We start from the raw sequence: 61411 nt of genomic DNA on the forward strand, positions 1-61411 counted from the left end.
AGCATTGCTTCTCGCGTCCGGTATGCGACGATGCCAGTGCCCACGTCGCGTCATAAGTAGAGATAGGTGTTTTGCGTTTTTACATTTTGTTTCGTTAACAACAAAAGCATAATCAGACATCTTGCACGTGCCCCCTATCACCACCTTGCAACACTATACCTTCAGACAGGCACCAATCATCATTCTCTAAAACTACCATCAAGTACAACGACAAACTTCCCTCGGGCTGCATCTAAACCGTCGATACCCCCTTGGTGTCTTATCAGTCCCACAGTCCATCTCAGTGTACCAGGAATCGGGAAAAAGTCTGAACTGTCGTCGCCTGTACTGAAACAACTGTCTCTGCTTCTTCTACACGAGAGGTATGCGGACAGTGAACACATTTATACTGATGGTTCCACAAACATCCAGTGTTCGTCCGGTGCTGTGGTTGTCCCTGCAAAAGCTATTACCATCAGCTTTAGGACTAACCACCCTACAACATCGACATCTGCTGAACTAGCTGCTCTTCGCGCTGCACTTTGTTTCGTCAATCGGGGGCCACCTCGACAATGGTCAATCTTCAGCGACTCAAAGGCAGCCCTACAATCTGTACTATCAGCTCTGCGTCGCGGGCCAATCGAACAGCTCGTATTCGATATTAGATGCCTACTCCATACATCACAGGCGAAAGGACACCACGTGACGTTTCAGTGGCTGCCAAGTCACTGCGGCGTCACTGGAAACGAAGACGCCGATAATGCCGCTCGGGCAGCTCTTGAAGACGCACAAGAAGAGGCCATACCGCTTTCGCGATTCGACGCAGCTAGCAGACTTCGAGTGATTGCACAGGAGATCACGCTCTCTCTATGGTGCACACCAAACAGCCAGACCAACCAGAGCAACCGTCAATACCACCTGCCCTCTTTGATGCATCTCTATATGCCAACTGCACTCCGTCGAAGAGAGGCGACTCTGCTTTATCGCTTATGGCTAGGGGTGGTTCTCACGAAATCGTACTCATTTCGCATTGGAATGGCCGACAACGCTCTCTGCAATGCCTGTCTTTGCGAGGAGACGCTGGAACACATTCTGTGCGACTGTCCTGAATATAATGTTCAGCGACAGACCCTGGCATCCGTTCTAGCGCACCTTGACGCTAGACCATAGTGCCTCGACACGATTTTCACATGCCGCCGACAGAAGACATCGCAGGTGAAGGCGACGAAGGGACTACTTCGGTTTTTGAGAGACGGGATTGGACAAACGGCTGTGACAGTGATATCACGTACCATGCCAGATTGATGGACTCTAACGGACGATGTGTGTGTGCTGTGCTATGTGCTCTCTCTCTCTTCCCCTTCCCCATCTTTCGTCGCCCCCATCCCTCTCCCATGTGTAGGGTAGCAAACCGGTTAAGCTAAACTGGTTAACCTCCCTGCCTTTCCTTCTCCCCTTTTGCCTTCCTTCCTTCCTAACCATGTCTTGCATTTATCTCAATTTCTGAATTATTAAGGCTTTCTTCGCGATAATACTGACGCCTTAGAGATTCTCGAGCATTGATATATCACTTTAGTTTGAGCTAATATTTGCCTTTAGTGCCCCTTTAAAAGAAAATGTTTACCTATAGCAACTCTATGGAGTAGAGTTTTGATAAGGCCGTCAGTTTTCTTACAAAGTTTGTTGAAAATTGTGATATTCATAATAGTCGCAGTTTCACCCGAAAAGCGAAACACCGATTGCGATAGCAAATTATAAGGCAGCTATACGAAGTAAGGATAGTAGTGTTATCGGCCGTATGAAATCGAAAACATTCGCTTACTATCTAAATTAGAAAGCACGGTGTCACACGCACACAGGCGAACATGGACACATCTCACTTGACGACCGTGGAAACTCGTTGTCAAAACGATGGAGTGAGGAAGCGCGGCAGCAGCGGCGAGCAAATTGACCTTCATGCTGCCTCTTGCTTCAACGCGAACTAAGCGGCAAAAACACATCGCACGTATACACGAAGATATCAGCACTCGAGGCACGCCGCACGTTTCGCGGATCGCTTTCAAGATAGGGCCCGCGCGTTACCTGCGCTCGGCTGCGCCATACGCAGCCGCCGCCGGCGTAGAACGCAACCTCCCCCTCCGCCGGTGCCTTGCGTGCGATGGAAGACGGCGCGCTTGCTCCTCGCCTTCCTCCTTTACTAACACTAGATGGAACCACCGTCCTCCGCCCAGCCTCGCACGGTATCACTCGAACCCACAGCATAGGGCGCGCGGCCACGATGTCATCGCATTTGTAGATCAGACTGAACATCACGGTGACGCCGACGCCGACGCCGGCAACGACGGCGGAATAGCGCCTGGAGTGTCCATGTAATTGCTCTACCAATAAAGCAAACTAAAGCAAAACAACTCCGTTACTAAGAAATCAATTTGCACATCGCAATTTTCTCTACTGCACCTGTAGAGACATCTAAGGTGAACCGTACTGGTGTGTTAAACACGGCTCTGAAACATCCCACTAGTTGTAGCGCAGGAGCTTTGCGAAACGCTCGTAAACATTGTGACACTTTAACGTAAGTTGCAAACTCACATTACATTCGTACTCTTCCGTTGATCTAACATGCACAGTTTACACGGCTACTCTGTCAATTTTAGATGGAGAGTTACGGATTTGCAAACGTTATCCTTCAATCTCAACGATTTTCGACATTTTCCATATATCGGGGGGCCATAAATCAGAACTTTACTTCCTACAGTCAATAAAGATCGTGTTTCTCTCCTAATAGCCAAATTACATGCAAGTGCGGCAAGTGGTCCTGTAAATATAGCCTTTCCGCGTTTCGCATACACTTGAATAGATAATCGGAGTTGGCCCCAGACTAAACCTTTCTTTTAAGAGTTCCTTCATTACGAGTTGGCTGGCTTCGCGGGCTTAATTACTTGTTAACTGGCCTGGCCTCCCGGCAAGCTGGCCACATTGCACAACTCGGAATGGCTTGACGTTGGGCTAGTCGGTTCAAAGTACTGACAAATTCTTACGCTGCAAGTATTCACAAATACACTAAAAAAGTCACAAACCACCGAAATGTCGTCAAGTCGCCATACGGAACATTTATTACTGTGTGAGTTTGATTATCTGCGTGTAAGTCCTGCCACAGCAATCATTTTCCAAGTTTACCTTTGTGAGCACAAACAGGTGCATACATCCAGGTATCGTATTATACATATTTTAAAACGAAGCGTTTTTAGCTATTTCGGCCATTTTCATGGTTGGTAGTCTATGCTCGATGGTCGGCATTTGGACTCGGCAATAAAAGCGATTGTTCGTTCGATTTCTCATTCTCTCTGTCCCTCTCTCTCTCTCTCTCTCTCTCTCTCTCTATGCAGCTCTTCGCCATCTCGTTCAATCTCTCACTCGTTCGTTGATTCCTGCTGTTGCTTACAATGACAGTCGTCGTAGATGGTTGCTGCACGATTTCCTCTCCCCCAATCCTCATCGCAGTGCGAGCTGATCAGATACTTCGGCTATCCCTGCGAAATCAGCTACGTCACCACGGACGACGGTTACGTTCTGGAAGTGGACAGGGTGCCGCGTGGACGACAGGGCAACGCAGCGGCTGCGGAGGAGCAGAACGGGACCCGTCGCCACCCCGTGCTGTTTGTGCCGGTGTTCGCTAGTGCCTCGGACATATGGTTCTTTAACTTCCCTTCGCAGACCCCAGGCAAGTGCTCGATCTCTTCAGGCGCCCTTTGTAGAATTGTATAGGTCATGATAGGCATCGAAAGGAACAGGACTTAATTATGAAACAGTGATGTTTAAAACGTGCTGCACGCAATTTGACACTTTTGATTGACCCGTTGCTGCAAATTTGAAAAACTTGTGCAAAGTTCTTTAAAATACGTTTAATGGAAGGTTTCATACACTAGACGCCTGGGAGTTTGCTTCTTTTTTTGGACATAGCGGGTTAACTTCTTTTAGTGCTTCCTACTGTGTTTTACAACAGGTTCGTATTCTTCAACTGGCTGCCCAAGTGCCTTATTTGACTTTGTCGTATCCGAGGTTTGGTAGAAACTTGACCACGCTCATTGCGAAATTGACTATATATATATATAGGACTAAGTTCTCAATAAAGCAGAAAAAACTGGCAGCACAAACGGTATAATAAGCGCTGAACCGACATACTGTCAGTTCATCGCAGCAGGCGAAGAAAAATGATGTTGTCTAAAGCGTTTCGGTAGAACACTGCATGAGGAGGTCGAGTCAAACGCTAAACTTTCCTAAAGCATTCAATGTTTCGCCTTCGGGCGAAAATGCCAATTAAACAATTGTTACTTGATTAATGGACAATGTAATGAAAATTTGCAGGCTTCCTGTTCGCCGACGCTGGCTTCGACGTATGGTCGATGAACTCTAGGGAGACGGAACGGTACTCTAACCACACTACCCTGTCCAAGAACGACCCTGAATACTGGAAGTTCAGGCAAGGCGCGGTGTGTTTGTACGATCCATAATAGGAACGAGGCTAGCATAATTACTGTGGTGTTAGACTACGATGCGGATTGACCTAATCGCAGCAAATCCAACTACGAGGCAGTTCACTCTGACAAAAGATAGCCCTGTACCCAAGGGACAAGAGAAAATGACGACATGAGGATAGAACGAAAAACAGGTTCGTGGAAATAAACTTTGATATATCGGGTGGTTCTCAGAAGACTAAAAGCTATTTTTAAGAATCGCCTGTGGCCAATAGCACTAATCTAGTCCTTGAACTGGTCCATTCGAAGAGGCGGACTTTACCTGCACGCTAAATCGAAGAGCATACTCGTATAATTAGCAAGAAAATTCACTAATTAGCTTTTTACCTAATAAGCTTATTGCACACATTCGAATTTAGAAATTGCAGCCGGTGAGATAGCAATGCATATAGCCTTGAAAAAAATTCCGTGGACGACACCATTTTAAGAGGAATGCACCATCAAACTTGCGGTCAAATGCACTCACTAACTCCGCCTGATAGCTCTACGCTCGCGTCGTCATTATTTATCATCACTTGTGTATTACGCAATTCTTCATCAGCATGGAATACCAACTCGCCACACATTTCTTTTTTACTTCCGAGGCCGTTCACGCTGCGATAATGCGGATGACGATAGAGCTGCTATACTGAAGCAAATTTTCGTATTAAATTGAAATATCTTGCAAGTGTTTCTCGATCTTCATATTAGCCAATTGCCATCTTATCGCGTGCAAGGAGTGTGTGGTACAGTTCCTTAAACTTCTAAAACCCTTGTCAGTGCTCCTTTAACCCCAAGAATCCTAAACACCGTTCCTTATGAAGGAAGAGTGTACCTGTTCACTTTATTTCTGACCACGCAGGCTACAATCGTAAAAGAAAGCAATAAAATGTTGTTCGAGATAAAACGTAATTAGTAAATCGATCATTTATTTACAAATTAGCTCACTGATACATAAAATTCTTAAACATCACTCCAGCACATCGAGAACGCGACTGTTCAGGCATTGCCTTATGGTTACCGTGCTTGAATCAGAATTAGGACCCGGATACAAGCAGTGTCAATTGTTTTATTGAAGAAACATCATAAAAAGAGGCGGGGGGGGTATAGGAAGCCTGCAAGGGACAACTGCTCATGGGGCAATGTTACGTAGGTATGGGTATAGGCTGGTTACCTTGTCAATGGCGGCGTAACTGTGTCCACGTTATTCTCAAATTCCGACGCACAGTTTCGACGAGATCGGACGCTACGACGTTGCTGCCGGAGTCGATCACGTGCTCAACGCTACCGGTGCGGAGAGGCTGACGCTCGTCAGCTTGTCGCAGGGCGTCACCAGTATTCTGGTTTTCCTGTCCACGCGGCCGGAGTACAACGACAAGGTGACCACGTGCGAGCTGTGCGACAAATTGTAAAGAAATTATGCAGATCTCACGGGTATATGAAATCTTTATGTGAAGCGAATTTTTCGTAGGCGGGTAATCAAATCCCATACAAATATCCCACTTCTACACAGCGCTTTGCAACAGAGACCACGTGACTGCCCCGCAAGAGGTGAGGACCTTCACCACGTGACCAAAGCGACGGTTCCGGCTTCACGGTTCACGGTTCCGGGAACGGATAATTTTGCTATGATGCTGTCTTCAGAGCCGGCCAACTTTTCCATTGCATTATTCCCTATAGGATCAGGCCACTTCATTCCGGGAGAAAATCACGAGCAGAGGCGCCAAAGGCCGGGAAAGTAGACCTAGCAGGTGTATCAGTGGCCCATTATCATCGTAATCACTACGATGGCCCCTATTCTGAACGGCAGCTAGGGCTGGAGCGCAGCAGCTCTAGAACTGCGAGCTTGGCTTGTAGCACTGTGAGGAAGAGCAGGTTCTCACCCCTCAATAAATATCCATTCAGTCTTTCCCATCCATCGGTTACGCAACAAGAGGCTTGAACAGTTGAGAAAGCAGCGCCCGCTAAACAATATAGCGACAGATACACATGGTACACATGACGGGCGCCCGTCATGTATACTATGTGTTTGTGTCCCTGTGGCTTCTGAGCGCTGCTTTGCCAACCGTTCACCATGAAACAACTCGTCCAAGTCAAAGTCATGACGGGCGCCTGTCATGTGTACTATGGGTCTCTGCCCCTGTGCTTATGAGAGCTGCTTTCCCAACCGCACACCATCAAACAACTCGTACAAATCAAAGTTATGACGGGCGCCTGTCATGTGAACTATGGGTTTCTGTCCCTGTGGCTTCTGAGCGCTGCTTTCCCAACCGTACACCATGAAACAACTCATCCAAATCAAAGTCATGACGGGCGCCTGTCATGTGAACTATGGGTTTCTGTCCCTGTGCTTATGAGCGCTGCTTTCCCAACGGTACACCATGAAACAACTCGTTCAAATCAAACTCATGACGGGCGCCTGTCATGTGTACTATGGGTCTCTGTCGCTTTGGCTTCTGAGCGCTGCTTTCCCAACCGTTCACCATGAAACAACTCGTCCAAATCAAAGTCATGACGGGCGCCTGTCATGTGAACTATGGGTTTCTGTCCCTGTGGCTTCTGAGCGCTGCTTTCCCAACCGTTCACCATGAAACAACTCGTCCAAATCAAAGTCATGACGGGCGCCTGTCATGTGAACTATGGGTCTCTGTCCCTGTGCTTATGAGCGCTGCTTTCCCAACCGTACACCATGAAACAACTCGTCCAAATCAAAGTCATGACGGGCGCCTGTAATGTGTACTATGGGTCTCTGTTCCTGTGCTTATGAGCGCTGCTTTCACCACCGTTCGACCATGAAACAACTCGTCCTAATCAAAATTCTGCTTGAACATAACGCTGCGCTTTTACAAAGAAATTATCCGCGCGGCGGCGTATACTTGGTGTAGTGAGGCTATTCGCCTACCGCATGCTGTTTTGCTTCGTAATTCCATAGAGAGCAGACCCGGCCCCCGGCATGGTTGTAAGGATGGTGCAGATGAGACACAGCCGATTCGCTGCGTGAGTGTCGCCGTGTAGGTGAGCTATTCGGCGAGTCAGAAGCAGCGGTAAAGCAGCAGTAAAGCAGCAGTAAAGCAGCAGCAGCAGCCACTGGCAGCGAAGTCTGGGATGGTTCGCCGAATATCTTCGCATTAACAAGGCACCACCTAAAGAGTGCCGCGAATCTAAGCTTGTAAAAAACGTAACAGGCACTAGGTTCTCACGAAGTATCCCGTTATTCTACTCAACTAGAACTCCTGGCACCCCTATTCCTGAACTACAACTAATTCTACTACCACGGCTGGCAGCTGCTATTGATTCTATCACGGCTGCAATCGGTAATGAAGCTACTGAATAATGCTGCCTTTACTGAACATTCAGTAAAGAAGTGTCTAGCCAACGTTTCGACACGGGGACCCCACTTCGTGAGGGCGTAGATACGTGCTTATGTGACAACGCTGGCTCTAGATGCATCCTTTGTTTTCTACCACTGTTAACCAATAGTGCTAACTAGTGTTATAGCTACCGCTGCAATTTTAAAACGCCCATGATATTAAATTACTCGCATAAATCCATGCTACGGGTAACTGAGCGCGCTTATGGAGAAGGACGCGTCTTTCAAAAAATATACGTTCGGTTTTTTTGCGCTTACAGGTCGACCTGGTTGTCGCATACGGTCCTGTTGCTAACGTCTCCCACCTGGGGCCTCCACTGTCGCTTCTGATACCCTTCACACCTATACTTGCCGTGAGTGCTTTGAGGAGTGCAGTGCAGCCATCGCACGGCATGCATGTACCGGTTACCAGGAGTGATAATCAATGTCACCACATCACGGCATTTAGTTTGATAATAATTTAAATCTACTCTGGAATTGCTGTTCTTTCTGAATATTTTTTCAGATATAGCTTTAGCCGGCTACTCTCTGGATGTAAGTGATGTATGGCGTTATAGAGGTATATGAGCTTACGACGAAAGAAAGAAGAAAAGAAAGAAACGCTCCTCGCTAGAGTTCAGACCGGCATCCGGTTTTATGCCGATGAACTTTTATTCTGAATATGCTAACTGGCATCCGGTTTTATGCCGATGAACTTTTATTCTGAATATGCTAAACGATGAATTGGAGAATATATCGCAGCGCATATATTCACAAAGAATCACCTTCTAGCTCGACGTTTGCTGAAACCGCTACAACGTTGATACAAAAGTGCAGTTTATCAAAAACACGTTCGCGAAATCGAGTGCCGAAGAATCAACGTACCTTCTTCATGAGGATGCACTTTTGCTTTGGCCATGGCCAAACGGATTGAAGAACCCTAATCTGAGATTTCTTTCTCTTTTTTGTTTCGATGTGAGAATCTGTATACGCTGCTTCGATCCCGGAACATGGCTTATTAAGCCCTTTTGGGATAGGGAAACCCAAGGGCCGCATATAGCGAATAGCATTTCTAACACGCATTCGCCAAACGTGAACCTCTTGCGTCGGTTCGGGTACACTTGCATCCCTAACCCAACATTTCATATTCAGTGTAGGTGCCCCAAACTATCGCGTAAAGAAACGTGGCGGCACCCAACGAAGTAGGGAAACGTTCTTTGCAGTACGTCTCGGAAGGGCCCGTTTTGCGTAAATCATATGGCTTTCTCTAATTTCGCGTAAATTACAAAGATTGAGCGAGATCGGTTGTCGATGCAAGAGCTCAAGCCCTAAAATGTAAAGATTTGGGCTGGCGTACCCTTATCTGGATTGCCTTGGCTCGTGACTCCATGTGGTTTGCGTCTGTTTAGCTTTTACCTCCCCCCCCCCCCCTTGTCAATTATTCGATCTTAACAAAACAAAAAAAAACTGCGCGAGAAAGACGTAGACGAGCCAGAGAAAAACGATAAACACTAGCTAACACTAACAGTATCTCGTCTACGTCTCTTTCGTGCAGTTTTTTGTTAAGACGAAACCACACCAACTCGCCCAGTTCTCACTTTTAATGACCTAGGGCCTCAGATGTGCAACAAGAGTGCGTATTGTAATAATTTGTGATTTTCTTCGTCAAGCCTTATTTCCAGAATTTCATTTTGGTCCTGCAAGGTCAGTGCAAGCGCGCGATGTTAGCGCAAGTCGGGAATCGCATGTAAAAAAAAAAATAAAAGGCGACCGCACCATGGTACACACGGAACGGCGAAGCGGTCGCTGGATGGAGCATCTTCAGCTTTGGATTCCACTTCCGAAACTGCCAATTATTGTCTTACCTTATCGACCACTGCTAATTTCCTGCATTGGCTTGTTCCTTTCGAGTCAGTACGTCAGTCTACGTCACGGCAGAAGATACTTAATTTAAGGGCCACCGCGGCGCTGCGTGATAGTGGTCAGGAGGGTTAGTTAGGCGAGTCTGTTAAGCATATTGAGACAATTACTGCCTGCTTAAAGCCGTCTGAGCTTTGCAAGTTCAGGGTAAGCTTTAGCTCAGCAGCTTCCATCTACATACAAAGAAAAGAAAACATCGTTTGACGCTTGATTAGGCTGTTAGCCATCAGACCTAGTCATATGTCTCTGCATGTCACTTATGCAACTGCCCCTGTAGAGTTGTCGTCAAAGTGAAATACATTGACTACCACATCTGAATTTGGCGCAGACCTTCATCTACCCCTTCTCCAAGGCCGGCTTCCTGGGAGCGTCCGAGGGCCTCTCAGTTCTTCTCGCGAAATTGTGCGAGATTTTGAATGGCGAAGTGTGCTCATTGGCCATCACTATAACGCTCTTCAGCAGCCCTTATCAACTGAACGAGGTAAACGGAACCCATGTCATTAGACGAACACCATTGATATTGATTTTGAAACTTTTGGCGTTCGCTTTTGTTTCATTTTTCCAGATGCCTGTAGAAGCCTGTAACAATTATATTGTTAGGTCATTTATTACTATCATGTTTCTGTCGTACGCTAGTTCTCGAATTAACGAAGGACGGTAGGACAGCCATGTGCTACGCTGCTAACGAGATTGAAAAGTATTCACACTTACACTTCATTTCTCGGTTTCTTTTAAAAGCGTGCACAAATTATTCGACTACGCCAATCTTCTCGGTTAGAATTGCGCGGTACAATAGTAGTCAAATTAAAGCTTTCACTCTTTGGTAAAAGAAGAATCTTTTGCACTAATATATATTTTATATGTCACAATGTGTTACATATATGTGTCCTGTGAAGCCTATGATGTGCATTGATTCAAAGAGTGTTGTATTGTATCTAATCGTGAATAGAGCGATGGTATAGCCAACTGTAGCAGTATAATAAGATTGCGCTAGCCGCAAAAGCGGGAACGGGATGGGTAGGGGGTTGCATTCTAGTTCTAATACTGTACGAACGGATATGCTTGAGCGCTCAGCAGCAGCTTGTCTCATTGAAAGGATAAACCTGTGACATGCCGCATGCCATAGCACGTGCGTACATGAGTAGGGGGCTCTGTGCCCCATCGCCATGTCGCCCTTCTTAAGGATCACCGGGATTAACATGACGGGGAGGGAGCAGGCACATGTTATATAGGACAAGAACACAGTTATTCCCTCGTAGGAAACCGTAAAATGTTAACTCTTCGTCCTCATCATCGTCAGCTTGTTTTATAGTGGGAATCAGGGCAGTCCGCTGACCAAATCATCATCCTAGTGAACTCCTATTACTCCCGTCCTGCGTCAGCCATATCTCTGCTACGTCTTCACGTTCCCCAAACTCAATACTCCATCTATATTCCCCTTCGGCCTCCAACTAGGCTTCCCTTCCCTTTCTAATGGCACACGTTGTTTTGCTGTAATAAACCATTCACTTGCTGCGCATTTTCACGAGTCGCCCAATTTTATTTAATATCAGCAATAACATCGGCTAATCGCTTCTGCTCTCTCTTCCATACAGCCGTCTTCATGCCTTTTGACATCTGTCATGATGATTGCTAAGGGTAATTCACACGGCATATGTGTAGCAGGCATAATCATCGGGTTTTCTAGGCGGAGGAACTCGCCAGAATGAAGAATTAAAGGAATCAACCGCGTTTCAAGTTCAGGTCTGCCTTGCGCACGGTACCGCCGACGTACACGAAGGGGCGCACATGAATTGCGGGTATGCGAGCACTGTGGCAAATAAACTGCCTTCTTGCGCCCTCTGACGAAGGCAGGGGAAAAATATCGAGACAGGTTATTGCTGATGCACATTCTACCGTCCTCATGTACCTGTCGATGAGCAATACCAGGCACTTGCTTCGGGTGTACTTCGAGCAACTTGCACTAGGGCAAGCCGTAGATAGGCCCACTGGAGAAGTGCGTGTATGTACTACGTCATCTAGCATGCCCTTGACAAATAACGGCTGTGCCTCTGTAATTCGCGTCTTTTGCCGACATATTTCTACCTTCTTCCTGATGTCTTGCGTGATTAAATATATGACAGGCTAGTGACTTCAGACAAGTTAACGCAAACATTTGAAAACACTAAGTATAACTTGCAATCGCAGGTAAAACGTCAGATGAGCCCGTATCTGGGAGGCACATGTGACATACAAAGGGCTTCCGCCAACAAATTTCATGAACAATTTTGCCGTAACTCTACGCTTAACTTGTTATCTCAAGTGAAAGTAGGATAAAGTGTATTTTTCCCCATCCATTATACGATGCAAGGGTCCACGACATTTCAGTCGTGAGTCGTGGTTCTTCTCGTGATCGCTGTTATTGTTGTGATCACTGGCACCATCGTCGTTACTCCAATCGTTGTCTTAGCATCACCATTCTCTCTTTTCGGTGGCACTTTAGAGGAAGCTTCATCATGTGCCCTGCTGTGACTTCTGTATTCACGAAGATGTGCAACGTAGAAATGCCCCCACAGATCACTGTCGCTCCGATTTCCATTAAATTTCTTGCATTTGCGTAATAGAAATGAGTTCCGACTCTTAAAGGCGCAGTATTTATTTAATTAACTGCGAATTCTTTGATTAAATGTGAAAATTAAAACACGAAGTATGCCCAAAATTTTCAATTCTGTAACTCTCCTCCAAGAACTGCTGTCACAATTCTGTAAACTTAGACCATCTAAAGAAGAGACAAGGCTACAATTTACTGATAACCGTTGTTTCCAATATAAAACATAAGCGGAATGCCTTACTCACCTCATTATTTAAGATTACAACGAGAAAGAGGGAAAGCAATGGGTTTAACCTGAAAAAAATGTGTTAACGTAAGAACTAAGGACGTGCGAATATTCGCAATTTCGAATGCGCCTTGAATAATCTCTGCCATTCTATTTGTATTCAGTTCAAGAATTCACTTTTGGAAGTTTATGAATATTCGTTTAGTTCGAATAGATGAGGGACAAAAGCACACTTTTCTCGAATCTCAAGGGTGATAGAACAATAGATGCGAGGACCCGTTGAGAATTACTCAGCTGCGAAATCACAGCGGTTCTTGCGCAAACAAACCAGGTGTCGAGCGAAAGCCAAGGGGAGTTAACTAATGCTAAATAATTTGCACTCAGTCCATAATAGCTTGATTTTAGGGCAGCCTATATACGAATTTGTTCCGATTTGTTATTTGGCCAGTCTCATACTGTTTTCAACCTTTTAAAACATGGGATGCTGTAGCACACACTTCTTTTCCTCATTGAACACAACAATGTGCATGCATCCGGTAATAGGCTGCTGCCTAGTTTCATTACCTCCACTGTGATGGTGCCCCAGATGACCTCAACCGGTTGTTTATCATCTACAAACTCGTCGGCCGCCAGGACGTCTTATCTTCAACGGGAAGACATGCATGTGTCAGTGTATATAAGCACGATTTCCTTTTTCCCCCTTATTTTTTTACCAACTAGACTCCATGGAAATTTCATACATGCTCATGCTTTAGAAGTGACAAAATATTCGATAGGTCATTCAATTTTCGAGGATCATGTTTTTTAAGTATTTGTATTCAATTCGATTCATAAGTTTCGCTGTTAGTATTGCCAAAGGGAAAACGTTTCATTGGGGATATTCGTCTATTTACGTTTGATTAAGGTAATATACCATGTACTCGAATTTAATATGAATTAATCTGTCATTTGTCCAGACCCGACTGCCCATGTACATAGGCCACTATCCCATCGGAACAACTATACAAAACTTCATGCATTACTATCAGGTAAGCCGCTTTGCAGTAGACCATAGCGGGAGCAAGCTTTACATGGAAAAGTTTGTTTTAGAGCCTCAATAGAATATCTTGCTCTTACCCCTGCTTTTTCAATCAAATATCGAAAAAGTTATGTTCAGTGTCCTGCAAGAGCTCATAGTGTGTTATTTGTCTCGAATAGCTATTCTTAAGTTGTTGAAATTACCCTGTAATAGAATATTTTGGTTTGTTTCACAAACGTAGTTTCGCTTTATCGGTTGGACAGTATGTTGCCGGATGTATGCACGATAGCTTCGTGGTAATTTCAAGGATGGCCCCAGTTTCGAGATATTCATCCCCAAAGCGTAGGTTTGCCATCAAAGTATTTTTTTTGTGTGTGCGTCAATACATAAACGGTGTTTTGTGCATCCTTACAGCATGTTCGACGGCGCTTCGCTTGCAATTGGTTCCATCCTCAGAATCTGTTCGAAGTGGATATGCATAGCAAACTCACCCGCTAGTATATTCGCAAACTGCAACACGTGGCGTAATTAGTGGAAAGCTTTGATTATTAAAAAATTGTAGAAAAAGAAAGTTGAAAAAAGAAAGAAAGCAATGTTCATAATGCTTATTTTAAGAAAAGAAACACATGGCACATCGCCACAGCTGCTTTTGTTGCGGACTTCGCTGTGCGACCATGTTCAGCCGCAATAATTAGAGCAGCGCACATGCTAGCTATACAAAACAGCTGGTGTCATATCATGTCCATGGAATTATTTAGAACACAGATGAAAAGGTCGCGCGGCTGTGCGTCACTCCAGCGCCACGCGCATTCAAGTCGCAAAACAGCGCGCCAGACTTCATCGACTGACAATATAGTTTTTCACATTTTGTACATTTTCAGTGGTGTCATTGCACACACAAAGCGAACAAACTCCTGCCAGAGCCTCTATAGTGCCATTTTGGTATTTACGCGACTCAGATAACGACATAAAAGCCCGTTTAAAGCGGATATGCTTGCGCTTATCATAGCTTTGTAACACATGTTCAAGTTTTCGTTATTCTAAAGGCATTCATTTTGATTACTGGTGGTAGCTGGTGCAGTTTCGATTTTTCAGATGGTATTAGTAGGATAACTCACAATTTTCAGCTACAAGATTATTACTGTTTGATTATTTGACATTTTAGTTCTTTCACTTTAGGGCCCATTCTGCAACTACGGAATCGAAGTCGGTTGATTTTGAAGTCATATTGTTCTGGCAAATATTTCGAACCCAGCAAAAATCAATTTCATAGGCCGATCTTAAGACACATATATCGAAACCGGCGTTAATCTCCTGATTTGCTTAAATGGACATCACTTAACTCTTGTGCGGGGCTTGAGTTCTCCATTTACAACGTGGATTCCCAAGCACTGAACTGAAAGGCTAATTGGTGGGCATTTGCTAATGATCTATCTGAAAGATTTATGCGATATTTCACGTAATTGTTGCCCGCCTTTTTACAGTAACCCACCCACCAGAGAAAGCGGAATTTAGCTATCTGCCACGGGCATTTTTCAGGAAGCAAAGAGGGAGTTCTTCACTACGCTAACACCGGTACCTTTCCTCCACTTCGTTCCTTGACCGTTAGCGTTTTGTGCTCAAGACTAATGCACACCAACCTTACCCAGGTTTTGGTTTATTTTGCGAATGCTACAACTAAAACGTGCGACCTTAAAAGTTGCAAAAAGCATACGTCTGTGACATCGGCTGATGTGTGATCAAGCAAGGAGATGCCAATATATTTGCCGCGTACAACTAACCAATAAGAAACTAAGAAGTTTTGAAAGTGAAGATATAGAATATCGGGCACGCGAATGGAGCATGAAGCATATCCGGTTGGTATACCACTGGACTTCACTTGCTGCATTTACAGGTGTACAAGGCCAAAGACTTCGTCATGTACGATCATGGCGCCAAGGAGAACCGCGAGCGGTACAATCAGGTAAACGAGCAATGTTTTCTCTTGGTGCTTGAGAAAAGGGAGACGCGTTGCCATGGGTTCTTGCGCTAAACTGCGTTAAACGGACACCAGCTATTGTTAGTTTTCCTGAGCACAGAGAAAATCGACAGTACGAGCGCTCGTACTATCGATTTTCGTGCGTTTTCTCTGTGCCATTGTTTGTCCCTGCAGCGATACGGAAATTAAGCCGTACTAACTAGTTCAATGCGACGTACTCGTAAGCCAAATGTATGGTTTTCTTCACCGCGCATTGTACGCGGCCCAATGTTGATGATTTGCAGGTTCCTCTGGCGCAAGGGACAAGGTTGACCAACGAGCATCATGACGGGTCAATGTTACTGGGAACACCAGATCGGTATTTCTGGACTGATTACAGGCGCAGTTTTGACAAGACCACACAAATATTTCTTTACTTATATGCGCCTACCTGCGTGACGCGTCAGCTTTTTTTCCTACGAAGTTGACGATGAGTTCAGATTATGTAAGCCTGAATGCGAATAAGATGCTCCCTTTAGAAGGATATGCGGTACTGCATCTTGATACTTCTTAGAAATAATGTTGCTATCGTGTCTGGTACCGTTGTATTGGACTATGCCCTCTTAAATGTTATATATGCGAGAGCTAGACATCAATTCTCATATTACAGGCATGTAATAATTCTATGGACGATACTCAACGTTGGTTGGATAAGGACGATCACTAAATCAAGCTTGAATGGGCAGACTGCGTTGAGGCGTGCAACCATGACATATGATGTCGAAGCAGTAGGAGTGTACTTCTTGATATTACGCATCAGCACGCAATCATACCTGTTTCTTGCGTTTGTCTAGCTGAGCGGGAGCTAAGCCTAAAAATACCGGAACATCAATGCCTATAAATAAAACTAAACCTTAATCGGTGGAACATTTTATTCGTATGGTATTTAAAAGAACGCTGGAAAATCGAGGCCATAGATTCTTTCTAGCCCCACGCAGTGCGTATAGGTAGATGCAGCTCTGTCTGGACGTTGTTTTTATGTATGCCATGACACAGTCGCCATTGTTTCGCTTTGTGGCCTGCCTTCACTTCATCTCCACAGTTGTATGCCGTACGAAAGGTTGAATCTATGCACGGGATGAAGTATGCTTGCTGTTCACACACAGCGGAAAAATTCCAAGCGGCATTCTTGTGAATTGAATGTCCCGTCGATTACTGCACTTTCGGCTTCATTACAGTAGACGTATACTCCGCAAAAATAGACTGAACAACAAAGTTTTATTTTACGTTTTTACATATACGGCACTTCGTTATATCAGTGTTCGTTAAATCAAGAAGCGTTGCATGTTGGTTAGTTTCAGTGGCACGCCATAATACTTACGGGCACACACACACACACACACACACACACACACACACACACACACACACACACGGCGCCAACTTCCGATTGACAGAGTACATCATTGTTGGAACTTAGCGCCATGTGTGCCTGTGTCACCTTTGTGCCCTGCGTAGAGGGCGCTACATGTCTAAGCACTATACTTTCCGAGCTGCGACGAACGCAGACCACTCGACAGGGCCCTCCGAGGTGTGTGAATGAGAATACAGAATGACCAGGTTCAACGACATCACCAACCATTACAAGATGCAAGATGCATTTATCCACCACCCCATCCACAATTCAATAGATCGCAAGCTGTGCAGTGGCGAAAACTACAAACCAAACCATGGAAGAGTCCGCTGCTAATGCACGCTATTTATCCAGAGAGATACACAACCGATAGATGCAAAGTGCGTGGCACCAGAGCCACGTTAGAACACGTGCTATGGGAATGCCACGGACTAATACGCGATAACGAGAGCGAGACCTCCACCGACAGCCTCCGCGCGCGATGGCAGGTCGCGCTGCTCAGCTCGAACCTAGAAGACCAACTCTGGGCAGTCCAGCTGGACAAGGAAGCCGGAGGGAGACAACTCTTGGCCATGACCTCGACGGGTGCCCCAGCACACTAGTTCGCCGGACGCGAATTGTTCTGATGCGAAATAAAGTTTTTCTCACTCACTCACGTACGCGACGTTCACAAGTAGTTATACATGAAGTAGTTATTCCGTAGAAAGTGCCACGGGATCAAGAACAACTGCACTGTGAAATGACCGCATTACTTGCGTACAACTCCTGCAGCGTCGTAATAGGGCACATTTTTATCGACTGTAAGCACGAAATCGCCTTAAACCATACACTATAGTGCACTTGTTGATGTCGGCATGCTTTATTTTGCACACACATGCGCAGGCGAACCCGCCGGCCTATCCGCTGGAACGCATCACAACTCCATGGGCGTTGTTCTCGTCAGAGGGTGATCAGGTCGCCGACTCGCGTAACGTCGAAGAACTGGTCGCCAGACTCGGATCAAGGGTTATCCTGCATCGGGTGGTTCCACAGAAAACCTTTGGTCACGTAGATTTTTCAATCGGATACAGAAGCACCGACTTCTTGCACAATGTCGCCATCGACCTTGTAAAGCAGCAGACCGGTCTGAGCGAATGAGGGAGCCTGGTTCCAGGTACAAGAACAAGGACTGCCGCTCACGAGAAACGCTGTTTTGTTGGCATCCCAAAGGAAATGTTTTTAACGGAGTCCTTAACGCAAAAAAAGAGCTTGTATATGAAATTGCAGTACTTCCGGGCATTTAAGTATATTGCCGTTTGACTTTGGATAGGATGTAACTTTAAATGCTGTTAAATAAATTTGAGGACGAGCGCCCTTCATGTCCTGCCGTGTTTTCTGTGTTCTTCCACGATGTTCCTTTTTCCTCTGAGGCGCTGGAAATGCCTCACATATGCGGAGTACGTTTTCCTTTCCATTTTTTTTATTGCGAGCTCATGACGCATTCAAGCTAACACATTTCTCTCGCATTTACCGTTAAATCGCAGATCATGTTCTTATTCGGCCGGCGACAGTTCGATTGGAGATTACAGAATTAAAACTGCCATAAAAAAGGTTACATGCAGTATATATATATATATATATATATATATATATATATATATATATATATATATATATATATATATATATATATATATATAACGAAAGCAAAGCCCCTGCTATTTCACTTTTAACATCCCATCGAACAGTGGGGCGCGCACATTGTGGGAGCAGTAAATGATCGCATCACGCAGCTTTATACCACTTCCTTCCTCACACCGTTTAACTTTACTTTTTGTGATATTGACACAGCTACGGCACGTGCTTCGGCAGCAACTGGCTTAGTAACCTTTCACGCGGCATAAACTTACGCCGAATGTAGGACGCTGTAGTGGAATGAAGTTATGCAAAGTTTAGGACAACATGAAGCGACATATATGGTTTTGATAACACGCTTTTGTTTTGCAGCGTAAGCAGAAGGCGCCGCGTCCTTATTCAACGCCGCGAGTTGCCTGTTTATTTGCTCGATGAAACTTGGGAACCAGCTGCACTCATCCTAGCTTTGGAGCAATTCTAACTGCGCATGCCGCCAATAGTTTGCCTCCCGACTCAGTGTGCGCGACTAAATGCGTTAGTGTTAGACGAACCACTTGAAACGGAATTAACACTAACGAAAATTACTTTGCCCGAACCATCGCTAAATTTCGGAAATCTGTTGGAAGAAACGTGGCTTGGCCGGATTAGTGGTTATTCACTTGTCACCCTTCACCGGGGTTCCAGACGACCTACGGGCGACCGGTCCCTGCTGTGCCCGCGGGCCGTACCTCGAGCACTGCCTACGGCGAGCACGAACAAGCGCCAGTCATCGGACTCGCACCACCTCATCTCCTGGATCGAGAGAGGTGCAGCCCGACTCGCAAACGGAACTCTCAGTTGCTTTTATCGCGAAAGACACTGACCATGGTAACTTAACAGCTCTTGGCCACGTTACATCAGCTGCACAATATGCGTATTTACCTTCTGAAAGAACGACAGACGTTTCTGCCTATATACTGTGGGTCGCTGTGGCATACTGCAATAGGAGTCGAAGCGCGGAGTTACTATGAAGGTCGAAAACAGTCATGTGTCTTACCTGCAGCAGTGGATCAATGCCGCGTCCACGTGCTTGCAACTTTCAGAGACGCCCATTCCGCACGAACACTTGCCTTCTTCAACATCCGGCTCGCTTGAAAGGTTCTTTATATTTAAAAAGAAAACATGGTTCTGCTTGCCGAGTAAGCCGCGCTTTCGCACGCACAGCGCAGCTACTTTGGCGGTTTTATCGGTGAAATTCTTGCGACAGATGAAAGCAAGGTGACCGGCTGCAAGGTACATTTCGGTTTCCAGGTAGCACCTCGATTCGATGCCACAATCCATCGAGAAATTTGAGCACGGCACCGAGCGATAGTGCCACGGTGGCCTTTATAACGTAACCACCTTTATTTGGAGTATTGCCAGCACAAGTAAACAATTCTGGAGTTGCCAATCAACGTTGCGGGTGCGAGGGAAAGCATGCTAGGGTAAGCTGATAGCAACGGTGGGTTGATGAGAATTACCGTTTCCCCGCGCGCTCAGTGTCGAAGGTAACGCGATCGAGTGCGCGCCAGGAGATGCACGTGAGCGTCTCCTACTATAGCCTGGTATATATATATTGGTGAAGGCCGGTCCACCAGCCGAAAACGCTTAGTAAATAAATTGTCTTCCAAAAAGTTCGTCGTGTCTTTCTTGCGTATGTTACGTCGGGTCCTGCGTGCTGAACTTTGAAGAAACCCCCTAGTCACGTGGTAGTGACGGTGAAGGAGGAGCAAAACTGTGATTAACGAAACTAGCGTTTTATTGGGCGAACTTGTGGCCCTCGAAAGCAGGCTACACTCAAACAACGATAGCGGCGAACACACTCGGCGATCGTTGAAAATCAAGGTCAAGCGCGTCGGCTGTCAGTTGTCGAATGTTCCAGAGTAATCATTGGGACCCGCGTGTCTTCTAAAAAGTTCTACACTATTCGCGTCGCGTACACATGTAATCAGATTACACAAGGTTCGGTGACAGACAGTGGAAGGAACCATCGATAACATTCCAGAAACTTCTGATACATGCAGGCGCGTCCTGCGCTGTACGATGGCGGTGACAAGCGGCCACCCGGAAAAGGTAAACACATGGGTAAACAAGTACACGCGTCAATATATATATATATATATATATATATATATATATATATATATGTGTGTGTGTGTGTGTGTGTGTGTGTGTGTGTGTGTGTGTGTGTGTGTGTGTGTGTGCGTGTGCGTGCGTGCGTGCGTGCGTGCGTGCGTGCGTGCGTGCGTGCGTGCGTGCGTCTATCACCGCACGAAAGGAAGGAAAAAGGAACAAACAAATCAAACCAGCAAGACCAACTGACACCGGCGGCTAACGCGACAAAAACATTTCTTTCTCCGATATAAGGAGACTGGTGGGCAGCTAACTCAATTCCTATTCTCAATATCTGAAGCTTCCACTATTTCTCTGGTGAGCTGGTAAAGGTGGCTGCGCTGATGAGCGCATACGTGGCTCAAGCGCCAAATATTAGAGGTAATCAGCGGCGGGCGCAAACGCCGGCCGAGCCCAGATGGCTGGTTGCTTCACGTGCGCTGTGTTCCCGCGCGCCTACTCTTTGAAGTGGCCTGCTGTCGTTCCCTTCACACTGCCGGCGCTCTTCATCACGGCACAGCAGTAACAGCGTGTGTTCTTGGTCATCGAATGAGAATTGGTAATGTTTGCCTGTGCGCTCGTGACACCATGCTTGTTAAATATAAGCGCATGTTTGCTACAACTTACACGGCCGATAAAACTACGAACCTTCGAGTAGTTGTCTAAAACTTTGTTATCGCTATCACAACTAGTTTTCAGGCGAAACTGCAACTTTTTTTTAGTGGACGCGCTATTATTAACTGCCTATACGTGACATTACGAGTTTTCTATACACTGATTTTTTTTTTGACGGGCTGCGTCACAGCCGTGATTACCTGAACTGTGCTCAGTTTCCGGCAACTGCAGCGTGTGTAACCGTGATGTTTACCGAGAAACGCTCGCGGCGAGCGCTATGCACGAAGGCAGTCTTTCTGGTAGAAACGCGGCCCCTTGCATGGGCCGCGAAGGCGAGCGCCATCTGCAAGTGTTTCAAGGATACGGGTGCGCTGCTCCGTCGAGTCCGAGATATTCACGCGCCGGCGCGCGCAAATAGCGGACGCCGTGGCCGGTATATGAAAGGTAGAAACGCTGGAAAAGGGTTTGGATGAGTTTTCACGTAACACAACTGTTTTCTTATATATTCAAACTACAATCCGACGCTATCACGTCTATAGGTTGTGCACAAGTCGCACTAAGATTTCTCTATGTATTTTAGCCTGGGAAATACAATCAGTTTAGTAACTTCCTTACACCACTTGGAGGGCCTGAGTATGGGTGGTTAGAAAATCTTTCCTGATCCGACGTCAGACTCCGGATTTTCTGCGACATGGGGCCCTTAACGTTATTGCGTTAAAGATATGAGCTTCCCTTTCATGTTTGTTCCCACGTCATGCAGTCGCACGCACAGAATGAAACTACGAGGGCGAATATGAAAGCCTTCACACTTTTTTTTTTGCCAAATTACGGCTGTAAGTGCGAAGTGAACATATCCATTCCCAGCGGTGGACGTTTCTTGGACCGGCCCGGCCTTACCTGCTCACAGCTCCCCGGCACGGTGCTGCGGGCAGTTGAAGATCGGTGTTGTGCTTCACATCTACAGCATATGAGCAACACGAGTATGATCATTTTCTAAGGAGCAAGGGACGAACGCTCATCGAAACCCACAGAACAGAGCAGCCCATGTATAAGGAAAGGTGTTTTGCTTTGAGAAGTCCGCTGAAGAAGTTCCTGGCAAGACAGCTATTCGCATGCAACGAAGTCGGGACAGCAGTACGACGGTGGTTCCACAGTTAGACAGACGAATTCTACTACAGGGGCATCTCAAATTTAGTGCTGCGATGGGACAATTGTCTGAACCAGTTTGGGGGCTATGTGAAAAAATAGTGTAAGGTACGTTGGATAGTATGTGTATTTGTAACTACATGTATTTACTTTATTTTGGCTAATAAAATATAGGGGCAAAGGCATTCTTATTCGCCCTCGTATGACATTTTCCAGCATGTTCCAGCGCCACAATCATACTCTTTCATTGTCTCGCATCTGCCGCAGTGCTCGTAATTATAGCACTGACTAATACCGCTAATTAGGTGTTCTCGTGAAGTGCGCCACTCAGCAAAAACATGAGAAAAAGATATGTGGATCCCACGCTATGTGAGAATCGGTGTAAGTGAAGCTTTCTGTGCTGTTTGCTTTGATGGATCATAATTAGCGGTGATGTTGACAGTGAATGTTTAATTTCTTCAGCGTTCAGTCCAATAAGAGAATTGTCAGTTGATGTTAAATGCTACTTTGGCCGCACAACTGCTGTCTGTGCATAGAACACACAGGGAAAGACGTGTTTGCTTGAGGCACTGTTAGGCACCCTTGTTCATAATCTCTGAAAGGGTTAAGCATTATAATTGCCTCACATGGCACATCGCGTTGCGGCAAAAGTGTTAAACTTTAATTGAATTATGAGGCTGTAGTCCCTAAACTACCATCGCATTTTGAGGCACACCGTGGTGGCGGACTCCAGATAAATCTTGACACACTGTTCTTTAACATGCACCTAAATCTAGTGCATTATTTTGTATTTCACTCCCGTCAAAATGTGTCCATAGTCGGCATAAAACCCATTACCTTGAGCAATGCTGTAGCCGCAAAGCTACCGCGGCAGGCACAGAAGTGTTGATTTGGCGTGTGCAGAGTCTTGTCTGGACCCTATGGTGCTTCAATATGGCTTTGCGTCTGCACACCCTATGTCAATTGTGCGCTTGACAAATTCGCATGATGTCCATTTTTTAGAAATAGCAGAAATGCACCGTACCATACCTTCAGGTTACCTGCAACCACAGTCGTGTCTATAGTACTAGCGTTTCCCTGCCTTCTCACGTCATCTTTTATGTGGCTTGCAAGACAGCCACAGCAGCAGCAGCAGTGGAAAGGTCAAAGAAAGAGGGAAAAAAATCTTAGCCTTGCTTCGCTTTGAAAAGAACGACGGTGTGACGTATTCGTCACGCGACCACTTGGGCTCCGGTATGGGAGAACGCAGGGCCTTTCGCTTGCGGAGGCTAGACGACATGCACGTCAAACTTCGAATTAACCACTCTTTCTGTGCATGCATGATGTGTAGTGGTGAAAGAGAAATATGGGGACTTTCTGTACTCAAGATTTGTCTTTGCCTAGGTACTATGGGGGATATCATTGTTGGCTCCGTCTATCCCTAGCCGAGCTGTATCCGAGGCGAGTAGCGGATGATTTGCATTCTCAGCAGAAGTGTGCGATTAGTTTCAATAAACATTGACATGTCTAACATAACTAGTGAGCAAATTAGTATGTTTAAGTATGCTATTAAATATAAGCTTTAATGGCTTTGCTTGTTTAATGCATTCCTGACGACGCTGTGCAGGGAGACAACCAGACTGCTCACTTGAGTGACATCACTCACCCTTCCTACTTAAAATGTGCAAAGGCAGCTGAAAGCACAGGAAGTGGTGACGCTGTGATTGCTAACAATGCAGATGTTGAAAACCGAATAATAAATTGTCCAACTTTACGCAGAGCACTCTCATCTGTCTCTTCATGATTAGAAGGACCTACGCTACCAACTCGATGCATTTGTACGCAACCTTCTGAATTGTTTCAGTGTCCCTTGAATCCTGTGGAGATGGCACAGCTCTGTAGCACGGCACTGCTGTCTTGACTGGTTGTGCTTGACATGTCCATGATGTACGAGCAACGAAGTGGGATTAGTTTTCTATGGTGAAAGGGAGGAACACCCATAGAAATCCACAGGGAGATGCAGCCCACGTATGGGGAAAGATGTGTCGCTTTGAGAAGTGGGGGGTGGTGGTGTTGTGAGCTCACAAAAGGCCGCGATGACTTGCATGACGATGAGCATACGGGGAGGCCACATGCGTTGCGAATTCTACCACGGGGGCTTCTCAAATTTAGTGCTGCAATGGGACCAATGTCTGAACCGGTGTGGGGGCTATGTGGAAATATAGTGCAAGGTACTTAGAATAGTATGTATATTTGTAGTTATGTGTATGTACCTTAGTTTGGCTAATAAAACATATGCACCCCTATAGTCTTGCTGTACAGCAGTCACAATGATGTATGCTAATAACGTGCTTAACGACGTTCAGTTTTCTTACTTTCACAAACCAAGTACGAACAGCTGAATTCATAAGCTGTTTCAGTTTCCGCGAATCTTCTGAAGTGTGCGGTACGCTCGACGACACTAATGAACAATGCATTTGCATGACTTAATGCTTTGCCATTAAAGTCATCCAGAAGATACCTCACTTCCAAACATAACCCCTTGGGACTATAAAAATTTAATTTGCTGCCGTGGCAACAAACTCACCTCGGATACGGCTTCTTCACCGCACCAGCCGCAAATTCTGTCTATTCTGTGCTGTCAGCATAGTTAGGGACAAAGGCTGACGAACGAAGCAAACAATGTCAAGACAAATGCCACGAACAGAGTCATCACATTTCTCTCTCGCACCCACTGCACCTCACGCATGCACAGAAAGAGCGGTGAAATCCAATCTTCATGTGCACGTGGCTAGACGAGGCAAGTGAAGAGAGAGTGTTTATATTGGTGGTGACACTCCTCCTGAAATCATGGGTTCGCACCACTTCAAATATTTGTACCTCTGCGATTAATGAACTAATTAGAAATTTTTGCAGTATAACACTCCTTAGATGGCATGTAACCACTTCCAGCACATAACCGAAATTTGCTTTGTGACCTGGTGACAGGCCTTTTAAAAAGATGGCAGCAGCCTGGTTTCTCTCAGGAGGTGACTCCAGAAGATATTTTTTATCTGCGCGACAAAAGATTAAATTAAAAGGTTAAATTCAAATTTAGAATGATCTTTTCCAATGAATTTATGCTCTTATGTATAGCATTACAATTGTCTTAAGATGAGCAATGGCACCGGAGCACCCTTGCTCGTCTGAGCGGCGCCATCTGAACATCGGCGATATCAAAGATGTCACCGAATTCGGAGCGCCATAATCTTGGAGATTATGCCAAAGCTGATGCATGTGCAGAACTTAGTCACTGTGTTATGAAGGTTGAGTAGCGCTTATTAAAAATTAAAATTGTGATACTTGCACATAATTTCCTGACCTGTTTGAATACCAAAGCCACGTTGTGGTGCCAAGCCAGGCCCTTTTCTACATTTGCGTCTGCTCTGTTGCTAGGTCCCATCGGCTTCCATAAGTCTTGAGGAAGCTGCTGCTGATAAGCGATATGCAGGCACTGTATTTCGCACACTCACAATTCAAATGAATCTATTCCCATTGTAACAGCTGGGTCAGCACAGACAGAGGATGTTTTATTGAGTGACTAAGGTTGCCTTTGGACGTTAAACCTACAAGTCAATAAATAAATTAAGATATAGAAGGAGTTACCACAGCACAAAGGATGTATGGGGACTGAGTGTAGCAAAGGGAGAGCTTAGCATTTGATGAATGCTGTCCATTGATACTCAACGGGTCGGATGCAACTGTACCTCAAAGTTGGCACTTAATAAATGCTGGCTATAGTTCCACTGCTTCGTCTAACCATAAAGCTTCAACTTCATGCATTTGGGCAGCATGGCCTTTCAAGTGGGTTTCTATTGCTAGACGAAACCATGTAATCATCCCTGTTGTCATTTGCAGTCATCCACTGTTATGGAAAGCATCATATTATTATTCCAAATATTATACACTTTAGCCATTTCTTGTAATGGTGTGAAAAATGCCGCTTACATGGGGTTTTGCACAGACGTACATTAATAAAGAATAATATACAAGAATTTGTCTACAAGCTAAGCTGTTGTGAGATAATGCATTACTCTGAACAGTGCAAAAAATACATGCCAATCACAAGGTTGGTGTGCACTTCAAACTCGAGAAGGGCAACGGAAATAGAGCAGAATTAAATGTTAAGAGCACGCTACAATTATCTTCAAATATTAATTTACACCCTGAACTGCATGACAGATAAGGATGAACAAATAAAATGCAACAAGCCTTTACTTGAAACTGAAATATTACAAACAATAGTGGAAATACAGGTAGTACTATCCATAAAAGAGCCAAAGTTAGCCTTTCCACACTGACACATGTCAATTACGAAAAAAAAAAACGAAGTAGAAGAGGAGAAAGAAAGAACACAGAAGAGAGTACAGTTCAACATGCTCCCAGGAACTTCAACTCTCTACGTTCTAATACAACCAACAGTCTAACAATGCATGGTCTACAGGCACTTAAAAAATAATTTTCCATCAAGTGACTTTTCAAAGTCAGGGTGTCTACCGAGTTGACATTTTCAAATTCCCTGAGTTTTCCAGGTTTTCCCTGAGTGCTTTTGCACATTTCCCTGAGTGATGCAGAACTATGTTTTATTTCAAGACGGGCTGAAACCATATCGCCTGATGCTGTCACTCTCTAGTAAGCACATGAAAAAAATAAAAAAGCGACTTAATCCAATTTGAATACTAAGGAGCAGTGGTTATGTTATTCAAAAAGAGAATAGAAGACAGGGGTTAGTAAAATCCACAGCAAATAAAGTGTCTTCGAAAAAAATTGCAAATGAAGTCGGACATTCACAAATAAAAGTAAAAAGGAGATGCACATAGAAGCAAATATATACGAATATGAGCTATTTCTATCAACTGATAGCAAGCTCAGTGGTATGAGGCCGGAACTCTGTCACAATTGATATTCTCTCTCAACCGCTCGTAAGTCAACCTCAACTGCCCTGACATACTCTCAGCCCGCGCACGACGCCTGAGTGTTGTGTTTCACTGCTTTAAAGAGTTTATCTTGGTTTGGATGAGGGACACCTGCATCTCGGCAACAGCCAAAAATTTTTTTTTTGAGCTCAAGCTTCTTCAAAGCGGTGGCAGCAAGCTTCCTTTCCCGTTTATTCCTCAATGCGTACATCATTTCTGTTCTTGTTATCCTCCTGCCACTTGTTCGCCCCAAGGACCATTTGAAGCATCTTGGTCAGTTGCACAGTCCATGACCGATTTTTAGAACTCCCTAGGGGTCGGGAAAACCTTCGAAAAGTCGGCCAGTTGGAAAAAAATAAATGCGTGTCACTTACTGCCCTTAGGGGCTCAAACCGCGACAGGCACATTCGAAAACGCTCTAAAGGCCTGTCGGTACACATATTAGGCATATCGGCGCTCGTACTGTGACAGGAAATACCGGGTGCATGTGTGCATAATTAAGGAATGCATACTGTGTTCCGTGGCAATAGCCCCTTCCCACGCTTGTTATGCTTCACTGCAATACTTTTGCGTATGCTTCACCAAGTAACATTTCTGTACGGAGGCGAAGCTGACTTTCGGGAACCGACATTATGCAACGCAGCGTGTTTTCTAAGTTCCTAAGCCAATCGCGAGGACCACAAATCCGGAGTCCGTGCCATTGCTGACAGCAGCTTATTTGGTGAATAATGAACTCGGCACCCAACGGCAAGAAGCTTCATAGCGAACGTCGAAGCAGCTAGGCCTAGCGTTGCCGCAGTGGTGGCAACGGCTGCCAGCGGATCTGCGTGCGAGAGTGCCGGTTCGAGGTGGCGAAGTAATCAAAACGGCAGCAGTGGTGCCTTTGATTATTGCCGTTTCGGACCAGCGGTCACGGCAAAACGTCCGGATAATCGGACGGCGAAGAGTTCTTGCGTCCGAAATTTCACACGTTCTGATACGTTGACACTATGGGTTACTGGCGGTGCCGCGAAGCCGTCCAAATTATCGGGAATCCGGAAAGTCGGTCGTTGACTGCACACTGGCAACTCCTCCAGCCGACGACAGCGCGTCAAAGACGATTCATTACGATTCCTGTCCGTTGCTCGAGCCAGCATTACCGCGACTTTCGACCCTTTCAATAATATTGCCGGTAATTTTCCCTGATAGAGGCCCCAATTCCCTGAGTTTTCCCTGACTTTTTCCAGACTACTCAAAATCCCTGAGAATTCCCGGTTTTCCCGGTTGGTAGACACTCTGAAAGTGTATATTTTGCCAATACTTAAAAATTACCGACGATTACGTTACTTCCTAATGCGAAATTTGAGCGCAGCAAATAAGCTGTTTCACCTTTTCGATAGATTGAGGCAAAGAAATCGAGCAACACATGTATGCGCTATCACAGAATTTTTTTTTTATTTTTCACACGTATTCCTTTAACAAAGACTCCACTAACAGTTCTTGACAGTCATGAAGGAAGCTTTGTGGTCGGAGAAATAGACTGATATATGTTCGACTTGGTACACCAATGCTTGATTCTCAAAGACGAGATCTATACAAGTGCCTCGCGAGGTTACGAGCGAGAGGAACGGGATGTTCTCCCGCATAAGTGTTAGGAAATTGCTGTTTGTCTTTATGTCAACATTAAAGACCCCCACTACTAACATCGGTGTGGATCGATGGACGGTTAATGCGAGTTGCAGGAAGTGCACGACGTCTTTCGTGAGTGCGGTAGGGGCGAAGTAGGCAGCTACTACCAGCAAGATAATTTCGCAGTGGCGAACGGCAGCGGCAATTTCGGCTCGGGCGGTGCACATATACAGATCCGCCGCCACCGATCTGGCTCTCTGATTGCCACCGCACAGGGCGAACGGCAGCGGCAATTTCGGCTCGGGCGGTGCACATATACACATCCGCCGCCACCGATCTGGCTCTCTGATTGCCACCGCACAGGGGTTGCATTGGAGGAGGAGCGAAGAAAGGAATTAAGTTCGAGCCGGCGCTTTGACAACCGGAGACTCGCAGGAAGAGGGGGGAGGGGGGCGGCGTGTACACCCAGCGGCAAACGATGGGGGCAGAAGCGCGCGCAGCAAGCGGACAACACGATAAAGGGAGGAGGGAAGAGATAGCAGCGACTGACTGATGCCGCTGACGCCGATAGTGAGTCAACCCCAGCTGCGGAGTTGGTTTCAGGGACAACGCCGCCGATGCCGACACAAACAATATGATACCCTCGCTTCCGCAGCGCAAAGAACCAGGTCTAGCCGTGGGAAGGTGGTCACGTATTCGTCGACGTGCCGGGGCCTACGTGAAATAACCGGCGCGTCGGCAACTGAAGAGCACCCTATCCGCCACACAATAACAGGGGGGGGGGGACCCTTTCCTCCTCTTTCTGCATGGCGGCGACGGTGTTCTATGCAGTCACGTTATCTTGACTCTCTAGCGGCGTCAGCGGCATCCAGCGGTATCAGTCGGTCGCTGCTAGCGCTGGGGGGATGAAAGGGGGGCGGAGCTGGTTACGAGGCCGACGACAACGCCGACGACGACGCGAAACCCAGGAACGGACGCCAAAGAGCTGCGCTCTAAAATTGTGCCATCACACAAGGGAGAACCATAACCTGCACTTAATCTTGTTCCTATGCCATATCTTTATTTGTTTTGTTTTTTCCTTCTGTTAGACAGCATACAAGCACCCACTGTCTATATTCATTTGTGTTGCGCCAGTCTGTACCCTTTGAAATGCAAACTTGTTCTTGCAATATTCTGACATTCTGGTGGTCTTTAAGATTGGGCCTTGAAGCACCCATTTTCTCATGGCCTCCAAAATCTGAAAGTGCATCACAAGCAGAGCACACGTGTGGCCTCGAAGCTTTACAATCTGCATACTGCATTCCAATATGCCAAATTGCTGACCAGTAACTACTTCTGAAGTTCAGTGTATATTCTACTTTGCCTAAGCGCATCACAGGAACATACTATTCAGCAAACAAATGCTGGCATTACATGGCTCCCAGCAATTGCCTGCTAGGTAGGCTTCCACGCATGTTAAATGAGCATTTCCGTTTTGATATGAGCCACAGTGGCATTTCCAAGATGAACAACTTTTCGGTCATTACTTCCTTGTGGCTAGGTAAACAGCATGACAGTCACTGGGAAAAGTTTAACAAGCAAAAACATAGCAGTACACAGCATACACTGTACAAGCTCCATGCTGGAGCACAAGGTGACTGGGATGTGGAGAAGTCTGATGGAGGAGAGGCAAGGGCATGAAGAACATAGTCATTGTTCATGTGTTGGATTTTTGAAAGCAAAGAGCAATATCTATTTGAGGTTAATAGCATGGATTTTCACAAGTTTTCATTCTCTAGTGAAATCTGCGTGAGAAGAGAGCCCAGTGTCTTGCATCGATAAAACCTGCATTGGCCGACCAGAATCAATATTTCATGTGATGTAGACCAATGTGTTTAAATGAACATGCACAAAATCATGCAGGATAACGTGAGTGCACAACATAATGCGAACAAATCTTCCACGTGTCCTTACTTACAGTTACCTCATTCTGTGTACTGGCCTGCTGTAATCTTTTTTATTTTTTATTGATGCTGTCGGAGTTACTCCTTTCCTTTTACTACTACTGTGTCCCTCATCCGTCTGTCTCTCTATCCTCACTGCACTACATCCAGGCACATTTTGTTCCACCAGTGCTCCCACTTGATTGAACTTGTCTAGCACGCGTTGCAACACAGTATTGTCATGTACATAACAAAGCAGAGAATCTATCTCCTCCATTTGAGCTCCAATTTGTGACTTTGTGTGAGACGTACTCTGTTGAAAGACCTCCACTTTGTGCTCTTCAGTACAACGTTCAAATAGAAGTTCTATGGGCTGTAGGTCCCGTTCAACCTTGACGCAAGCTTCCATTTCCAATGCCTTGCTAATCGTTTCCTGGGATGCACAATCGGCATTCTTGTGAGCTGTCACATGTAGTTCATTCGGTTCAACCTTGATACAAGCTTCCACTTGTGATGCCTTGCTAATAATTTCCTGCGACGTGCAATTACAGCCTTCACAGACGGTCATATGTGGCTCATTCGGCTCAAGCTTGACACAAACTTCCATTTCTGATGCCTTGCTAATCATTTCCTGTGAAGTGCAATTAGAGCCTTCACAGACCGTCATATCTGGCTCATTTGGCTCCACCTTGATACGGACATCCATTCCTGATGCTTTGCTAATCGTTTCCCACAATGTGGAATCAGCATCTTCGTGGGCTGCAGTGTGCGGATAATTCGGCTCAGCCTTCAAACAAACTTCCATTTGCGATGCCTCGCTAATTTTTTCCTGCGACATGGAATCAACATCTTCATGGGCTGTGATACGTGGCTCATTTGTCTCAGCCTCGATAAAAACTTCCATATGTGATGCCTCGCTAATTATTTCCTCTGACGTGGAATCAGCATATTCATGGGCTGTCATATGTGGCTCATTCTGTTCGACGTTGATACAAACTTCCATTTCTGATGCTTTGGTCACTGTTTGCTGTGATGCGCAATCAGCATCTGCGTGGGCTGTCGTATGTGGCTCATTCCTGTAAGCGGCCGGCAGGCGTGAGAAGTCCCAACCCTCGTCAAGCAATAAGACCGCCGCTAAGTGCCTGCACGGCGATGCATTTTGTACAAAGTAAGAACAAGTGCAGCTTGGAACATTGATGTTCACTTCATCAAAGCTGCTACTCTGAGCAGTCGATTGGACAAAAAATGTACCTTCTTCTTTGCCTGGCTTAATTTCTGACCTTCTGTAGTTAGCAGCTCTCGTCAGGTGTTCCATGATTTGTTTCGTTACAGTAGAAGTTTTGCCATGGAGAAACTTGGGTAAAGTGTCGTGGAGGAGAGGGTAGCTAGGAAGAGAGTTCGTGCTGACCTGCAAAGCCTGCACTTCACTTTCTGGAGAAAACATCTTCGCAAAAACTCGAACCAGTCCCCGAACTTCATGGCGACTACCACCTTGTGTCAAACAAGCTTGTAGCTTTCCACTTTTAGTCTCCGAATCCTCGTCTGTGTTGTCAAAACGAAAAGCATATTTGTGCATTTTTGCCAGTATTTCCCTGACCAACAGCCATTTTTGGCATATGAATTCTTGCAGCTTCTTATTTTCCTGCCAATAGGGAGACTGTTCCAATGCTTCAACTGCCAACTTGCGTCCATCCTCATTCTTGCTACATGCCACTTCCTGCAGCATTTTCTTAACTAAGCTTATGTTGCTTGCAATGCTTGCCTCTTCGGATCGCCACCCACTCCATGCTTGTTCTCGGTGGAAATTGCACAAAAGAGGATGGCTCCTTGGAAAACTGGAAGAAAATGCACGGATATCCGCTTGGCTGTGCTTAACTACCCAAAACTTTGTACTGACAGTGTCCGAGTCACTGGCCTTCAACAAATCAAGCATCTCCTCTATGCAGTCGGCCATCTCAAAGTGAATGACAAATGCCCCGACCACGGCGTAAGAGCTTGGTGTCTTGAAACAAATAAGAAAAACTGGCAGGGCATAATTGGTTCTGTCGTACACAGCTTCCATACATACCACTACCTCAAAATATTTGAGCATGAGATTCTTCATGAAATTTGTGTGGGTGCAATGCAGCAGTGCCGTTTTACATTCGCTTGCTACTGTCGCTAAGACATCGCAGTCAAGTTGCACAGCTTGGCGCTCATTGTCATTCTGTAACTCTCTCCTCCTTCTCTGCAACTCCCTCCTCCTTCTCTGCTCATAAGTAAAAAAAAGAGGGCTTGTCATTGGCGATTTCTCGTTCAGTTCTTCCACACACCTTGTGATACCCTTTTGCTCGAGGGAACTAAACCCTTCCTTCTGAAGGGCTCTCTGAATGTGATCATTTATACTTCGTTTTGTAGCATAACAATCGTCGGAGCTGATCCTCGGATTCGGCTTATCTGCCACGAGAACTTCTTTAACGTAATATGTCAAGCAGCTCCCGATCCTTCTGGCTGATGTCCGATTGGGCTGTGCCATTTCCGCCTTGTTCTGCAATACGTTTGTGTTCACTGGTTGTTCTTCACAAATGGAATCGCTATCGTGGTGGTGATGGCACGTATGGTCATCCATAGTGATGTAAATGCGACGCTGCCTGAGCACAGGTTTCCCAGCTGCCTCTTTCTTAAGAGCAAGCTTCAGTCGCGATATTGTTGTCGATACAGCAGCTTCACGTCCCCGTCTGGTACTGTATTGGTTTAAATAGGGCACCTGAAAAAGGCAGAATGAGAAATTATTATGATATGAGGCTGCGACCCAAACTTCTTGTTTTTGTGAAACTTTACATAAAAATCACTTCCTTTAAGCTACGCATAATGCATTGTGGTGACACGCGAGCCTGGCAACAAAACCGTGGTCATGCAATTTTCAAACTTTGTTTTCAAGTTATCAGTTAACTAACACTCCAACCTAACACACGGAAACACACAGAAAAACTCATCCACTGGACAGCAGCATGAAGCTAGTACAAGGAAAACCCGATTTTCTAATACTCTAATTCATGCATTTATCTCCCAAACTCTATACTGTAGGCAAATTTTTCTTAAGAGAATACTGACACATCTTATTCTGATTGCAATAATATGGAAGCTTGAATCACACTTGTAGCATTGGCATCATGTTCTGGATGTGAATGTGCAGTCCCTGACACCCACAGCTCCCTTCAGGTAGCGAAAAAACACAGAACTGGCATTCTACATACACCAAATAATATTGCGGCAGAACCCACCTCATGATGACTGTCAATGGTAATGCGTTGGCAATGAACCAATATAGCAACACAATGTATTGCCTCCACTGAAATGAGTTATGTAGGAGGCATGTACTGCAGCGGGACTCTTTTCTCGCACTTCCCTAATAACACTAGGCACCATCTAGCACCTCTGCTGCAAAGCCTTCATATGGCTTCTGAAATGCATAGTGTGCCGGTGCGTGTGAACACAGAGAAATGTGCCATGCAGCAACATGGTTTCTCTCTCATGCTTCTTTCTGGAGACGCTGCAGCATTTAAAGGCACTGCCGAGAAGTCCACGCTCGGCCTTTGAGACGAGAAGCAAGGCACACCACTGCCTGCGAATGCTGAGAATGGTTCCCTCGCTTGCTGCACACTCAGTGGCACATGCTCAGCAACCCAAGTTTATGAGAAGTTCATTGAAGAGTGGCACAAACCCAGTGCATTCATGGCGCAGCTCGCTAAAGCATTGGCTTGAAAGAGGTTCACTGAAAGCGGCACATACCCAGTGTATTTGTGCCGCAGTCTGCTCATGTGTTGGGTTGCTGCCATTGAGGAACCCTTGTGATGAGGGTTTGATTCTGCTCAGCATCAAGGAAACTTAAGGGATCTTTTTCAAAATTGTAGAGTGGCGCATTCTCAGTGGCACATACCTATCTACTCAAGTTGGCATCAAAGAGGTTCACTGGAGACTAGCACAGACCGAGTGGCAGATACCCAGTACTCCCAAGTTGGCATCAAATAGTTTCTTCAAACAGCAGCACCTACCCAGTCCCGTGTCTACAGTGACCCATGTCGGCGTGAAAGAGGTCCGTTGAAGAGATGCACATATGTACACATTGCCACAAACACAGTGACCCAAATTGGTCTGATGATTGCTTTTGAACATTGTTACCTCAGCACAGCAGTCCGATGTGCTACTCATTCCACAACTGACTACCCATAAACCCAGGCAGGTGAGAAAACGGTTAGACATGAACATACATAGATAGATAGCCCTAGGAAAGTGCATACGCACCCTAAGAATGCTAACGCATTAAAACAACCTTTCTCTGTCAAGCATGACATGCTGTGCTTGAATACTGGCCCATGAAGACAGGAACACCCCCAAAGGAACTGGTGGCACATCCATCCTTTGGCAACTTTAATGCGATTAGCAATCTATCTTGTGGTTGGTGGCCCCCCCCCCCCATGTCTTACATACCGCTTATTATTAACGGCACCACACATCCAGTGAAACATATCCAGTGACCGAAGTAGGCACCAAAGAGGTTCAGTGAAGAGTCGCAAATATTTGGTAGGGTATACCAAGTGACTCAAGTTAGCTTCGAAGAGATTTACTGAAGATCACCACATGCTTACTCTTACATACCCAGTGACCTAATTTGGTACATCGGTTGGTGTTAAACCCAGTTCCCTCAGCACAGCAGCCTGATGCTCCACTCATTTGACCATAGGCTACCCAATGACCCAAGTTGGTGGGAAAGAAGTAAGCTGCGGACATATATATATACATAGATACACTGAGAAATACAGAAACAGGGCGAAGTTTCCAAAGAATACTAAGAGCGTTAAAGGCACTTTACAACATGGACATGGCTTTATGAGACGCTGGCCACAGCCAATCTGATGGTATAACCATAGGCCACAAAATAATTCGGGCAGAACTCTTGAAGTTTATTGGATCCCGCTCTCATGTAGCAGAAATTACATACGCCAAAGAAGAAGATTCCCAAACAACCGTCTAGGACAGTGCGATAACCTAGTCCACAATGAAGGCGATCGCAACTTGTCACTGCACTGTGAAAGGTGTTGCACCAAGTTGAAGGATGAGTGCTAGGAGGGGAGCACAGTTGAAGACGGCCGAAAACTAAGCAATGTGATGAAATTAGGAAATTCGCAGGTGTAACTTGGAATCAGCTAGCATAATGCAGGGCTAATTGGAGATCCCCAGAAGAAGCCTTTGGATCACCAGTGGACATAAATACAGTTGAAACTACTTATAACGATACCGGTTTTAACAATATATCAGTTATAACCATGAGAAGCTACCGTACTGTCAACTTTTTGCATGTATTCCATGGTGAAATAACCCGCTTACTACAATGCCCCGATGCCGCATTATCGGTTATAATGATGACGTCTGGCTGCTGGGTGTCCGAACCAAAAGGTAGTGAAATGCGAAATTCTTGAAAAGAAAAAAGCAAACGAGAAATTTGAGCCGCTCAACGATGGGCAGTTGCTCCAACAGCTGACACGCGCTCATTTTTTAACCATCTCCATGCGGCTCTCTCCCGTCGCCTTTCCACTCCTGCAAACATGAATGGGCTGCGCCCATAGCTCTACGACGCCCCCCCTCTGAAACATGAATGGACCATGCTAACTGCGCCGCTTGCAGGTTGCTCGAATGTTTCTCTATTGCTCGCTGCTCAGCGCAGTTCTGCAAACAGCTTAATCGCTCGCGTTCGTCTTTGTTGGCTGCGCTGAAATCATTCCTGGCCACGCAGTTTCTCAGCTTTGCTTGACTCACCGCCGATACGGAAGATGACTGATCCGCCCGCTGATCAAAAAAAGCGCACGGGAAACTAAGTGCTTCTAACCGATGATGCAATCCTTGCGAACATGCTTGCATCAGATAGCGACGGCAACGATGGCAGCGACGATGCGGTTAGGGCAGGCTGCCTCAATGTCCTCACAGGAGGCCCGGCAGATGATTCAGTCCCTCCAGAGCTTCAGTTTCGCGAGGAACCTTCTGCAGCACTACGTCAAGCACCTGTGTGCATTGGAAAAGGATATCGGCAACCTTTGCATAAAGCATGCAAGGCTGACAGACATAAGCTTTTCTCGTGCAAGCCAGTGAGAAGTACGTGGTGGGATGCTTATAGCGATCTCTCCTTAGTGTTTCTTCTGGATTTCTCAAGCTGACAGACTGCCATGGCAGCCTTCTGCAATTTTTAAAAGGCCCCTTTTGGGGCCACCAAAACGATGCCTCAGCAGTGCTCGCATATTGCTTGCCAGCCATCACACCCCCGTGCAGTTGTTATAGCAGTCCCTTTCTTTAACGCAGACAGCCGCGGCTTGTTTCACACTATCGGAGCACCTAGGAAGCAGTTAAGCAAGTGAACACAATCAGAAGGGGGATGGAGGAAGGTGGTGGAGAGGGGCACTGGCCTCCCCGCCATTATAGTTTTTCTCACATCAGCTCTGCCATTCCCCTATTGATTTTTTCATGCAACCCGGTTATAACAATTATCGGTTATAACAACGGAATTTTTCTGGCACTTGAATTCTGTTATAACTGGGTTAAAATGTATGGGCTGATGATCATGATTTACATGGTAATCAAGGCAGCAAGCCAACAGCAGCCTGTTATGGAAAGACTGGGAACTACTTAAATCAGTGCAGACCTATGGGGAGCCCAAAAGGTTGTGAAGTCTGGAGACAGCTATAGTGAAAAAGATGGCAAATCAGTTTGGTCAGTTTCCACGCAGTTTGTAAAATATATTTTCCACGAGGGATATTTGTGAGAAGTGGGAAGACAGGAAGCTCATTATGGAAACCTGCACGAAGCAAAGAGAGACTTGGGGTATGTAGCGTGGGAAATTAATAATACAGCCGAGGTGTCAAGCCTTGGTCTGAGTGCTGATGGAGGTTGATATCTACATGATCGCCACATAAGGGAGTTTCCTTAAGGAAAGAATGCGACAATGAATGTGCTGCTGTGTTTAAGTTAATTCAAAACAGTTATGCACGATGATTAAATGACGGAAGGTGGAGAAAGTTGGTAGGCATTTGTGGGTGCAGAAAGGCCGTCATGAAAGACACCTTCTCACTGCTCCCGAGTCCATATTTCGCATGTCTGCCTTTCTGTATCATAAACCCTAATTACCGCACTGCTTAGTTATTGCACTGCCTTCACACTGCCTAGAGCAGGAAGAAAACAAGGAAGTTGACAATATGAGTGTTTGTCACATTGACTTTGTTTTTGTCCAACTTTGTGCTCATTTTTTCATGCTCGTGAACATGTAACACCTCACACAACTTTGGTAAGTTTTGCTGGCTACTTGAATAATTACTACGGTAGAGGGCACACAAATAAGCGCAGTGTAAATGCCAGCATGAAACAAATTTTGCACTCTATGCGCATTATGTTTCTTTTGACCATCATTAGAATATATTTAGGTCTGCTGCAAGGTAAGGGAGTCTCCCAGCAAGCTCCAGCTAGCTATTATCTTGCATCATCCCACTGTATTCTGCTTCGACAAATTTCCTGATTTCATCACTCCATCTAAATCTCGAAAATCTACAACTACATATGCTGTCCCCTGGCACCGGTTCCATTACTCTAAGAGAACTGACCAGTCATCTGCTCTGTACATTGCATGACATGCCCAATTCTAGTTCTTCCTTCTAAAGTCAAGCTTTTCTTTATGCACCCCTGGAAGAGAAAGGTATGTATTTAAGGAGCATATGTATATAATTATCTGACATTTATATTAAATGTGTGCCATACTTTGCTATGCGTGCACCTCTTTTTATCTCTTACCTGCCACTTGATGCAACGGCTCACTGCACTGCGGGGCACAAGGTCATGGGTTCAATTCCTGGCAGTAGCGGCTACATTGTGATAGAGGCAGAATTTTAAAAAATGCTAGTGCATCATGCTATGAGTGCACGTTAAAGAAGACAAGGTCATCAAAGTGAATTTGAAACCTTCCACAACAGCCTCTTTTATACCCCCTTGTTCACTTTCAGGACCTTAGGCCACACTATTTATTTATTTATTCACCATACCTTACAGGCTCTTCATTCGAGCATAATGTAAGGGGAGGCCTTACATGATTAATTATAAAATATGGTGACAAATAAAAAAAATATGATAACGTGAAAAAATAAGTAAGAACATAGACTAAGCTGTGTACGAAAATATACTTATTTTAATCACAATGCTCAAGGGATAGAAATAGGTAGATTAAAACAAGTTACACAATTTTTAACATACAATTAAGTTCAACACGAAAAAAGGAAAGTGTGAGAGAACATGTCAGAAACAAGGAAATTGGGTATTCGTCATGTATTGAACAGTTAGAATATATTTAGGTACAAAATGTTCATGCAGGCGGTCATGGAATGCGTCGTGATCTGCAATGAAAGCAATATCGTCAAGTAGATTGTGCCAAAGTGAAATAGCATGCTGCAACACTGATGAGTTAAACGCTTGTGTCTTACCGAAGATACATTTCATGCTAACATGATTATGGAGTCGTTGAGACATGCGCAGTGGGGTTAAATCTTTATTGCCATTCTTCCCCTGGCAAGCATCATTCATTGCCTTCAGTGTTGTGACATCACTGTGCTGATGTTTCAGACTGTGCGTCTGTTTGATTTGGTGTTCACATTTCAGCATAGCTCGTTAAAACTGTAGTACATAGGCATAAACAGTGTGTGGCAACATATCATTAAAGCTTGTACCTCTCTATGTGGCATTGGGAATGTATATAATGGAAAAAACAAAAACAAATTAGTGTCGTGTGAATATTTGGATTTGCAAATAGTAGTTTCGAACGTTGTGCTATTCGATATTCGCGAGGAAAAAAATAACAGAAATTCTCAGAATTGTCTACTAAAGCGTAAGCATTGTTTGGCTTGGCTGTGACGACGTTCATGCTTAGTGCTGCTTACTTTCCTTTCCTAGCTTATACACATCTACCCATGGCCTTTCCGGTGGCAAAGAATGCTTAGGCTATAGTAGACAATTGACAGACTTCCTCGTCGCATCCAACAACTTCAATGCAGTTGCACCAATTGAGCCGAGACTGCAGGCACGAGCGTGCCTCGACGAAGCAGAGAAGCCGAAAGTGAACATCAGCTGCCGCAGTAGCGCACAAATCATTGCATGAGGGGCGAGTGCATCACAATGAAGCCTGTCCCTGTTGCTCACGCAAGCCTTCATTATCCGTGCTTTCCTTGTCTACACAAGCTCTCACCTGCGTTCCGACTGCGCCTCGGTAAGGCCCAATGAAAACGTGCCAAGCGTCTCAATGCACTCGCTTCCCTGCAAGGGTGTTCACAACTCAAAGGACGCTCAGCAGCGTTCAATTAAACATTGGGCCACCCCAAAATTTCAAGTAGGGCCACACTCAAATTTCAAGTTGGCCTACCCCCACATTTACCGCATTTACTAGATTCTAACGTGCCCTCAATTGTAACGTGCAGCCGTTTTTCGCGACAAAAAGGAAAAAAAGATGTTCTCAATTGTAACAAACACCCATTTGCCGTGACCTAAAGAAAGGAAAACTCCTTTACAGTACCGCACACCTCATTCTTTCATACATAAATACAACTTTCTCTCATTGGAAAAAAACTAAGATTTACTTCCAATGCACTAAAGTTGCAATAAATAAAAAAAGTCGCAGTTTCCCCCGAAAGGCAAAGCATCGACTACGATAGCAAACTAGTAGACAGCTATACGAAAAGTAAAGATAGTAGTTTTATCAGCTGTATAAACTTTTAAACATTTGCTTACTATTTACTAAATTAACAAGCATGGTGTCACGAGCACACGAGAAACATGAACACGTCTCACTCAATGAACACGGAAACTCTTTATCAAAACGCTGGAGCGAGGAAGTGCGGTAGCAGGCAAGAGGGAATTGACCTTTGTATGACCTCTCGCTTCAAGGTGAACTAAGCAACGAGAACACAGCATGGTGTGCCTAAATGCGCAGACTCTTGTCTCCGACGCAGATCGCTTTCAAGATAGGGGCTGCGCGCAGCTGCGCCATATGTAGCAGACGCCAGCGTAGAACGCCTCTCCTGTTTGTGGCAGTACCGCACGCAAGTTTCGGGAACTCTGAGCACCATGATGCGGCCCAATTTCCGTCCATCTCAGAACATGTGATCGCTTTCCTTTTAATTGCGGCATCGTGATGAACTCGGCATGTCTTTGCAGTCGGCACTTCCATGCTGATGGAGCAAATGCAGAAAACGGGAAGATGGACGGTGCACTAACCTAAGCCAAAAGAAGCATTGCTTAAGCACTCGTACTGCAGCACATGGAGAAAGCTACGGCAGCTAGTCTCGAAGCATGTACGAGGCGCCGATTTTGAGATGCCAATGGCGATATGGTAACGTAGATTTAGGGTCGTACTCGATTCTAACGCGCACGCAATTTTTGGACCCGTTTTATTGGGAAAAAAGTGAGCGTTAGATTCAAGTAAATACGGTAAGTTGGCCCACCGTCAAATTTCAACTTGGCCTACCCTCAAACATAACATTGCCTGCACCCTGATTTCCAGTTGGCCCACTCCCAAATTTTTTTGCCACTGCTCGCACGTTCGTCGTCTTCTTCCACAGCTGGCTGGCTCTATCTTGAAAGCAATCGTCTTACGCGAAGGAAGGACGGATGGACAGTTTTCTCGTTGGGTAATCATAGAAATGCTTATGCATTTAAAAATCTCACCTCGAAATGCAGTGATCAGTTCCCTATGTTCCACTTTGCAGCAATATAGTTCTGTTATGTGGACAAGCACATTTTCCGTGCAGTGGAGCATAACGAAAGCAGAAAGGGGCAGTGTTATGGGGCCTAGTATGCGTTCCTCATACACACGAGCATGCACCATTTCCAGTCACAGTACGAACACAGAGATGTCTAATAAGCGTGACCAACACGTCTATTAGAAGAAATGCATTGGCATGGCACTATCCTTGGTTTACACTTCCTCTAGTCATTGAAATTGTCTACATTTTAAATATGTGCATTATTTTACTTTTGTGTTCTTTTACTGGCACGAGCATCGAGTGACTCTCGTTGCTTGCGCAGCACTTCCGGTTCACCTCCTGAGGTGGCCGGGATGAAATTCAAATAAGCAAAAAATAGAAAAAAAACCTCAGTGCCCTTCCACTTTCTGAAGAAGGACGACCAGCAAAGCTGTGTGTGTGGGCCCCTTAATGGCGAACTGCACCTCCATCGTGGGTCAGCCCAGTATTGCACTATTCTCGGGATCAGCCGAGGTATGGGGAGCACTTAACGCCTGCTTCACCTTCGCCGCGGGTTGGCCTGGCATTGCACTATCTTCAGGATTTTTTTCTACACACGGACATAATAGTGGAGAAAGTAGCCATTATCAGCTTCACTGTAAAAAAATATTGCAGTACAAAATTAATGGGTTTCATTAATTAATGGGTAGATATGCTATCAGAGCATAAATTTAGTTACAAGTTAAGTTACTCAAGTGTCTGGAATAATTAGATATTAATTAGAAATCCCTGATTACCGCACACCAAAGCACAGAATCGTAGACTTTAGAGTCCCGCCATGTGAGCACGACTTTGGCGAAATTCCTGGAAATAGAAAGCTGTAGTAATGATGTCACTAATGACGTCATGCACAAGAAGATTACATATTTAACCCACTAATTCATGAAAAACAGTCGCCTGGCATAGACTGAACACCTGCCTGGCAGAGTGGATGTGACATCACTCTCCACTCTCTCCTTGCTTCTCCTCTCCCAGTGCTCACCTGCTCGCTCGCTCGCAACAGCTGCGCGTGCACTCTTGTTACAAGCTCTGACGTCAGCATTGGAGAAGGCGTGTAAGGTGCACATTGCGCGCTGCTCGCTAGGGGGCTACGCCCCACCAGGTGGCAGGTGCTGCGCTTCCTCCTAGCCCTCCCTTGCTCCTCACCCGCATATCATGCCACGGGAAAGATGTTCGCTCGCTTAACCTAAAGAACACCAATGCCAAGGTGCAAGTGCCACTAAGACACACCTAAGCCAAAGATGAGGGTCACCTACCATTTTTTTTTTTTTTACCAACTTCCTACATGCACAAAGTCAGTTGCATCATGCTTTACTATTCATTAACCTTTTTGTATTTTTGACATTTATTCAACAAGGTCTACACTAAATTTTGGTCTCATTCTTTCAGGCAACAAGACATTAATTTCAATATGCAGTAGTTACTATGCATAAGAGTTTGCAGCCACTTCTTTGCACAACAGATATTACATATTTGTTTTGAAAGTATTCATCACAAATCACTCCTAGCCTCGAACTCAAAGTCCACTATTTGCACGTGCTTAATGAAAATAAATGCAAGTGTCAGCATTGCATTAGTTGTATACTATTTACCGAACCACTTCATGAGAGCTTAGCTTCACAGAGATTACTACATGTGCACTGTATTTGCGTAATGTTTAATCTGAACTATATTAACAAACAATACTCTATAATTCATCCTGCTGTCTTTCCATGCTTTAACACTGTTTAACCTATCATTTACGTTCATAACCTTTAGTTCTTTTTCAATATTTTTTTGTTGTTGTTGCCCTCCCTGTCTTGACCAAACAGCTTAAACCGAACAGGCTGCTTGAAATGAGGACTCAATTCTGCATGGGCCCAAGCACAACTATGTCAAAAACATTCATTTTGAGCCTTTACAAAAAATTTTAATTAGCCCACAGTGACCAAGAATTAGCAAAGCTTCACGCCAACGACATTCAGTTTGGTCAATAAATATTTCTAACAATAGGAATTGGTCACCACATAAATTTAAAGGCCAACTGCAACAAAACTTCGCTTCGGATTATAACAATATTCAAGTGCAGAAAAATTCCCTTGTTATAACTTTTAAAAACCAGCTTGCACAAAAAAAATGCGGAGAGGTCAAACATCTAAACATTTTAATTAGAGAGAAAGTACAGTCAAACACACTTATAGCATTAGCTGTTTTAACAATACTCGGATGTAACAATGAGCAGCCCTGGAACTCTTAACTTCTGTCTGTTTTCTATCGTAAATAAGCCGCTAATTAGTACAGCATTCCCATGTCGCATTACTGGCTGCAACAATTAAATCTGGCTACTGGGTGTCAACACTAAAAAGAAACGTGAAGTCAAAAGAATAAAATGCAGTTGATTCAACGAGTTGGAATCTATATACAGTTAAGCTTTGTGCGAGTGCACAAAGAGTCAAAGCACGCGTTTGTGTTTACTGAATGTACGCACAAAGTGACACGGAAGGCCTTATTTAGGCATTGTAGAAAGGCCAATGCAATGCCGCCACCACTGCCATGGATGTATGCAGGCAAGCTTTCAGGTTCTTTTTTTCTTTCCCCCACATGGCCAGCAGCATCGTCACTGCCGTGGATGCAAGCACCATTTGGTAGGGGTGGAAGGAACTCAGCGGCACGCGTCCTCCCTCCACTGTGATCAGTTGACGTATTCGGCTAGTGAACAGCCATGTCGCATCACCCACGACAACGAAAACCCGATGAGTTTCACAAAGAAAAGCTTCGCTTTTAAAAAATAGCAGCAGAACTCATCGCACGATGACTCAACGGCAATGCGTTGGCATTGAATCAGTATAGTGACAACATGAATTCCACTGTTGAAATCGAGTTATGTACGAGGTGTGTAGTGCAATTTCACTCGACCGTAAGAGCACCTGGCGCCATCTAGTGCGGCCACGAAGCCTGTGCGTGGCTTGTGAAATGCATGACACAGTGGTGTGCTTGTGAATGTTGAGAAACACGTCATGTGGCAACCGGGCTCCTCTCTTGCACCTTGTGGACACACTGCAACATCTAGTGGCACTGTCTAGAAGACTGCACGTGCCCTCCAAGACGAGAAGCATGGCACACCAGTGCCTGCGAATGCCAAGAATTGTTCCCTCGCCTGCCACACACTCAGGCACATACTCGGTGACCCAACTTGGCAACAGGTTTATTGAAAAGACACACACACCAGGTGCATTCATGGCGCAGCTCACTAAAGTGTTGGCGTGAAAGGTGTTCATTGAAACCGGCACACACCCAGAGCATTTGTGGCGCAGCCTGCTAACGCGTTGAGTTGTTGTCCTTGAGGAACCGTTCTGATGTGGACTCGATTCTGCTCAACATGGGAGAAACTTAAGGGATCTTTTTGTTACTGTAGAGTGACACATTCCCAGTGGCCCATACCTAGTTATCCAAGTTGGTGTCAAAGACGTTCATGAAAAAGCAGCATACACGTACTGGCATGCACCCAGTGATCCAAGCTGCCATCAAGGGGGTTCACTGAAGACCACGAGGAACCATGTGGCCCATACCCAGTGCTCCAAGTCGGCATCAAAGAGCTTCTTCGAACAGCAGTGCCTACCCATTCATCTACCATTCATCTACATCTACCGTGACCTACGTTGGCGTGAAAGGGGTTCATTGAAGAGCAGCCCGTTTGTACACGTTAACACATACTCAGTGATCCAAGTGGGTCAAATGGCTGGTTTCTAACCGTTATATCAGCACAGCAGCCCGATGCACTAGCCCTTCGACCATGGACTACCCAGTGACCCAGGCAGGCAGGAGAACAGTTATATCATCATCATCATCATAAGCCTGGCTACGCCCACTGCAGGGCAAAGGCCTCTCCCATACTTCTCCAACTACTTCGGTGAAGTGCTAATTGTGACGACGTTGTCCCTGCAAACTTCTTAATCTCTTCCGTCCACCTATCTGTCACCCCCTGCTACGAAGGCTTCCATTCTATTGGAATCCAGTCCGTAACCCTTAATGACCACCGGTTATCTTCACTCCTCATTACATGCCCTGACCATGACCATTTCTATTTCTTCATAACAACTAAGATGTCATTAACTCGCGTTTGTTCCCTCACCCAATTAGCTCTCTTCTTATCCCTTAACGTTACACCCATCATTCTTCTTTCCATAGCTCGTTGCGTTGTCCTCAACTTCAGTAGAGCCCCTTTTGTAAGCCTCCAGGTTTCTGCTCCATATGTGAGTACTGGTAAGACACAGCTGTTATACACTTTTCTCTTGAGGGATAATGGCAACCTGCTGTTCATGATCTGAGAATGCCTGCCAAATGCACCCCGGCCCATTCTTAATTCAGTCTCATGATCCGGATCCGCGGTCACTACCTGCCATAAGTAGACGTATTCCCTTACCACTTCCAGTGCCTCGCTACCTATCGTAAACTGCTGTTATCTTCCGAGACTGTTAAACATTACTTTAGTTTCCAGCAGATTAATTTTTAGACCCACCCTTCTGCTTTGCCTCTCCAGGTCAGTGAGCATGCATTGAAATTGGTCCCCCAATTTACTCAGCAAGGCAATATCATCAGCAAATCGCAAGTTACTGAGGTATTATCCATTAACTCTTATTTCCAATTCTTCCCAATCCATGTGTCTGAATAGCTCCTGTAAACATGCTGTGAATAGCATCGGAGAGATCGTACCTCCCTGCCTGACTCCCTTCTTTATTGGAATTTTGTAGCTTTCTTTGTGGAGAACTACAGCGGCTGTGGAGCCGCTATAGATATCTTTCAGTATTTTTACATATGGCTCATCTATACCCCAATTCCGTAATGCTTGCATGACTGCTGAGGTTTCGACTGAATCAAACGCTTTCTCGTAATCAATGAAAGCTATATATAAGGGTTGGTTATATTCCGCACGTTTCTCTATCACCTGAGTGATAGTGGGAATATGGTCTATTGTTGAGTAGCCTTTACGAAATCCTGCCTGGTCCTTTGGTTTTCCAAAGTCCAAGGTGTTCCTGAACAGTTATATAAAAACATACATAGATAAATAGATAAATAGCCCCCATAATGCTCATGAAGTGTTACAAGAACGCTAATGCATAAAAAAAAAATGCGAGCCACCGCATCTGCCTGTGTGCCACACACGTTTGGCTGACCCACCTACCGCACACCCTGCACAGCACGCCTTCCTCGCATTGCCCTATGCATTGCTAGCCTCACGCGCACCTCTCCCTTCCACCTCTCCGATACAAGTCTACTGCGCTGATGTACGAGGGGTAGAAGGGAGACAAGGTTGGCAATGCATAAGGGGATGCGACGAAGGCATGCCGTGTCGGATGCAATCTTGGAAGAGGTGAAGGGCAGGTAGTTGCCTAATTTTCATATTAACAGCCTTGAAATAGCACCTAAGCAGATTTTATGTGCAGCTGTTGGTTAACAAGTTGTTGGATAGTTGCACCTGTTGATTGGCAAAGTTTTCCTGGTGTACTTATTCGCATTTCAAACGTAAAATTTCGCATGGAGTCTACTCCATATCTAAACTATCTGTGTTATGGGCTTGTGATGAGATGCCTCTATACTGTATCTACATAACCTGTTATGGGTTTTTGATGCATAACTTAGTACTCGCCAAGCATTCACACATGGCAGTAGGTAAGGGTATGTGGTTGGAAGTGCTGACATGAAAATGCCACAACCACGACCACACTATGCGGAAGGTGGCAGCAAGACATAAGCTCATACAGCTGCACCCAACACCGTTTTATCTACCCGTCATCCTAGTCCCTGGTTCCCTTAAGTCCCATTCACACCACTGACAACTTGAAATGGTGCCCAGGAGGTGCTAGTAACTGAGTATAATCTAAAACTAGGCTTCTTTAATGCAGTCCAAAATTTCATTGCAGTTGGCTTTTAAATAGGAACCTGTTTTCATATATTTCAGAATATTAGTGCTGTTTCCTACCCGGAATTCTGGGTACCTCTCAATTTGTTTGACGAACATCATTGCAGGGCAGAGGCCCTTCCTTACGCCTGGGGACTCGGGATCTTCAGTCAAGGTGGCTGCCAACTCACTTGTTTCTTCTTCCTGTGTATGAACAGAGTTGACATGCATTGTCACTATGTCAGGAAATGAGGCCAATCCCCACAAAAGTTATGGTACAGTAAGCCCTTGCTACAACAAAATCATTTGAGCCAAAATACTGCTAAATTGTTAAAATACTGCAAAATACTGCTAAAGTTGCACAGGGTCACGATTGTAGTGAATGCATTTTAGATCCATTTATTCGAAGTGCAGTAGTGTAAGACCACTCTATACGAACTGCAAAGTGGAAAATCCGTACGGGAGGACACGACATAGCAAGCATAGTGACCCCGTGTGTTTCTTTGTATCAAACAGCAGAGGGAAACAGTGCTGTGAAGAGCACTCATACACCTGGCAACAATTCCCTGTGTCTAACTTCGTTGCAAGCTGATAGCCAACAGGCGTGACAGCTGCTTAGAGATGTCGGCAGAATTTCTGCTATGTTATCTCCACAAGCAAGCAGATGTGTGTTTTGGGATACGGTTTATACTATAGGACAGCACCTCATATTACAAGCTCTCATCCTACTATGGCTCATTTAGAGCCTCTCTACTTTAAACAAAATGTCACCCAGACACTTTCTGAAGGCTTCATCACAACGACGGTTTACTGAGAGTTTTTTGTTTTGCTTTTATGGTTCATTGCACTGGCCTTGCAGTGCTAACATAAACACAACCACATTGAACAAGGCACCTAACAGAACCATGGAAAGATCAAGAAACAAAGAATTAGGCTAATTAAGGCTTGTGCAAGGCTCTCAGTGCCTTGATCAGGTCTTCGTAGGCTCGCAGGACAGTAATATGCCTTTTCACACTGTGGTCAATGGTGGCCAACTCTTTGAGTTATGGCAACAACTGTTGCTGCTCTGATAATAAGCCCCCTTGTCAGAATGTGGGTTTCAAGTTGAGGCTTCATTTGTCTGGGCAGCATATAACTTTTTTATTGTTATTTATAGAATTCCTGCGTCATTACTGCAGGGGGAGGGGGTGCATATACAAAGTCAACATAGATTAGATGCACAGATCGACAATCAAAATACAGAACACAATTTCTAATTGTGTAATCAATACAGGATCAATACAAAATACAAATGCAATATTAAATGGTACAACCTATACAAAGTAAAAGAACATATGAAATAGACCCTTATAAGTTACAATAATGAAAAGAAAACACTGTTTTCGGCTATATTTGCTACTGTTTTAGGGAGTTTATTTCATTCTACATGTATTACTTCAAGCCTCTATCTTCCTATGAATCTCTGCTGTGTTTACATAGTGGGTGCTGGGTGTTCTGGCAAAGTGCAACAAAGCCAATTCCTGCCTAAGTAACACATCAGCAAGCTTTAAACTCAAATGCTTTTTAATGAGGATATGCAATAGATCCATTTTACAAATACTATATTCCAAAACTGAAAAGAAAACTAACATAAAAAGTGTAAATTATTATTTTAATTAGAATAATTGTGGTTCCTTGCACAACATGCCCTTCTCGTTGCTGTCATAGCCTTCTCATTGCCGTCACTGTACCTTGAAGAGACCAAGTAATCAAAATATACCATATTTACTCGCATAATGATCGCACTCGCGTAATGATCGCACCCCTGAATTTTCCTATCAAAATTAGTTCTTTTTTCTTTCCCTCGTAATGATCCCACCCCGAACTTGCCGCAGCGATACGTCATTTGCCAAGTCTAGCTGATGATGATCGTCCTTACCATCTGTCGAATGCTGCGCAAACGACTCTTCAAAGCTTGCCGAGCGGACTGCATGCCCCAAACAGATTCTTAAGCAGATGCCCATTTCATTCCCTTCATCACTTTCTGCACTTCAAGAATAAAAAAAAAGATCTACAACCAAACTTGCCTTGGCTTTATTATTTGTTGGCTCTATAATGGTTGCCAATTGAACAATCTTATTCATTACTGATACCGAAGAAGCTTTTTCAATGCACGTAATGTACTCACGAGAAAAAAAAAATCACGTTTGGCTTGCTCCGTCACTCGCCATTATTGTTTTTATGCCCCTCCCTGTTACAGTGGCAGCCGCCTGTTGGTTGATGTGTTGTCATCCCTCAGCAAATGTCTTCCGATACGTCTCCACAGTCACCGCATTTTCGTCATTTTTCAAGGCGGCCGTGTGCATTGTGATTGTTTGTCTGTATTGGTGCCGTTTCACCATGGAACGGTACGCGAGTTTTACGGCAGCATTCAAGCTTAAGGCTGTTGACAACGCGCTGGAGCACGGCAACAGTGCTGCCGGCAGGCATTTCGGTGTCGATGAAATCCAAATACGGTACTGGAAAAAACAGCGTGAGCAGCTGATGGCTACTGACAGGATGCGCAGAGCTTTCTGCGAGCCCAAAACGGCCAAGTTTCCTCACGTTGAAGAGGCGGTCCTTGAATATGTGAAGGACCTCAGCAAAGATGGTTGTGCAATATCATTGGAAATGATACAGATACAGGTGTGTGCATTGACCAGGAAGCTGGGAATCGTCGCGAAGGACTTCCGCACTAGCTCCGGTTGGACGACTCACTTCATGCGACGAAATGGACTATCACTGAGGTGGCGGATGTTGCTGTGCCAGCAGCTCCCATCCACGTCATCTTGTCGCAAATAGGGAACGCCAACCAAACTCCGTTGACTTTCGACATGCCCCGAAACACAACAGTCAACGAGATGGGTGCTCAGATTGTTCTCGTGAAGACATCTGGTGCTGAGAAGCTGCGATGCACCGTAATGCTTGCAGTGATAGCAGACGGGTGGAGGCTTCCACCATACGTCATACTGAAACAGAAGACTATTCCGAAGGGAAACTTCCCCCTGGCATCCACATCCTGACTCAAGTAAAAGGGTGGATGACAGCAGAGCTCATGGTCGATTAGATTAAGAATGTTTGGGGACGAAGACCAGGAGCGCTTATGCTTCCCTCGCTTCTTGTGTTGGACAGTTTCCAAGGCCATGTTGTGGATAGCATTTGAGCTGAGCTTAAGGAGCTATGCACGGACATTGCAGTCATCCCTGGGGTTCTGACACCGCTGCTACAGCCTCTTGATGTGCCACTGAACAAACCGTTCAAGCACAATGTTTGAAGACTGTACGCAGAGTGGATGGCGGCAGGCGAACAAGATTTGATGCTGAGCGGCAAAATCAGAAGACTGTCCATGTAGGTGCTTTGCTCCTGGATCGTCGAAGCCTGCAGTGGTATCGACGATGAGGTAGTGGAGAAGAGTTTTAAGAAGACCGGCATATTCAACGCATTGGATGGGACAGAAGACGACTTTCTGTGGGACTGCGAAGATGCAACGACACTGCCGGTTCTGACATTGAAGCTTACAGCAATGACTGCGAAGATTCAGACTTGGAATAAGGTAAGGCGCCCTTTATTCAATTTGAAAAATAAAATAAGAGGGCAATGTGCAATTCATGTACTGCCTACGTAACGTGTGCGTTTATTACAAAGGTAAGCCTTACTTAACTTTTATGTTTGTTTATGTTTACGATAGCCATCATAAAAATTCTGACTCGAAACTTGCCCTTTCGCGTCTTCGGTCCTCAAATATTGTTTCGCGGAAAATTTAACCAGCATAATGATCGCACCCCTGAATTTGCGCCAATTTTTTTGACAGAAAAGTGGGATCATTATGCGAGTAAATACAGTAAGTCCTTTGAATCAGTTTATAAGAAGGTCTTGAATTTCTGCATTGTTAAAAAGATTTGTAGGCTTTTTGTGCGGTTCTCTATGTCAGAAAACAAGAGACGTGAGCAACATGACAGCCAATAAACTCTGTTGCGCCATCTGTCATAGAAAAACAAAACATACCCCAAAAGTTAAACTAACTTCGAAGTAGATGGCGCAACCAGTCTACAGATTTTTCAAGCTCTTGAATTATCTCGGGCAAGGCACTTCAAGGGTTAATGAGGCCGTATTAAGTATTGTGCACACCATAAAATGCTGCTTCTATTAGCATGCTATTGTGCATTTTCCAGAACACTCCTCAATAAGAAAGAAAGGTATAGATGTGCATGAAGTTCTGTGCTGAATGGTTCTAAGAGTGTGCTTCAATGACCCTTGAGCTAAGCACACCCAGAAAACCCTGGAGGAAGATATTTGTTGACTCATTATCACAGGTAATCAGTAACTTAGCAATGTTCCATACTGCGCTGAGGGACTGCCTTTCTCAGATGTGAAAATTTCCAACTTCGGGTCATTTTTCACTACGTCTAAGAAAACTCATAGCAACTCCAAGAACAAATCTAGTAACAATGTTTAGCATTTTATTTATTTATGGGGAAAGGGAGCATCACTCCTTGCACAGTTGCCCTTTTTCGGGTCACACTCTGACCACACCAGCTCTTCGCCTTCTGCTGTTGGCATGAACACTGTGTGCACCAACACTAGCGTTCTTGCCAAGAAGCTGTGTGCATACCGCATCGTGGTGCACACAGTGGTCTGATCAGAATGAACAGTAAACTTAAAATCCCAAATGCATCTGGTTTCCCTTTATTCTCCCCTTGTGCGCTGTTGAGGTATGATGCCTGCCACACCAGCTACGGTACAGTTAATTAGAAAGGGGCAGGGCAGCGTAAAGTCCCTTCAACTCTATGCCAGTGTGTCTACCACCACTGCCCTATCTGCATGAACATCCATTTGGTGTAATCAAATTCCAGTGTACATTCAAGGACAATGGACCTTTCTCCAGTAAGCGACCCCTCCAGCAGCACCACTTCAGCTCAATTTGACGGGCAAGACGCATGCGCTCCCGCCACTTGTCGGCTCCACGCAGTGGTAGCGTTTGACCAAGTCTCTTGCGACGTCCCTGCGTTTTTATTATTATTTTTTGTCAGTTGTTTTGTGGAAGTAGATTCTTATCCTACCTATTTTATAGCATGTGTATTTGCTCATGTGTAGCAATAACACCTTTTCCATTTACTGATGTCAAGGCAACATGCTGAATGTGACGGGCAGGAAAGCATTCAGCAGATATTTTAAATATACACCAGCATTTGTTCTTGGAAAAGCTTCGCCAGTACCTTGATCCAACTACTGAAGTATGTGTGACTGTCAAATGCATCACCGGCTGGAACTTTCTTCAGGATAAACTTGTGTGTTGATTGGAGTGGCTCGACACGAACGAGGCAGTCAACACAGGCATGCACATGCTTGCCCTCAATGAAGAGCAGGCACAGCAAACAGCTCATTATGATGAACAACCTGCAAAAGTTCTGCACTGCAAGGGAAGTGTTGTTTCTCTCCCGGGATGCCACGTATGGAATGGTACGTTGGGGAAGGCGAGTAAAGCTTCATTCACATGTAAAAAGAAAAAGGGGGGGGGGGGGGGGGGGGGCTTTGAGCTCTGTATAATTCACCGTTGCAAGGGTGTCGCTTTGGTCTCGTGCAATGTATTCCAATGGACTATGTGGCGACATTCCTGTTTTTTTGTTTGGCCCCACATAATCATACAGCTGTTTTTGCAATGCATGCAGTAACACATTCGTCAGCCAATAGTAACAACCCTGCTATATACAGTAAAAGCTCGTTAATTCGAACCGCAAGGGGAAGCCGCTTCAGTTCGAATTAACAAAAGTTCGAACTAATGAAAGTGAAGGAGAACAACAGAACACTGCGATTTGGAAGCAGTAGAGCAAGTGACAGCGTGTGCTGCGGGCACACGCCATCTTCAAGTTGCAGCTCTGGCTCCGACTGTGCCACACCCCCGATGGCCACCGAAACGAACGTTAGCCGAGGCTTAACACCATCATAAAGAATCGCAACGGCCGGTACATCCTGAACTGAAAACAGACGTGCACAACCGATGAAGGCTGCCGAGACAAAGACGCTGAACATGTGAAGGTGGCGAAGGCTCCGATTCGTCAGGTCTTGATTGCAAGCGCAGCTGCGACGCACCTGATTCGTTGTGTTTTGGTGCTTGCCGCACCATCTGCCGCGCAACATTAGCAGCTACACAAGATTTGCAAAGCCTCCGAGATTCGCGGCGGGCAAGAAGTCTAGGAGGTCACGTAGAACGGAGAGGAGGCAGCCGCCACTGCCTTCTGGCCGATTCCGTGCCAGTTAGATTTTTCCCGATTTTGCCTTCTGTCGCCGTTCTCTCCATTCTGGAGGCGATGCAGCCTTGTGTGTAGGCAGTAGGCACGTTTCTCTGGCTGTGTGTCAGGCGCCAAGCCGCTGGCACAGTGGCGCATAGTTCGAATTATCCGTGGCGGAACCTTCTCGCGTTCGAATTAACGGGCTTTTTTATACATAGACTTCTGTGGAGCTTGGCCGTACCAAATCGTACAGTTCGAATTATCCATAAGTTCGAATTATTGAAGTTCAAATTGACGAGCTTTTACTGTACATACCACAAAAATAAAACTGCGCAAAGACTGTGGAATCAGTCGTAGGGTGGCAAGTGTGCCTCGAATGTTTAGAGTGCCAGTGCTGTGCTGTTACCAGAACACAGGCATATACTCAGCAAGGATCGCATGATGGTTCACTGGTAACACGGCACAATTTTCTGGAACTTGACAGTGCACACCCCACTGCAACAACACCCAACATTCCATGCCAGCCTGTGCAATTGACATCACAGCAAGTGTCCGTCATGAGGCCCGTCGCAAACGCTGGGCTGATCGCTCGAGCATTAGTTCGAGGTGTTGTTTCCATCAAAAAGACTGCTTGTAGTCTTCCCCAAGAAATGGCCAAGTGTTTCATTAACCAATATTATCGCTCGGAACACATGGGAAATTACTGCACAGTTCCTGAGAAAATTGCCGTGGATTATGCACTCATTTCACATATGTGCCCTGCGATAATTAATGGCAGCCCAGCTTGGCTGCAGCTGGGACCGAGGGTAGGCGCATGCATACAGCTGAATTTGAAAAAGGTCTATCGAAACAAGAACCATGAGAGCTAAGCAGAATGCATTTTTTCATTTATGCTTTTGTCAATACATGTAATATCAGCATGATATAAGCTCACAAGCATGGTGCGAGGCCTATACCAAGCTCGCCAACTGGACAAGCAGTAGTGCGAGAGCATGTTCTCAAGTGATCGCTTGTGAAAGGTGTTCAACTTTAAAGCTCGTGTTTCATTCGTCCATGGCTATGGGCACCCTGCAATGCAGTTTGCCTGTACATGTCGCGCCACCTGGCAGCGGCGGTGAGCACCCGCGGGTAGGCCCTCACCGTCATTTCACCATTGTCCGTGGTGCGCTCAGGCCCGCCTGCAAGCCTGCTTTTCCAATTTTTCAATGAATTCCCCGCGGCCTCTTGGCAGCTTCTTCGTGAGAAGTGTGAACAAAAAGAACAAGCGCAGATACTGCTGCGTTAAGAAATGTCACAACCGCGAAGGGGATGTCGGCATCAAATTGTACCGCTTCCCTTTAAAACCGGGGGAAGCAACCCGGCGGCTGAAGTGGATTGTCGCGGTTCGTGTCGGTCTTGCGAATTTCTGTTAAACGAACTAAGACGGAAGTGCAAAAACAAGAAAAAGAAATGAAAATGAGCCAGCAGCGGCATCTGTAAAAATACACAATAAAGCGTCAACTGCATAAAAATGCGTGAACTGATTCCGGCTGTTGTAAATCAGTTTTGATAGTTGTTTAGCTCGTCTTGCTTCAAAACAAACTTGCAGTAGTTGTTAGGTGTCAAATCTAGCTTCGTAGCGCTTGTATGCGCTGTGCTTCTTCCTGCGCCAAGATCAAGACGCGAATGCTGGAACCGAGCTCATTCGTGCCGATGTTTTCTCGCGCTTAGAACAACAGAACTAAGGTTGGAGTACACTGCAGAACACGTCGAGTATTCGAAAATTAGCATTTCCCTCGCGCACACAAGCGCATGTTTGTTCAGTCTTCACGTTGTTTAGTCTCAGCTGATTGCTCTCTATGATGCTTCAGCGGTAATGCCCTCTCACAGTCGAGCCCGAACGACAATACCAGAATATAATCGAGGCACTTCGTCAACGGAGAACAAAGCACTTACCTGCCAATTCGCCAAAACCTATACAATGTGAGGGGCAAGGCACGCTCCAAGTAAGGAAGCGACAAATGACAGTTCAAAGACGTCCACGGCCGTATTTGCTCACTTTCGTGGCATAAAATAATGATTTGTTAACGCACTTCGAGATCGACGTCGTAAGCATACTTACTTTGTTATGACAAATACTTCGCGACCTGCGGTGGTTGCTTAGTGGCTGCGGTGTTGGGCTGCTGAGCCCGAGGTCGCGGGAATAAATCCTGGCTACGGCAGCGGAATTTCGATGGGGTCGAAATACCAAAACACCCGTGTAATTAGATTTAGGTCCACTTTAAAGAACCCCAAGCGGTCCAAATTATTCCGGAGTCTCCCACCACGGCGTGCCTCTTAATCTGATCGTGGTTTTGGCACCTAAAACACCACAATTTAATTTAAGCACCTCACTGTGATGTCCGTGCTGTTTAATTCTTTGACACGGTATACGTGGTTGTAGTAAAAGATTTTACGTCCTTTCTCAAGCGTCCGTGGTCCAAAATGGGCCTCGACGTTTTCGATTGCATTAAAACTGCAATTTAGAACGTCCGAAAGGTTTCAAACGAGCGCCGCAAAAGCATGCCTCCGCAACAGCAGCCGCCTCGGTGTTTCGCGCAACTGACACGGTGGCGCTGACGGCTGAGCCGATCGCCGCGCCGCCTGACCATTGCAGGGAGCCTATACCACTGACATAACATTGGCAAAATAGCTGACATGTTTCAACAACTTAGTGGCAATGTTTTGTGCTGCTATGGATGCATCTTAAACATATTAGTAGTTTGCCAATGCAATATGGCTGCAATATATTGCAAATGCTCGCAACTTCTTTGGCTTACCTCGCTGCACTTTTGAAAAATGCAGCCTCTCTTCTGACTCTCCACAACCTTGAACGGCACATCTTCCTTTATGGAGACACCACCACGCTGAGTGCACAGCAGGAGCCTCCCTGTATTGACAGACAACCTGGCTAAATTTCATTCAATGTTTTCAATTTATGCATCAGCAAATGCATACCTACAAACTCTAAATTTTGTAAAATTTTACGGACATTACACCAAAGGGGAGAACAGAACAGATCTCTTTTTTAAGAGCACACTCTGAACATACAACTTTTCAAAGACACACACATGCTTTAATAACGACTAATTACATTTAAACACAGCACACAAGCAGCAACAAATTTGGCCGAGGCAAATACTAGCAAGCAACACATTATTTATTTAGTAGAGTGACTTTTTCAGTGACTTTGACATTGCCAGTTCTGCCTGCTTTGAAGACTTGTCCAAATGAACTTGCTCAAGGAAAGTACTGCTCTTGCATGCCTTCACCATCGCAAGACACCCAATATTAAGGGTACAGCTAGCAAAACATTTTTGTGAACAGTATCGACGTTTGCACAGCGCAAAAGAAGGACTGAAGGAAGAACATAACACAGGCGCCTGTGTTGTGTTCTTCCTTAAGTCCTCGTCTTTTGCGCTGTGCAAACATGTCAATATTGAATCACCAACTCGCCCAAGCTTCCACCTTATGAAGTTTATGAACAGAACTTAGTTTTCGTAAAATGTGACCCAACATTTGCAAAATCGCAAATCTAACTCAAAGGTGTAAACTTTAAGAAAAATTTCGAAAGGTTTGCAGGCATACAAATGTACCCGAGAACTGTTCAGTGCTACAAGGACGAAGATACATGACGCAACAACATGAAACGCTAACTTCCAGCCCTTAATTTCGAAGATATCTACTGTTGGTTGGCTTGTTATTTGCCAAAAGGAGTGCTGTTGCACCCCTATACTGAATCAAAGCATTGTCATATCAGCAATTTTAGAGACCAACAAACATAATATGTGATTGGCATGGTAAACATGCGTACGAAGCTTGGCAAAGGAGTGCGAGCACTGTTTTCCTCTTATCTGATAAGCGCAACCGCACTTCCTTGAATAACATGCATGTGCGCCACCTACGAAATGACGTCATGATGTTTCATTATACGCGCGTGTGTTCAGTGCAAAAACTCGCAGGATTCCTCGAAATAAACACTGGGGAAACAGCACTGCCAAGCTTCCCGAGAAATACCACGCAACTAGTCGAAACCTCTTGGTCGCAAAACATTCTTACCGACAGTGATGCACTAAAACGCACGCGCTGAGTTTTATCAGACTCACATGCACACGATCGCAGATCCGCGAGCGCGCGTTTGCAACAGACGCGGGAGCACACGCACAGACCCAATAACAATACACGATACATCACAAACCTTTTACGCTGAGCGAGGGCCTCGTTCTCAAGGTTTTGAATGAGATGCCGAAGGCGGCTAGAGCGGACACGAATTCGTCGTACTTCTCTTGCGATTCTACGTAGCCAGTCCAAGCGTTTCCCCACTTTTGCGGGCGTTTGAGGTGCTTAAAAACGATGTAAGCTTCGGATCCCTTCGACATGGCAACTTCCGCGCCAGGTCCAGTCCAGGTGACACACAACGATGAACGTGAAGATCAACACAAGGCGGTGGTTCTCCAGCGCAGTGGCTTCCAGACCGCGGCCATAGTCTGCTCGCTGCCATACGCATGCGCCGGCACAGCATATAAAACAACGCCTCATATGAGAAAGACGTTCAACAAGAGCGGACACTCCCAATTGACTGTAGCGCACCAAACGGATGGGTTTAATAACTTCTTCCGGTTTCGCGTTTGGACGCGCGCGTTTTGAACGCCAGCTAGCACACGCTACACCGGCTGGGCTACTCGGCGCCCCCACCCCCCTCTTCTTTTTTTTTTTTTTGCTTCTGCTGCTAGATCGCGTGCGGTCCTAGTGCGGAGTCGTTCATTCAATGAAAATGATTGCAAACGATCTTTACAAGCCTCCATCGAATCTGTTCCACGTGCAATTTCATAAAGTAGACGCAAAACGCCTTGTAAATGAGCTAATGTTTATTTCGGCCTATAAAAATGCTCGTTCCGGGCTTTTTGTGCGTTCATCCAACGTTTTGGCACAAGGTAAGCAGTAGTAGTTCCCGTACGAAGCTCCACCGGACGGCATCAGCTGAAAAAAGTTAATTACAAGCATGTGTCATTTTGGTATTTAGCCCTTATATGAATACTGCATGTAGAAGGGAAATGTGCGAAAGTGGTGAATGGGTGGCATTAGAAACAAAAGCAATTCGCTTTTACATACATGGCGTCGAAAATACCCGACTCATTCCAAGCAGTAGTTTACATTATGAAGAAAACATCTGATTTCCAAGCACTCCCCCATTCCCAGGCATTACTTCCTACACTTTAAGGGCACCAATTTACAGACGACTGCGCGTTTCCAAAACAACTCAGCCTCAGCCGACGCGATAGTACGCTACATACACAGAGGTGGCCAGAACACAGGCACTCTGCCAGACCATGCTAGACGCTCGCAGAATGCCTTCTACTCGCACTCTAAAGAAATGTATGGGTGCAAGGCCTGCTTTCAGTCGTTCAGAAGACCGAATTTTCGAGTTCTTGTTTTTTTTTGATGTCCTCGGCGTTATCTTTTGCGCGTTCTGCCGGTGCAAGCAATGCACTCAAGTGTTAGCACTCTTGGCAATCGCTCGTCGCGTCTTCGACAAGCGTGAGTACCGAAAGAAGGTATATGTTGCGTGGTCATAGAAAGCGTCACAAACTTGTCTCACTAAGATTCAGTACATGCCAAACTAATTGTCACCCCAGCCGGTTTGCTTTTTTTGCTAACTGCTTCACAAAGGCGCGGCAAGCGTGCCCCAAAAGTATCCCGAAAAGTTACGAAATTAATTACGATAATTTTGGGGATCAGAGAACTTGTCGAAGTAAGATTCAAGAAACGCGAAACTAACTGCATCACACAGCCGAGCTGCTTTTCGCTAACTGCGTCACAGCGCTGGGCGTGGCCACTGTACGTAAGAAGTACCCCAAAAAGTAACGAAATTAGTTACAATAATGTTGTAGGTCAGAGAAAGCGCCAAAACTTGTCCCAGTAAGATTCAGTAAACGCGAAAATGCGTCACACGGCCGAGGTGCTTTTCGCTAACTGGGTCGCAAAGCTGGGTGCGGCGAGCGCGCCCAAAAACTACCGAAATAAGTTATATTAATGTTGGGGCTTATAGAAAGCGTCGCAAACATATCTCAGTACGAGTCATTAACTCGAAATAACCACGCCAGGACGGCCGAGCAGTCATTCCCTAACTGCGTCACAAGCCTCGGTTCCGTGTCGTAAAAGCCAAAATTTCTTGAAATGCGTCGCAGACTGTCAAACAAAATTTCTCACCTTGTCGTAGTCCAATAATGCAGTGGTGCCGTGTCGAAGTGCAGAAGGAACGCAAGAAAACGCTGGGAGTCCAACAAACTCGCTACATCCAAAAGAGCCAGATCGCCGAACAGGCGAACAGGCCTCCCTGGCCGTTAGCTTGTTGCTAGATGACGCAGGAAAAATAAGTCCCAAAGTAGAAGTTAATTTATATGTGAACGTTTTAGTTTTAGCCGGAAAGAATAAAAGAAACTAAAGCTTTGTAAGTTCATATAAATACCTTTTTTTCCCGATACTTGGAGAAAAGAAATGAGCGCTACAAAGACGTGGACTAAAAGAACATGTACGGCGGAAAGGCGCCAACTTCCAACTAGACGTTTATCCGATGCTCGCGTCAACTAACGGATGGGATTAACTCTAGCCGTGAGGTGTCTCCTGTTGCCAGTTTTTGCCGAGTGTCTTTCTTGGGCACAGGCCGAAGGACGACGTATTGCATTGCCTCCTTTAATAGATGCCTGCGGAGTGGCTCGAGCTCCCAGGACAACGGGTTTGCCATAAGTTGTGAACAAGCATCGCGACGTGGCGTTCGTGATCGACACTATCATCAGGGGTTGAAATAAGGGGTACAATCGGGACTCGATGGCAACCAAAGGTCAGTGGGGCGCCTCGCATTGGGCGCTCGCGGGAAGACGACGAATGAAGGTGTGCAGGGTGATATGGGCTGGAGAAGTCTTGAAGTGAGGGAAGCTCACAGTAAAATAGATTAAGAAGACTGACTGAGGGATATGGAAGAAAGTAAATGGACTGGGAGAGAGTTCAGGTAATCGTACAGGAATAACATTGATTCACAGTGGAGTAAAAGAACTAGGAAGCTTAACACCTAGTGTGCGGCCCGTTTGGTGAGCAACACGGCAACAAAGAAGGTCAAGCGGAAAGTCAGAGAGGCTGAGACAATCTTATGAGTGGCGGCAATGGAAAAGAAACCTACCACGAGAAACTACTTAAAAGGAAAAAACGAAATCAGGAAAGAAACAATTTATGATAGCTCAGATGGGAACTTATTGCTTTTCGAAGCGAGATCAGGAGGATTTAGAACACGCACTTTAAAGCAAGGCATAAGAAGGAAGAGGAAGCATGTGCTTGCTACGGTAAAGTCCATTGAAGAATGATATTTTATCCTATCCTATTCTGCGGTATAGCCAGGGAAACGATGGAGCATGTTTTTAGATTGTGAAGATATCTGCTCAGCGGTCGATTTAGGGACCACTGGCCTCGTTGAAGCCCTTGGGTTCAGCGAGAGCAGGGGGAAAGTAAACATGTCCGCAGTAGAATCAAGT

General features: G+C 45.4%; 2 protein-coding genes across 4 annotated transcripts in view; one reads left to right on the plus strand and one right to left on the minus strand.

Moving 5' to 3' along the window:
• Positions 1-18104, plus strand: part of LOC126543691 (lipase member M-like) — a 19099-nt gene extending 995 nt beyond the window's left edge. Inside the window, exons 2-8 of the mRNA XM_072284740.1 lie at positions 3481-3700; positions 4345-4459; positions 5722-5872; positions 8124-8216; positions 10091-10243; positions 15491-15559; positions 17850-18104. Coding sequence (XP_072140841.1) covers positions 3481-3700; positions 4345-4459; positions 5722-5872; positions 8124-8216; positions 10091-10243; positions 15491-15559; positions 17850-18104 — 1056 coding nt within the window. The remainder of the gene's footprint in view (positions 1-3480; positions 3701-4344; positions 4460-5721; positions 5873-8123; positions 8217-10090; positions 10244-15490; positions 15560-17849) is intronic.
• A 12465-nt stretch (positions 18105-30569) lies between these two features.
• Positions 30570-60229, minus strand: LOC126545000 (uncharacterized). 3 transcript variants are annotated; one of them, XM_055078077.2, is made up of 5 exons: positions 60096-60212; positions 58084-58865; positions 56666-56775; positions 47701-47823; positions 30570-33682 (listed from the first exon to the last, which is right to left on the minus strand). In XM_055078077.2, exons 2-5 carry the CDS (start codon positions 58262-58264, stop codon positions 30974-30976), a joined length of 3123 nt encoding a protein of 1040 aa, XP_054934052.1. In that variant the 5' UTR covers positions 58265-58865; positions 60096-60212; the 3' UTR covers positions 30570-30973. The 3 variants fall into 3 exon arrangements, with proteins under 3 accessions (XP_054934052.1, XP_050048551.1, XP_050048555.1); XM_050192598.3 differs by having other exon boundaries at positions 33595-33682; positions 47717-47823; positions 60096-60229; XM_050192594.3 differs by lacking the exon at positions 60096-60212 and having other exon boundaries at positions 58084-59117.
• Positions 60230-61411: the final 1182 nt, after the last annotated feature.

This window comes from Dermacentor andersoni, chromosome 10, assembly GCF_023375885.2.
Source record: "Dermacentor andersoni chromosome 10, qqDerAnde1_hic_scaffold, whole genome shotgun sequence".
Lineage (NCBI taxonomy): Eukaryota > Metazoa > Arthropoda > Arachnida > Ixodida > Ixodidae > Dermacentor > Dermacentor andersoni.

Coding starts and splice junctions, on each gene's coding strand:
- LOC126545000 (XM_055078077.2), bottom strand. CDS start 58,264: ATGTCGAAGGGATCCGAAGCTTACATCGTTTTTAAGCACCTCAAACGC. Junction 47,824..56,665: donor TTTTTCAAAAGTGCAGCGAG/GTAAGCCAAAGA, acceptor GTTCATACACAG/GAAGAAGAAACAAGTGAGTT. Junction 33,683..47,700: donor AGAGGTACCCAGAATTCCGG/GTAGGAAACAGC, acceptor TGCCTTTTTCAG/GTGCCCTATTTAAACCAATA.